Source organism: Lycium barbarum, chromosome 7 (assembly GCF_019175385.1).
Source record: "Lycium barbarum isolate Lr01 chromosome 7, ASM1917538v2, whole genome shotgun sequence".
Classification (NCBI taxonomy): domain Eukaryota; kingdom Viridiplantae; phylum Streptophyta; class Magnoliopsida; order Solanales; family Solanaceae; genus Lycium; species Lycium barbarum.
The window spans coordinates 70394699-70466787 of NC_083343.1; positions in this window are offsets into that span (position 1 = coordinate 70394699).

Here is a 72089-nt window from a genome sequence, read left to right on the forward strand (position 1 = left end):
CCAGCTGAATCAGGTGGTGATGTAACAGTGGCCCTTCCCCTTTTCCTCATATACATATACATATACATATTCACATTCATATACATATGTCATACAATTGGCATGCATGAGAGCCCAAAGAAAGTCATGTGTCCATCGGAGTGACGTAAGGTCGGTGACCTCCGATTACATTATGGAATAATCATGGTCACTTTGTCTCACCTTGAAGGAACGAGTATTTTAAGGTGAGACTACCAACGGAAAATAGCCTTAAGAGAGAGAGCATAGAATGAAATCATGGACATTATAACCGCCAACTAATATGCTTTGAAGTCTTTTAGAAACTAGTGTCATAGCTAAGGAATAGAATTGAGGTTCAAGAACTAGTATAACACTTTCATATTCACATAGAATTCTTAGCTCAAGACTCTTAGTCATGGAATCATTCTTGTCGTACTTATCGTAGGCATATTCTCTTTCTCAACATCATTATTATCATTATCATCATAGGAGTATCTTCGTTAGCATAGTTACAGTACTTGTCATTCGGTGCACGGAATACGGATCAAGGGTTTCTTTGGATTCTGCTTCAAAATAAATTAAACGGAACAATAAGGAAAATTCGGGGACCATGGGCCCACCTCGGGTCAAATGAGGCGGCGTACCAAATTTACATATGTTACATGTCATGGCGTTACTTGTGAGGGTTTTAGGGTAGTCGGGTCCTATTTATGCGAGTTCTAGAGGTTTAGGAAATTCTCCCAACATTTTGCACACTTTTTAGTTCAATTCTACTGATTGAAAAAGAGAAAACTTTAGGCGCGGATTCCGGAGGGTAGAGTTATTCCCGAGGCTCATATCAAACATATTCCGTCTAAGACATGCCATAGAAAGAAGGGTGAAGCCTTACATACCTTTTCTGCTTCTTATGCGACTCCAAATTCACGTTCCAAATCCGCCAAAATCTACAAATTGGTCATGTTTACCAAAACTTGATTAGAGCCTTTAGAAGTTGATTCTTTAAAGTAACACTTTGTCTGTCGAAATTTCGGCAGCATTTCCCCTGTAAATATGCCACCCCCGAGAATATGGCTCGGCCCAATTCAACAACAACCCAACCAACAACCGAGCTATAACGTCAATAATCAATTCAAGAATACATTCTAACATTAAGCGCTCTTCCTACATAGTCCGACAACATTCACAATATACACAATGATTTAATGCTACCCGAAAACTTCAACAAAAGTGTAACCACACATTTTTTTATTCTAGATTCATAACCCACATTAAAACCATGCATTGCTAACATCATATTCATACAAATATAAAGATGCATACTAATATTACATTAACTTCTCCACCAATCTACAACCAATTTCCATTTCGTTCCAACCCTTTAAACCTTCATATAATATCATAGAATCCGCAACGACATCGACTAGAATATTACATGAAATCAATTCATCATAGCTTACCACACAATAACATTCTCGGCCACAACAACTACACCCCTATTTTCATGAATTTCCATCCTTTTCCATACATTGCAACAACAACTAACATACTACATAGAATTAATCCATTCTCTTCCAAATCACACTATGACCACACGGCCACAACTACATATACATGGACAACTATTCAACATCCATATTTTCATAATCTTCATGAGTTCCATTCACTCCCACACACCACAACATACACAACCATACATAACATATAAAAGAAGATTAAGTTCTTACCCTTTTTCTTCAATTTCCCACTTGGCTAGAATGTTGATCTTGCAACAATAAATGTTCTACTTGTTCCAATGACCTCTTCTCCTTGCTAGGGACCTTCCAATTAGTAGAGAGTAATTTTTGAGAAATTTTTCCAAGGTTCTTGTTTCCTCCAAGCTTGGCCGAAATTGGCCCTTTGTTTTTCTCCCAAAGTGTCTTCTTTTTTTCTTTGTTTCTTCAACTCTCCATATTGATGAATTAGTCCTCTCCTTTTATATATATATATATAGTCTCCTCCAATCTTATAAGGCCACCTATCCATCTCTAGATTCTTCTTAATTTGGTGGCAAAGATGACTTATTTGTCATTTTTTTTTTCTAGAGTGTTCTTGAAATTTTAACAAAGAAGACTAATGTCTTCTTTGGCAAGCTTTGCCCCTTATGTTGTTATAATTTACCATTAGCCCTTATTAATTAATAAAACATGGACATATAGGGGCATGCCACACGGCCAAAGGCCCTTCAAGAACATTCTTGATATTTTTATTTTTTTTGTGAAATTCCCATTTTGCCCTTAGTCCTTCGCAATATTTTCCATGAACCCTTTTTGCGAATTTTCCTTTTTACCCTTAGTCTTCCTCACTATTTCCATACTACCAATGTTCGTAAATAATATTCACAACAACTTATACATTATAATAAATTTTTGAAAATGGTCATTCCCTTTACTTCGTCACGACTACTTTGGGATATCCGAACGTACGAAATACGGGATATAACAGTCTTGCCCTTAGCTTCTCACAATTATCTTGAATTACCCGAACGTACAAATTGCGGGCTATAACACTCATGATCCTTCTATCAAATTTATTTCATTCCTGTCTTACATACTCAGTACAATGTTCGTACTGACGTTTGTTTTCTTTGGACGCTATGTTCATGCCCACAGGTAGACAGAGAGGTGAGCTTGATCCGGACTCGTAGGAGCAAGTAGCTGATTAGAGTGCACTCCTTTGTTCCGGAGGTGCTTATGATTATTCTTTTGTGTATATTCATGTAAATGTATTTTGGGCATGACGGGGTCTTGTCCCGTCCTTATGTCTAGCACTCCAGTAGAGGCTCGTAGATACGCAGTGTGGGTTATGTGGTCTTACGAGGTAGCCATTTCGTATATATATATATATATATATATATATATATATATATAATATTTTGATAGCCCAAAGGCTTATGTATATAAAAGTATTATGTTTTGAAATGTAAGATGATTTTCTTATAAATTGGGTATGAATTGATAAAGGAATGTCTAATGAGTATGATAAGCGGTAGAATGAGCGGTGCTCGGTGGTTAGCCGCGGGTACCCGTCGCGGCCCCTAGCTGGGTCGTGACAACGAATATCTCTTAGCTTATGAAGTGTTTTAGGGTGAAACAAAAGCCTAAAATGAAGTTCGTGGAGTCTAGTTTCCAACGCAACAAATCGCTCGTCGATAGGACATTGGAGTAGAGAATCATGGACGTTACAAGTTCGGATGACAGAGCAAAAACGCGTGCTACAGAAATGCTACAGCAACCGACTTGCTACAGTACTGCTACAGTGAACCCGACCCGAATTTGACCCCTATATAAAGGGTAAAACCCCCTTTTTTTCACCAAATTTGCCCAGAAAATTCTAGAAAATTTGAAGTGGGAGTGAGGGAATCAAAATGTAATCAATTTTCAGGTGGCGAAATATTAATCAAAGCTCGGATAAACGCATAGATGTGATTCTAGTATGGTTTTGCGGTGGATTCAAGGTGGATATTGAAGATATCGCTGTTTTAACAAAAATAAGGTATGAATCTCTCCTTAACGGCCGGACAAGATATTATATATTGATATATATGGAAAAGTCTTTTTTTAAAAGCTAAGCATGCACGACATTCGCCTTAAAAGAGCATTCAGAGGCACAGGTTGATCTTTTTTATATTACTTTATCTTGATACGTTCATTATATTATTTTCCATGTTCGGTATCACTTACTATGTTACTATTCATGTCTTACATACTCTGTACATTATTCCTACTGACGTCCCTTCTTGTGGATGTTGCGTTCATGCCCGCAGGTGTGGATAGACAAGACGAGGACCTTTCATCGTAGGCTACCTTCAGGTACCAGTTCTGATTGGTGAGCTCCACTTCTTCCTGGATTGCTGCCGAGTCTGGATGTATATTTGTTTGTATGATTTTTGTTCAGGGCATGTCGGGGGCCCTGTCCCCAGTTGAATACTTCAGTCATGTTCATAGAGGCTTTGCCGACAGTTCCTGTGTATAGCTTCGCTATGTTTTGTCGGTCGTTATATTAGCGTCGTGGGTCCATTGGACATACGTTTATACATGATATTACATTCATTTCTAGCGTTAGCCTTAATTTGTCATTCGAGACATAGAGAATACAAGTTATAAGTTGGTTCGCTCGGTTTCCGTAAGGTGCCGGGTGCCAATCACGCCTTACTAAGGGTGGGGTGTGACAAATTAGTATCAGAGCAGTTCTATCCTAGGGTTGTCTGCAAGACGTGTCTAGGAGAGTCCTGTTTATGGGTGTGAAGCCGGCCACACTTATAAATAGGAGGCTGCAGGGCATTTAGGAATCATTGACCTTTCTTTCTATGTTAGATCGTGCGATGAGAGCCAAGTCATAGGAAATGAAATTCCTTGTACTAACCCTTAATTTTAGTGGAAGAATGGTGTTGAGAAAGGAAGAGGATGATGATATTGGGATTACAGAGGTAAGTCACCTTGTTGAAATTACGTCATCAAGATGTGCATCTTCTATGAGAATAAATTGGTCATAATCAAGATATGTTGATTGTATAATAAAGCAGGGGGAATTAGTTACATGTATAAAATAATGATAAGCTCAATTGTAAGATTGCAGACGACAGAAGTTAAAGGAATCAGTACAGAAGTAAGTAATGGTAAAAAGGATTATAAATCAGATATGGTAAGAATGTTGCAAGTATTATTGAAATATATAGCCAATGAATGGAAGAGAAAGTGACCAGGAAAATATACAAGGACGATTGATAAAAGTTCAAGCATATTCCGAGTTGTGACGCATAAGGTAAGTTTCGTCATCTTTGCATTTTTGTTCGATATTAAGGGCCCTGTGAGGCATTGCATGTATTTTCTGGGCTGCGTGCAGGTTTGGATTGTAAGAAATATAGGGGAAATTCTGTCAAAATGTTCCTAAAATTTAAGAATGAGGACCAAAGATTTAAGAGATAACAAAGATTATACGTCTATGATTACTACAGATTGATTAAAGAGAAAGTATAGGACACGTTGATATGGGATGATAAAATAAAGACGACGCTACAAGTGGACATCGGGCATCAGTTATTGGAATCAAAAGTACTATTCTGATTGGACAGATAGTTGGGCACATCACTATTTCGAGTATCCCCATAAATTTCGATCGAGAATGGCAATGAAGTACAACACCATAAGGTAAAACCTTTAAGGGGGGGAAGCAAGTAAGCTTGAGTACGAGCACAAAGACGGACCAAGGTATTGGAGGAATTATGACACCCGACAGTGGGGCAATTGAAAAGTAATAGGGAGTTATGAAGCAAGATGAGCTAAGGAAATGCAAGGAGAAACCATGAAAGTAGACGGGGATAAGATCGCAAGAAAAGGATTCAAGGATATTGCGTTGGTCGAAACAAGCTGGTGACAATGAAACCTCGTGAAATTTTAAGCTGCTAGTCATATCAGTTGTGAGAGTATATGATATAGAACCATACAAACAATTGCCATGATGAGATGGCTAGCACAATGAGGAGGATACTTCACTCTACAGCCCTCCAGACTGAGAGGAGGACAGGCCGGCTACAGGTATATGAGTCTTTTATTGGAACTTCTTATGTGCGTACAACTATTGCAGGATACCATTGATAGTTGACAAATGGAAGTGTTGAAGGGACCGATAACTAAAGTATTTATAGATAACTGCGGCTAAGAAGTTTTACCGCTACAAGGAATCTTAACATTTAGGAATGGAAAGCAGTTGTATATGTTGATTGATGGCTTGTCATCGGGAGTTCCAAAGGCTAAAATTACATTTGCTTCATCGGAAGAGTAAGGAATCCGTTTAATCTAAGGGGAGATGCATCACGAGGATTTATCGGAATCCGTTAGAATTTCAGCTTATTCTAGGTTATGTGATAAAAGTCAGGCAGTAGGGTGGATGCGATCATATTAGCACTAACGCACCAGATCCCATCAGCACTCTAAGGTTAAGGGTGCTGGGGTGAGAGTAATACTAGGATGGGTGACCCCCCTTAGAAGTATACTAAAAGTCTTACAAATTCAGAGATAGGGGACAGATGAGAAGCTAAAGTAGCCTAAGGGAAATTGGAGTATGCGGAGTGGTTGAAAACCTTAAGAGGCCGCGAAGGACAAGACGGACTAGATCGGTGGCGAGAAAGAAGGTGCATCACAGCTCGAGAATTAGGATGAGTTAGGACCATCTTAATGACAACATGTCCCAGGACGGTAACTAGATATTAGTTGACCACTGAGTACATACATAAGAACATGAGGATAAGAAACTAATGAAGACACCGTAAGCTCGTAAGCAACAACATTCGAGGACGAATGTTTTTAAGGGGGGAAGGATGTTACACCCCGTATCTTTGAAGAACAGTTATCAAATTTGAAACACAAGTACGGTTGGTTAGGGTTAAGTAAAACCACTTTGAAATATAAAGAGCGAGCATTATTAAGTATATTTAATGAGTGAAGGATGTATATAAGGTATATAGGAAGGTTTTATAAGGAAATGAGTGGAAGAAATGAAGTAGTACGACTTTGGAGAAAGGATGGGTAATGTTTTGTCTGAAAATTTTGGTCCAACTTGGGGGACGAATATCTCTTAGCATATAAAGTGTTTTAAGGTGAAACAAAAGCCTAAAATGAATTTCGTCGAGTCTAGTTTTTAACGCAACAAACCGCTCGTCGATAGGATATCGGGGTAGAGAATTATGGACGTTACAAGTTTGGCTGACAGAGCAGAAATGCTTGCTACAGTAAAATGCTTGTTACAGTACTGCTACAGTAAAAATGCTACAGTGAACCTGACCCGAATTTGACCCCTATATAAAGGGTAAAAACCCCTTTTTTCACCAGATTTGCCCAGAAAATTTCTAGAAAATTTGAAGAGGGAGTGAGGGAATAAAAAAGTAAGCAATTTTCAAGTGGCAGAATATTAATCGAACCTCAGATAAACGCACAGATGCGATTCTAGTATGGTTTTGCGGTGGATTCAAGGTGGATATTGGCAGATTCTAAACAGGGGAGGTAATGCCCGAATTTTGGCAGATTCTAAATGGATTTATTTGAAGGATTAAGACAAGCGTATAAAGGTGAGTCTAGCAATAGTATAAATTTTCTTGAATATAGATTTACGCGCCTAGGAGGACAAGCATTGAGTAGTTAAAGTTAAGGCGACCAAAAAGGTATGTTAAGGCTAAACCCTTTATTTCTGAAGGCACGATTCATTTGTTATAAACCTTTGTGCCATATCCATAATATCCTTGCTTCCACAAATTCTAGAAGTCTATGAATCTCATGGTCCTTACGATATTATTGAGATTATTCATGATCTTGAGACTATTCTTTGAGATTGATCTCACCTCATAATACCTGTTCTTTCGAGGTGAGATATAGCGATGACGATTCTATTTCTAATGCTATCTAAGTTCCTGATTCTCGAGACTCCCATGACATCGTCGACTTCACCTTAAGATAGTTGATCTTCTAAGGAAGGATATAGTGATAATGATAATGTTAATGATGATGTTGATTTCATTTATGTATTCCCTTTTTTTTATGTTTATATATGTATGTATGTATGCATTGCACTCCCGCTGATCAGCCGGGACAACACCGCGCCTACACGGCTGGGCAAGATAACACCTCGCCTATATGGCCGGGCAAGATAACACCGCGCCTATATGGCCGGGCAAGATAACACCATACCTTAATGGCCGGGCAAGATAACACCATGCCTTAATAGCCGGGCAAGATAACACCGCGCCTATATGGCCGGGCAAGATAGCACCGTGCCTTAATGGTCGGGCAAGATGCTATATATATTTCACCGTGCCTTAATGGCCGGGCAAGATGCTATATATATATTACCATGCCTTAACGGCCGGACAAGATATTATATATGGATATATATGGAAAAGTCTTTTTTTTAAAGCTAAGCATGCACGACATTTTCCTTAAAAGGGCATTCAGAGGCACAAGTTGATCTCTTTTATATTACTTTATCATCATACGTTCATTATATTATTTTCCATGTTCGGTATCGCTTACTATGTTACTATTTATACCTTACATACTCAGTACATTATTCGTATTGACGTCCCTTCTGGTGGACGCTGCGTTCGTGCCCGCAGGTATGGATACACAAGACGAGGATCTTTCATCGTAGGCTGCCTTCAAGTACCAGTTCTGATTGGTGAGCTCCACTTCTTCCTGGAGCGCTGCCGAGTGTGGATTTATATATGTTTGTATGATTTTTGTTCAGGGCATGTCGGGGGCCCTGTCCCCACTTGAATACATCAGTCATGTTCATAGAGGCCTTGCAGACAGTTCCTATGTATAGCTTCGTTATGTTTTGTTGGTCGTTATATTAGCGTCGTGGATCCATTAGACATGTATTTATACATGTTATTACGTTTATATCTAGCCTTAGCCTTATTTTGTCATTCGAGACATAGAGAATACAAGTTATAAGTTGGTTTGCTCGGTTTCCGTAAGGTGCCGGGTGCCAATCACGCCTTACTAAGGGTGGGGTGTTGTTATATCCCGTATTTTGTATATTCGGATAATTTAAGATAATTGCAAGAAGTTAAGGACAAGGCCATATTTTGATCTTGTTTAACACACAAGTTGCTTATGAAAATTTTGATGTGGAAATATTGAGGAAGGCTAACGGAAAATTTGGAATTAGGAAAATAATTTTTCATGAATTACAAAAAAAAAAAAAAAGAGATTGGCTTGAAATAAAAGGCCATGTGACCGTCCAAGTTAGGTGGGCCAAAGCCCACATGGATGCTTAATGGGTATAAATAAAAGATGACCCATGGATTATATTATTCATCTTCTTTATTTCAAGAAACTTGAAGAATTTTCAAGAAAAGAAAATATGTAGTAGTATTCGGCCATGGCTCCAAAATTGGTGTCCATGGAATTGATCAAGAAAAAAATATTTTCTTCTAGCATTCCAACCAATTGGAAGGTCCTTATTAACGTGGAGTAGTTGTTGGAGCAAATAAACCATTTGTTCTTGCGAGTTGCAACTCTAGCCGAGGGAGAAGTGAAGTGGAAAAGGTAAGATTTAATCTTCTTTTTATACGATATGGATGGTTGTGTATGTTGTAGTGTGTGGAAATGGATGAAATTCATGAAATATGTGTGTGCAAGTGATGGCCGAATAGGGGTGGTGTTGTGTAGACATGATGAATTGATTTTATTTAGTATTTTTATTGTTATAGATGTGGATTCCATGATAAAAAATGAAGGTTTGATGACTTGAAATGAATTTGTAATTGTTGTGGGGTTGTTGAAGAAGTTAATGTGATATTAGTATGATTCCTTATATTTGTATGAATGAATTTGTTAATGTGTGGGTTGTGGATATAACTCATGAATTTGGAAGCAAGAGATGTGTTTGGAAGATTGTAAGTTGGGTTGTTGTGATTGTATTGAATATAAGAAAAATGTCGTTGGATTATGTAAAAGAAGTTACTAACGTTAGAATGTATTTTGGAATAATTGATGAAGTTGTTAGTGTGTAGATCGTTGGCGTAGTTCATGAACTTGGAAGAGAAGAAATGTGTTGTTATTGTTCTTGTTGAATTTGGAAGGTTTCGGGTGAAGTGGTATGCTGGTTGGGTTGTTTTGAATATTATGTGAATTGTTTGAAGTGTTCTTGAATCATGTTAGAATGATTTCGGATTAACACTTGAATGTGAGATCATTGGTGTTAGCTTGACTATATGTGATTAAGTTAAATATAAATGAAATGCCGATGAATTGTGTTACAAGGGTTGTTAATGTTAGAATATAGTTTGTATTGATTGTTAAAGTTGTTAGTACGATTGTTGGTATTGTTGTTGATAATTTGGCCGAGTTGAATTCTAGGATTGTTGTTGATAAATTGGCCGAGTTAGATTCTCGGGGATGGTGTAATTATAGGGGAAATGCTGCCGAAATTTCGGCAGAATATAAATGAATTTATTTGAAAGATTAAGACAAGTGTATGATGATGAGTCTAACAATTGTATAAATCCTCTTGAATGTAGACTAGCAATCTTGGATAAATAAGCGTTACTAATAGGACGTGGGACAGGTATGTAAGGCTTACCCTTTCTTTCTTTTGGCATGATCCTTGTGAAACGAACATACGATATGTATACGATTCAAAAGAAACTCCCATTCTTAGAGCCACTAGGATGGCTAACGTTCTTGATTTCCATAAGCTGTTTCATATGGTTTTGATGCGTATCTATGATGTACGAAGTTCTGTTTAATATGTTTCCGAATGGCATTCGAGAGACAATTGATATGACTAATGTCTTCATTTTCAAATGATAGCACGTTTGATTATTCTATTGAGTCTTGGATATATTTTGACACGTACACATGGCTCCAAAAGTTCTATTCTGATTTGATCCATGGCGATATTCGAAAGGTACTTGATATGATTATTGCTTTGATTTTCCAAAAATAGCTTCTGAAACGTTCGTAGAAGGTTCTGTACTAAAACGTCCATAACTTTTTCATACTAACTCGGATTGACTTGAAACGTGTTTATGACCCTCAAGTGTCGATTTATGTACGTACTCATCGAGTCTTGAAATTTGTTTTATATGCATATGGTTTCTCACTACTCTGCTCGTGCATGCCTCAATGTATCTTTCACCGAGTCCCGGGCCGGGTATGTTATCGTGCGCACTCCACTGCATTGTTCACCGAGTCCCTCATTAGAGGGCCGGGTACGGTATATGTATATGTGATGAGATGATGATATGTTATGGCGGCCAGGAGGGCATATGATGACTTTGTTCACCGAGTCCCTCACTAGAGGGCCGGGTACGGTATATATATATATATATGCATGCACGATGATATGATAGTGTGATGACATGATTCTATTCACCGAGTCCCACACTAGAGGGCCGGGTACGGTAAATGTATATGATGATATGATTATGGCACCGAGTTCCATGATGGGCCGGGTACGGTATACGTGTATACGACTTCATTCACCGAGTCCCTCACTAGAGGGCCGGGTACGGTATATATGTATATATATGCATGCATGACGATATGATAGTATGATGACATGAATTTATCCACCGATTGCCATAACGGGCCGGGTACGGTATATGATAATGATATGTATGATTTATGTTTTAAAGGTAAGAGTTTTGGTATTCTGAACATTGTACTTGTTTCTGTACTCCTTATGTTAGTTATGATCCTTTTACTGTGATTCTTGCCTTACATGCTCAATACATATTCTGTACTGACCCCCTTTCTTCGGGGGCTGCGTTTCATGCCATGCAGGTACACCCAGATGAGTAAAAGACATTGCTAGAAGATGCTTCAGCTAGATTGGCGAGCTCCACTTCCTTTCGGAGTGTTGCCGAGTCAGAGTATATATGTTATGATTTCTGATTGATGTTAGAGACTTTGCAGACAGAGCCATGTGTATGGGTTGCCAGTCTTGTAAGCGGCTCCACCAGCCGATGTGTCATTATGCATTGTGTTACAGATTCCGTATGATTACAGATTTTATTTGATTTAAGAACGATGGAAAGAATGTTTCTGAAAGTCTTTGTTATGTAATTCAGTATTATTTGATTTAAGAGTCCAAGAGATTATGTGTGTAATAAGAGTCAGCGGGTTCGCTCGGCCTTAAATAAGGGTCGGGTGCCCATCATGCCCTGATCAAGATTGGGGTGTGACAGGTGTGACACCTATCAACTATGACCCATATCGAATCACACTTCCGCTGAGTACGAGAAAACCCTGTAATAAAGTCCATATTAATTACCTCCCACTTCCATGACAGGATCTCCATATCCTGCAATAGACCTCCAGGCTTCTGGTGCTTTATTTTGACCTGCTAACAATTTGAACCGTGGGCGACAAATTTTGCTACATCTCTTTTCGTAACATTCCACTGATAAACTTCCTTGAGACCATGGTACAGCTTCGCTGAGCCTGGATGAATAGAATAGGGGGAATAATGTGCCTCTCCCATAACCTGCTGACAGAGTCCTGCAACACTAGGGACACACAATCTACCTCCATACCTGAGTACTCCATCACCTGTGATCACAAAAAGTGTCTTTTCTTTCCGAGGGGCTGTATCTCCGTAGTGAACTAGAACAGGATCCTCAAACTGACGCTCCTTTATCTCTACTACCAAGGATGATATCGCTGTGTCTTGAACAGTAACTCCTGCATCACCTGAATCTAGCAATCGAACTCCTAGGATAGCCAATCGATGAACCTCACAGACCATTTCTCTACTCTCTGGCGACACGTAAGACAAGCTACCCATAGATTTACGACTGAGGGCATCGGCTACTGCATTAACCTTCCCGGGATGATATAGAATATCCACATCATAATCTGTTAACCTCTCCAACCATCGCCTCTAACGCAAGTTCAAGTCCTTCTACGTAAAGATGTACTGGAGGCTCTTATGATCAGTATAGATATCAACATGGACACCGTATAAGTAGTGCCTCCATATCTTCAAGGCATGAATCACTGCCGCTAACTCAAGATCATGGGTTGGATAATTCTTCTCGTGCTTCTTCAACTGTCTAGAAGCATAAGCCACAACCTTACCGTGCTACATCAACACACAACCCAATCCAACACCTGAAGCATCACAATATACCACATAGCCATCTGCTCCTTCTGGAAGAGTCAAAACTGGTGCTGAAGTTAACTTATCTTTCAACATCTGAAAACTCTGCTCACAAGCATCTGTCCACTAGAACTTAGCTAATTTCTGAGTCAATTTGGTCAATGGGGCTGAAAGAGAGGAAAATCCTTCTACAAACCTCCTATAATAACCTGCCAAGCCCAAGAAACTACATATCTCCATTGGTGCCGTGGACCTTGGCCAATTCTTCACAGCCTCAATCTTCTGGGCATCCACTCTAACACCTTCCTCTGAAATAATGTGACCCAGAAAAGCCACAGAGTTCAACTAGAACTCACACTTAGAAAACTTGGCATACCACTTTTTACCTCGAAGAATTCCAAGCACTATCCGCAGATGTTCTGCATGATCGGCCTCTGACGGCGAATAAACCAGAATATCATCTATGAACACAATCATGAACAAATCTAGAAAGGGCCTGAATACACGATTCATCAAATCCATGAATACAACTGTGGCATTAGTTAGCCCGAACGACATAACATGAAACTCATAGTGGCCATATCTAGTCCGGAATGGCGTCTTCAGAATGTCCTCTTCTTTGAACCTGACCTAGTGATATCCTGATCTCAAGTCTATTTTCGAGAAATATTTAGTGCCTTGCAACTGATCGAACAAATCATCGATCCTCGGGAGCGGATACTTATTCTTTACAGTCACCTTATTCAATTTCTTATAATCAATACACATTCGTAAAGAGCCAGCATTCCTTCATACAAATAGTACCCGCGCTCCCCACGGCGATGTACTAGGCCTGATAAAGCCCTTCTCGGGCAAATCTTTCAACTATTCCTTCAACTCTTTCAACTCCGCAGGTGCCATCCTATAAGGAGGGATAGATATTGGCTGTGTCTGGCAATAGGTCAATACCAAAATCAATCTCCCTCTCTGAGGGAATGCCTGGACGCTCATCTGGAAACTCATTAACCACAGGAACAGACTGAAGATTCGGCGACTCTGCTTGCACTTCTTGAACTCGAACTAGGTGAAAAATATACCCTTTTCTGATCATCTTCTCTGCCTTAAGGCAGGAAATAAACATACCCCTAGGCGAAACAGCATTGCCCTTCAATTCTAGGACTGGCTCGCCTTGAAACTGGAATCGAACCATCTTTGCTCTACAATTAACATTAGTATAACAAGAAGCTAACCAGTCCATGCCCATGATAACATCAAAATCAATCATATCTGTCACGACCCGACTAGGGCCGCGACGAGCACCCGGCGCTACCCCACCCGGGCACCCATTTAACATACTTTCCCATAACGTCTAGGCGGGCCATAAATCAAATCATGCATTCTAGTCATCAATCATACTAGTCCCATTTGGGCGACAACATTTCTTATATCATCATAGGAATCTATGACACATCAATGTACATAGGCCGACAAGGCCAACAAAATAATATACAAAACAAGGGCCAACAAGGCCACACATATCTAACCATATACACATGACTACGAGCCTCTAAGAAGAGTATAACATATCACATGAGCGGGACAGGACCCCGCTATGCCCATAATTATATACACAAAATAATAAGTACCCAAAAGCTATGGCTCCGAAGGAAATGGAGCTCTGCTATGTAATCTCTGAATAAGCAGCTATGGACCAAGTCTTTCTCCCTGTGCACCTGCGGGCATGACGCAGCGTCCACAAACAAAAGGACGTCAGTACAAAGAATGTACTGAGTATGTAAAGCATGATCAACATTGATATAGAAGCATAATGAACAACATGTGAAGTAGCATAGGAGGGGAGATAATAATACCATCATCATGGCACTTACTTGCTTTCCATAGAGACATTCCGTTTCTATTGCGTATCCGCATACATACATCCATATTCGTACTTAAATACCCTCATAATCATTTACATCTCATATACATAACATATTCGTACACTTAATGATGTCATATACATAGCATATACACATATATACAGATATACATAGCATGCCCGACCATGAATGTTCGGTGTTTCATACATACTTGGCCAACCAAGGCTCAAGGTTATATCTACCTAGCCCTACCAAGGCTTCAGGGTTATCCGTACCTTCTGCAGATGTGCGCGTGCGTTACGTAATCATATACATACATATAAATATATTCTACCCGGCGTTATAAGCTCGGGGTTTCATTATAGCCCTTCATAGGCACACATAAGTATAATAGCCCATAGGAACCTTTAGCATCATTATTATTATCATCATTATTTCTATCATCATTATTATCGTTACATCTGCATTATAGGCTTACTCGTCGTGTGAGGAACGTAGTACACATCAAGGATCGCAGGCTCAGTAGCTTTGAGAATAGAATCATATGGAGCACATCATGAGCTCATAGAAGGATAAATGATTGGCCAAAGAACCATGCCTTATGAAAGAAGGGTTAGCCTTACATACCTTTTCGTTGAACTATTCTACACTTGCACGTACTCCTCTGATTCTCACGTTTCTACCTTCATTAAGGTCATACTATCGTTAGAATTGACAACTAGCATACATGGCTAAAGCTAGGGAAAATCGGACAGCATCTCCTTTATTTATACAACATTCCTCCATATCGTAATTCAACTCCCAAACGTCAACAATACATTTACAATATCATAACAATAGCCTTTAGTCATCTACATTATCCATATTCTCAATTCACTTCCAATTTTCCATATTCAAGACCATAACACACGATTTCGTCCATTCACATACAATGCCTATTTGATGATCTTAACGTCATTTATAACCCATTCATGTCACAACACAACAACAATCATGATTCAATTCAAACTATTTCTCAAAACGTCACTATTCATCTTTCATGACCCATTTTGCTATACTCTTCTAAAATCCAAGCATTTCAACTTCCAAATACCTTAAACAACATATAAATACCATAAATCTTACCTTAGATATTGTAGGAACAAGCCTTAGTCGAAACACTCCACTTGAGCAAAAACCCTAGTTTTTCTCCATTTGGATTTCTTGACTTGGATGATCTTTAATGGGTTTTTCTTACACTTGATTCACTTGATTAATGTTGTTGATGACTAATGATCCTTGAAAACTTGTATAATAAATGTAGAGAGAAGGGGTGTGATGTAGAAGTGAAATGAAATAAGTCTTGGTCCCCTTATTTAATGACTTAAAAATCTGAATTGAAGTGCACAGTGGTCGTAAACTTGGTTTACGGCCCGTATTCCAGTTTACGGACCGTCCTTCGTGGTCATGTTTAACCATAACAGAATCAGAAACTCAGGCTGCAACATGGTGATTTATGACCATGGTTTACGGGGCCGTAAATCACTTTACGGTCCGTATTCCAGGTCGTATTTAACCATTGATCATCTGGCAGAAAGTTGAAGTCTCAAATGCCAAAATACGACAGGCCAGTTTACGGACCGTATACCATTATACGGTCCATATTTCACTTTACGACCGACTGGCCATATTGCAAACCTGCAACTTTTCACATTTCTTGACTCTTCATTCTAACCATCCACATCCATTTGCCTACCTTGCTCATCACATACCTTGCCTTATCTTAGCCAACTTTTTCGTCTTGCATCGGCTTTGAAATCTCGCCTAAGGTCGTCGAACGTCATTTCTTACTCATGGAGCGTCATACACTCGTAGTCATCACTAGTTCATTCACTTTCGTACCAACGGAAGATTTTCCGAGGTGTAACATTCTCCCCTCCCCCCCCCCCCCCCCTTAGGAACATTCATCCTCGAATGTTAAAGTCTTCGGGAGTTCTATGAAAATTTCGTCAGAGTTTCCCCTATAATATGGCACTACCAACCTGTCACAGCATCCCATAATAACAAAGCCTCACAGGGCAACAACATAATAGCAACAAAATTTTGCCACACACGACCCAAAAGCATAAAAACAAAACATACATACCTTATGATCTTGACGTCTCATCTTGGATCTCTTCCAAGGGCTGAAATAATTATGGGTATCTGGATCGCATACTTTCTTCCGCTTCCCACGTAATTTCCTTTCGTTTACTGTTTCTCCATAGAACCTTAACTGAGGCCACCTCTTTGTTTCTAAGCCTCCGTACTTGCCTGTATGGCACTGGGTATCTCTTCATAAGTCAATTTCTCTGTCACTTGCACATCATTTACTAGGACGATCCTAGTAGGATCTCCAATACATTTTCGGAGCATCGAGACGTGGAAAACCGGATGGACTGACTCCAAATAGGGAGGTAGATCTAACTCATAGGCCACCTTGCCTGTCTTGCGCACAATTTCATAAGGCCCAATGTACCGGGGACTAAGCTTCCCCCTTTTGCCAAATCTCATCACGCCCTTCATCGGCGACACTTTCAAGAATACCCAATCTTTCACCTGGAACTCCAAATCTCTTCGACGATTATCCGCATAGGACTTTTGACGACTCTGAGCTGCTAATAACCGATCTCGTATGATCTTGACTTTCTCTATGGCTTGCTGAACCAAGTCTGGCCCTATCAACTGAGCCTCCCCTGTTTCAAACCACCCAATTGGGGATCTACACTTCCGCCCATATAAAGCCTCATACGGTGCCATTTGAATGCTAGAATGATAACTATTATTGTAAGCAAATTCAATGAGCATAAAATGATCATCCCAATTACCTCTAAAGTCCATCATACATGCCCGTAACATATCTTCAAGAGTCTGAATAGTACGTTCAGCTTTTCCATCAGTCTGTGGATGAAATGCCGTGCTAAGGCTAACTGGGGTCCCTAACTCCTCTTGGAAAGATTCCCAAAATTTAGCGGTAAACTGAGCCCCTCTATCGGAGATAATAGATACTGGAACACCATGAAGTCGCACTATCTCTTTAACATAAAGCCTTGCGTAATCTTCCGCCACACACGTCGTTCTGACTAGTAAGAAATGAGCCGACTTTCTGAGTCTATCTACGATCACCCATATAGAATCATATTTACGTCGAGAATGAGGTAAGCCTGTAATGAAATCCATGTTAATTACTTCCCACTTCCAAGTTGGGATTTCTATAGCTTGCAATAATCCGCCCGGCTTTTGGTGCTCGATTTTCACTTGTTGGCAATTAGGACATTGAGCTACAAATTTCGCTACATCTTTCTTCATCCCATTCCACCAATATATAGACTTAAGGTCATGATACATCTTCGTCGCTCCCGGGTGAACGGAGTAACGGGAACAATGAGCTTCTCTCAATATCTGGTGGCGTAGACTCGCCACATCGGGAACACATAATCTGCCTCTACATCGGAGAACTCCGTCTCCTGAAATATCAAATGATGACTCCTCCTGCCGAGGGAGTGTATCTCTGCACTGCATTAGCATGGGGTCTTCGTATTGCCGCTCTTTCACTTCCGCGATTAGCGACAAAACTGCTAAATTCTGAATAATAGTTCCCTTACTACCTGAGCACACTACTCGGACTCCTAGGATGGCTAATTGTTGAAGCTCATGGGCCATTTCTCTCTTCTCCAGACGTACATCACATAAACTTCCCATAGATCTGCGGCTAAGAGCATCAGCTACCAGATTCGCCTTTCCGGGGTGATACAAAATATCAACATCATAATCCTTTAGCAACTCCAACCATCGTTGTTGCTGCAAATTCAACTCGTTCTGCTTGAAGATGTATTGAAGGCTCTTATGATCTGTATAAATATCCACATGGACACCATATAAATAATGTATCCATATTTTTAATGCATGAACCACCGCGGCTAATTCTAGATCATGGGTAGGATAATTCTGCTCATGTTTCCGCAATTGCCTTGAAGCATATGCAATCACTTTATCATGTTGCATCAATACACAGCCTAGCCCAATGCCCGAAGCATCAATAAACAACATATCCTTCCAATCCCTCTGGAAGTGTTAAGACTGGGGCGGAAGTCAATCTACTTTTCAACTCTTGGAAGCTACGCTCACAAGCATCCGTCCATTGAAACTTTGCTGACTTCTGGGTCGACTTTGTGAGTGGTGCGGAAATAGAAGAAAAACCTTCAACAAATCTCCTGTAATAACCTGCTAAGCCCAGAAAGCTACGAACCTCCGTAGGAGTCGTTGACCTTGGCCAAGTCTTCACAGACTCAATCTTTTGGCTATCCACTCGAATACCATCGGCTGCAACAATATGGCCCAGAAATGATACTGAGTTCAACCAAAACTCACACTTGGAGAATTTTGCAAACAAATCTCGAGTTCGAAGAACTCCAAGGACAATACGCAAATGATCCTTCTGCCTCAGACCTAAACACATTGTTCATCAAATCCATAAACACTGCCAGCACATTAGTTAGCCCAAATGACATTACGCGCAACTCAAAATGGCCATATCTTGTTCTGAAGGCTGTCTTAGGGATATCTTTCTCCCTAACCCTCACTTGGTGATACCCGGACCTCAAATCGATCTTTGAAAACCATTTGACATCTTGCAATTTATCAAATAAGTCATCGATCCTCGGAAGAGGATATTTGTTCTTAATCGTTACCTTATTCAATTGGCGATAATCGATGCACATTCTCAAGGAGCCATCTTTCTTTCGGACGAACAATACGGGTGCTCCTCACGGAAGGAACTAGGCCTTATGAAGCCTTTATCAAGCAAGTCTTTCAATTGCTCCTTCAACTCTTTCAATTCTGCGGGTGCCATTCTATAGGGAGGAATAGATATGGGCTTAATGTTTAGCAACACATCAATTGCAAAATCAATCTCCCGCTCGGGAGGAAGGCCTGGAAGCTCTTCCGGGAACACATCCAGAAATTCACTCACCACTGGAACTGACTGAAGAGTCGGCGACTCAGCTTCTACATCTTGAACTCGCACTAGATGATAAATTCACCCTTTCATGATCATTTAACTTGCCTTTAGAAAGGAAATAAACCTACATTTTGGTGACGCCATATTCCCTTTCCATTGTAGAAGTGGTTCTCCCAGAAACTGGAAACGGGCCATCTTCATCCGGCAATCAACATTGGCATAACAAGAAGCCAACCAATCCATGCCCATAATGACATTAAAATCCACCATCTTTAGTTCATGGAAGTCAACTATAGTACGGCGGTCACATATCACAACTACACAACCTCTATATACTCGGCTAGCTATTACCGATTCACCCACGGGTGTAGACACCTCAAAAGGGTTGATCGACTCCGGCTCGACTATAAATCGACCCGCAATATATGGAGTAACATACGATAATGTAGAGCTCAGATCAAACAAAGCATATACATCATGAGAGAGCACTGATAATATACCCGTGACCACGTCAGGAGAAGACTCAAGATCTTGGCGTCCAGCCAAAGCATAAATACGGTGCTGAGGACCGCTAGAACTGGGAGCTCTCCCTCTGCCTCTACCATGGCCAACTGGCGCATGTGAACCTGGCCTCGTAGGGCGTACAGATGCTGAAGATCCGGCTACCAACCCTGATGGCTGGGTCCCACCTCTACCATGAACTGAGGGGCAATCACGCATAATATGGCCTGGCCGACCACATGAATAGCAAACGTCTGAACCTGATCGGCATGTCCCCAATGCAACTTCTAACACTGGGAACATCGTGGTACGGGTGGTCTCGCCTGACCCGAATCACCCCTAAACTGAGACCCTGAAAAACTCTGACTCGGCCCCGAACGAGTAAACCTATCAAATCTCTAGCCTGAAAATCGTAGAGGTGCACTGGTCATAGAATAGCCTGAATGTCTAAGGAACTACTGCCTGTGCCCACCTCTAAATTCGCTCATCGAACGCGACGATCTGGCCCTCTTGCTATGGCCACTATCTTGCTCACGTTCACTTCTCTGCTGTAGCAGGCTTTCTTCTAAGTTCTGAGCATGGGCCTGAATGCGTGCAATATCCATACCGTCCTGAAGGGACGCAGTCAAGCATCTATCCATCAAGTGTGGCCCTAGGCCCTTCACAAATCGGTGTACCCGGTCACCCATATCCGCTACCATGGCCGAAGCATACCTGACCAAGGAATTAAAGCAAAGGCTATACTACCTTGCCTCAAGTTCAAGAATTTATCGGCCCTAGCTCGCTGAACTTCTGGAGGCATATAATGATGGAGGAAAGCATCAACAAACTCTTGCCATACCGGGGGACGTGCATTGGCTCCCCGTGAAGCCATCCAAACCGTATTCCATTGGATCGAGACATCTCTCAATCTATATGACGCTAGCTCCACCGACTTGGTGTCCGAAGCATGTATCAATCGAAACATCCTTAACATACCATCAATAAAATCCTGAGGGTCCTCCTCCGGCTTTGACCCAATGAATTCCGGAGGGTTCAAAGTAATGAAATCACGGGCCCTTGCACTAACAGACCTATCACCTTGCCCTGAACTTTGCCTCTGAGTCTGGGCCGCAACCAAATGAGTCAGCAAATTAATGGCCTCTTTTACATCTTGGCCCAAAGCATCTGGTGGTGGAGCTGGAGGTGCTGGAGCTGGGGCGGAGGCTCCCTCACGCTCCTCAGTAATAGGCAATTTCTGGGAGGACTGAGATTGAGCCGCACTCTGGGACTCACTTTCCTCTACTACCGGTGGCGGTGCTCTTTCAGCCCGCTTTTCTGCCACCGTCTTGCCCTTTTGGGCTGCTGTAGCCTTTCTCTTTTTAGGCATCTCTAAAATACACAACACACGATTAAGGAACACGAATTTCTTATATCATAGCTGTATCGCACGGTTCTTATGAAGAAAGAAGGTCAATCATTCCTAAAATGTCCGCAGCTTCTTGTTTATAAGTGTGGCGCGCAACACACCCATAATCAAGACTCTACTAGACACGTCTCATTGACACACCCTAGGACTGAACTGCTCTGATACCACTTTTGTCACGACCCGACCAGGGCCGCGACGAGCACCCGGCGCTACCCCACCCGAGCACCCCTTTAACATACTTTCACATAACATCTAGGTGGGCCATAAATCAAATCATGCATTCTAGTCATCAATCATACTAGTCCCATTTGGGCGACAACATTTCTTATATCATCATAGGCGTCTATGCCACATCAATGTACATGGGCCGACAAGGCCAACAAAATAATATACAAAACACGGGCCAATAAGGACAGCCATATCTAACCATATACACATGACTACGAGCCTCTAAGAAGAGTATAACATATCACATGAGCGGGACAGGACCCCGCAATGCCCATAATTATATACACAAAAGAATAAGTACCCAAAAGCTATGGCTCCGAAGGAAATGGAGCTCTGATATGTAATCTCTGAATAAGCAGCTATGGACCAAGTCTTTCTCCCTGTGCACCTGCGGGCATGACGCAGCGTCCACAAACAAAAGGACGTCAGTACGAAGAATGTAAAGCATGATCAACATTGATATAGAAGCATAATGAACAACCTGTGAAGTAGCATAGGAGGGGAGATAATAATACCATCATCATGGCACTTACTTGCTTTCCATAGAGACATTCCGTTTCTATTGCGTATCCGCATAAATACATCCATATCCGTACTTAAATACCCTCATAATCATTTACATCTCATATACATAACATATTCGTACTCTTAATGATGTCATATACATAGCATATACACATATATACAGATATACATAGCATGCCCGACCATGAATGTTCGGTGTTTCATACATACTTGGCCAACCAAGGCTCAAGGTTATATCTACCTGGCCCTACCAAGGCATCAGGGTTATCCATATCATCTGCAGATGTGCACGCGCGTTACGTAATCATATACATACATATACATATATTTTACCTGGCGTTATAAGCTCGGGGTTTCATTATAGCCCTTCATAGGCACACATAAGTATAATAGCCCATAGACACCTTTAGCATCATTATTATTATCATCATCTTTTCTATCATCATTATTATCGTCATCATTACTATCGTTACATTTGCATTATAGGCTTACTCGTCGTGTGAGGAACGTAGTACACATCAAGGATCGCAGGCTCAGTAGCTTTGAGAATAGAATCATATGGAACACATCATGAGCTCATAGAAGGATAAATGATTGACCAAAGAACCATGCTGTTATATCCCGTATTTTTGCACATTCGGAAAATTTGAAATAATTGTGACTTGTAAGAGATAAGGCAATATTTTGATTTTAGTTAATATATATGTTGTTCATGAAAAATATTGATGCGGAAATATTGAGGAAGGCTAAGGGCAAAATTGGAATTTCGGAAATTAGTTTCATGAATAACAAATATTAACCATAAGAATTTGGGCTTGGAAAATCAAAAAAAAAAAGGAGAGGCCCAATATATGTGGTGGCCGGCCATGGGGAAAAAAAAGGGCCCAAGCCCATGTGCTAATTTAATAGACCAAATAAATAGATAAGAAGGGCCACCATTCAAGAATATTCAAGAAACAATTGTTGAGAGCAAAAAAAAAGGGGAATTCGGCCAACAAGAGAAAGAGAGAAAGAAAATTTAAGCCATCCATTCTTGATCCAAAAATTTATTTCTTCTTGAATTCCTACTAAGTTCAAGACCATCTTCAACGTGGTATAATTATTTAAGCGAGAAAACCACTTTAGTGGCAAGTGAAAAATTGAAGAAAAGGTAAAAATTCTATCCTCTTTTTATGTTATGAAGGTTTATATATATGTTGTAGTGAGTAGAGTTGAATGAAAATCATGGAAATGTCGTGTGTTTTGTGTGGGCCATGTGGGTGTGCTGTGTGTGTGTGGCCGTGTGGTTCATATTGGTGAAGGAAGATGAATTAAATTTATTTAGTATGTTAATTGTGTTGTTGTGGCCTTTGTGATGTAAATGGAAGACAAATGGTTCAAGTTGGCATGGAAATTGGTTGTAGGTTGTTGTAGGAAATTATGTGATTTTAATATGGTTTTTATGTAATTATGGAAGTGGAGTTGCTAAAGTGTGAATTGTTGTTGTTGTTGATGAATTTGAAAGAAGAAAAAGCGTCGTCGTAGTTTCGTTGCATTTGTAGAAGTTTCGGGTGGAATATGGTGTTAGTGGGATGGTTTGAATATTGCACAAATTGTTTAAAGCGTTCTTGAATTGTGTTTGAATGATCTTGGATTAGTAATGAATATGTGAGCGTTGATATTGACTTGAAAATAATTAGCTGAATTGAATGTGATAAGCTACGTAGAGATAGAAGGTTACTAATATTAGAATGAGCTTTAAATTGATTCTTGATGTTATTGGTATGGTTGTTGGTATTGTTGGTATGGTTGTTGATGAATTTGGCCGAGTTAAATTCTCGGGGATGTTCAATTTACAAGGGAGATGCTGCCGAAATTTCTGTAGACAAGTACTAGTTAGAATTGAATTTCTAAGTACTTGTAGCTAATGTTTGGTAATTGATAACGTTATTGTAGATATTGGAGAGCCCGAAACTTGAGTCGGGATTTGGTTAGCGAGCGATCGAGGTATGTAAAGCCTACCTTTCCTTCTTTTGGCATGACCTTGTGAAATGAACAAATAACGTATATGTATGCTTCTAAAGAAAATTCTATTCTTAGAGCTACTAGGATGGCTAATATCTTTGACTTCCATAAGCTATTTTATATGGCTTGATACATATTTGTGATATTCGAAGACTCTAGTTGTTATGTTTCCGAATGTTGTTCGAAAGAAAATCGAGATGACTAAAGTCTTTGAGGAATATTTTGGTACGTAAATATGGTCCAAAAGTCTCCATTTGATTTGATCCATAATGTTATTCGAAAGTTTCCCAGTATGAATATTTTACCCATAATGATGTTCGAAAGTTTCCTACTATGAATGATACTTGAATTTCCAAATATGGCTTATGAAATACTTTTAGAAGGTTCTCTACTTCAAAAGCTCGCAACTTTCTTATACTAATTCCGATTGACCCGAAACTTGTTTCTGAGCCTTCAGGTGTCGGCAAATATAATTGTCCATCGAGTTTTGAAACTTATTTATTTAAATGCATATGGTTTCCGCACTACTCCGCTCGTGCATACTACTATGATATCATTCGCCGGATCCCGGGCCGGTTTTGTGATCGTTCGCACTATGTTATATTCGGCAGTATGATGTGTTACGGTTCCCGAGACCTTGCCATAGGGCCAGGTACCGCATATATACGGCGTTATGATGTGATATGGCATATGATATGTTATGATGTTGTGATATGTTATGATGATACGATATGTTCGGGGATTGTACGGAGATTTGAAACATTCTGGAGTTTGATGTGTTGTGGCGCCAGCGTCGGAGTGGCGACCACGTTCCTGAGCCCTATGCATGATTTTTATTTGCATTATTTATATTTTCAGCACAGGTTTTGATATACTAATTTTGTATCCATTTTCTGTACTCCTCACTTCAATTATGATTCGGATTACTGTACTTCATGCTTTACATACTCAGTACATATTTCGTACTGACCCCCTTTCTTCGGGGGCTGCGTTTCATGCCCGCAGGTACAGACGTTCGTTCTTGTGACCCGCCAGTGTAGGACCCTTATTCTGCTATTTAGAGTTCTCCTTTGATCCGGAGCTCATATTTTGGTACATATCTTTTATCATACATATTTCTGTATATATGACTATTTGAGGGTACGGCGGGGCCCTGTCCCGTCATATGTTTCTGTTATGGTTTGTAGAGGCCTGCAAACATATATGTGGGTCATGGGTCATGTTTGTTCGATTATGTTTGTGATTTGTGCCTTAAGCGGTCCCGTTTGCTATTATGGCCAAAACGGCCCACATGTTTGTATATGTATGTATATTCGGGCGATGTGTATTCCGCCAGCCTGCCGGCTTTTGGAATGATATTTCTGTTACAGGTGACCGCTTAAGATGACGTCTGTTTCGCAGTATCCGTATAAAGAACGTATGTTAAATTTGAATAAGTCTTTGGTATGTCGATCTGGTAAGCAAGTCTGTATGGGTGTCCAGTTAGGGCACTAGTCACGGCCCATGCGGCTGGGTCGTGACAAAAGTGGTATCAGAGCGGTTTGTCCTCGGAATGTCTACAGGCCGTGTCTAGTAGTGTCTTGTTTATCGGTGTGTTGTGCACCACATCTATAAGCAGGAGGCTATAGGACATTTAGGGTGTTACCTTTCTTTGGATCTTAGATCGTGCGATAGAGCTGTGCTATTAGGATGATTTCTTTCTGACCGATTGTTATGTTTACAGTGATGCCTCCGAAGAAGGCGACGGCGGCCTAGAAGGGTAAGGCAGTGACAGGAGAGACCAGCCAGATACAGAGAGTCACTCGGGCTCGTGCTCAGACTATGCCCGATATTGCACCCCAGTCAGAGGGTTCTGCTACACCCCTACCATTGGAGGAGCCTGGAGCAGCAGCCGCTGCCACTATGGATCAGGGAGCGGCTCCACCAGTAGCTCCAGAGGCTCCAGCGCCCGAGCCTCCAGCTTCCCAGTTAGGGGCGGAGGATAGGGCGATGAGAGATGATGTGCAGTTTTTGACGACATTAGTAGCAGGACAGGCTCGCAGACGCGGGCTAGGGGGTGATGATGGTGACAGACGTGACAGTTTGAGGGTCTGTGATTTCTTGACCTGTAATCCCCCAGAGTTCTACGGGTCTAAGCCCGAGGAGGACCCCCAGGATTTCATTCGACAGATGTAGCGCACATTGAGACTGGTCAGGGCTTCCGAGACTAAGTCTGTCGAGTTGGCCTCACACAGATTGCGGGATATAGCGAATAATTGGTACGAGCCTTGGGAGCTGTCCAGAGGCGAGGATGCTCCTCCAGCTGTATGGGATGAGTTTACAGCACCTTTTCTCAGCCACTTTTTGCCCCTAGAGTTGCGGCGAGCGAGAGTTGACAGATTTTTACAGCTGAGGCAGAGAGGCAGGAGTGTCCAAGAGTATAGCTTGGAGTTTGATTATCTGGCCAGATATGTACCTACCATTGTGGCTGATATGGCTGACAGGATGCATCAGTACGTGATAGGGCTGGATCATTATTTGGTGGATAGCTGTATGACGATGGCGTCGCAGACTGGGATGGACATTGCCCGGTTACAGGCCTACGCGCAGGGTATGGAGGACCGGCACAAAGGGCGCCAGCCTGATAGAGATCGTGACAGGAGGCAGCCCAAGAGGGCTAGATCAGCCAGTTATTCAGGGGAGTCTCGAGGCGGACAGCCTCAGCAACAGTATAGCAGATATCCCCCTCAGTCAGGCCGGAGTACACGTTCACAGTCTACAGGCAGACGATTTGACGGTGCAGGGCACTCAGGAGCGGGCCAGAGCTCCAAGGCTTCAGGTTCGCAGGTGAGCCGAGGTTCCAGCCAAGCGAGGCCACCTATGCCTCAATGTTCTTATTGTGGAGGTCTCACCCAGGAGAGTGCTATCGAGCTACAGGTGCTTGTTTTTCTTGTGGCCGCCAGGGCCATATTATGAGATATTGTCCGTTGGTGGGTGGTTCTGGTGGTGCAGCTCAGCCGACGGGATCAGCCGCTTGTTCGTCTTCCACTCCTGTTGCTATGCGCCCTACGGGGCGAGGTATGCCAGCACCAGCGGGCCGCGGTAGAGGCCGTGGCGGGGTTTCTGATTCTAAAGGTCCTTCGAACCGCATATATGCCTTGGCTAGCCGACAGGATCAGGAGGCATCGCCAAATGTAGTCACAGGTACATTATTGGTTTTCTCTCGAGTTGTATATGCATTGATCAATCCAGGTTCTACTTTATCATATATTTCTCCTCTCGTCGCTAGTAAAATTGGGATAACACCTGAACCTATAGAGCCGTTCGAGGTAGCTACGCCGGTCGGGGATTTTATTATAGCGAGGCAGGTATATAAGGATTGTTCTGTGATTATATGTGGCCGTTGCACTAAGGCCGATTTGGTAGAATTAGATATGATGGAATTCGATGTTATCATGGGCATGGATTGGTTAGCCTCTTGTTATGCTAATGTTGATTGTCAGAAAAAGGTAGTCCGCTTCCAGTTTCCAGGGGAACCAGTTATAGAATGGGCAGGAAATACAGCATCGCTGAGGGGTAAGTTTATTTCATACCTCAAGGCCAGGAAGATGATTCAGAAAGGGTATATTTATCATCTGGTTCGCGTACATGATATTAAGGCAGAGACACCTACTCTCCAGTCAGTTCCGGTTGTTAATGAATTTCCAGATGAGCTTCCAGGTCTCGCACCTGAACGGGAGATAGAATTTACGATAGATGTGCTGCCAGATACTCAGCCTATATCTATTCCTCCTTACAGAATGGCACCTGCAGAATTGAAAGAATTGAAAGAGCAGCTGAAATATCTATTAGAAAAAGGCTTCATCAGACCTAGTACATCACCTTGGGGAGCACCGGTATTGTTTGTAAGGAAGAAAGACGGGACGTTGCGGATGTGCATTGATTACAGACAGCTGAATAAGGTGACTATAAAGAATAAATATCCCCTCCCCCGGATTGATGATTTATTTGACCAGTTGCAGGGTGCTAAATATTTTTCGAAGATAGATTTGCGCTCAAGCTATCATCAGGTTCGGGTACGAGAGGCAGATATTCCAAAGCCTGCTTTCAGGACCCGATATGGGCATTATGAGTTCAGGGTGATGTCTTTTGGGCTGACCAACGCCCCAACAGTGTTTATGCATTTGATGAATAAGGTATTCAGGCCGTGTTTAGACATGTTCGTGATCGTATTTATTGATGACATTCTGGTTTATTCACGATCAACAGAGGAGCATTCAGATCATCTGAGGACAGTACTTGGCACACTTCGGCAGCAGAAATTATATGCTAAGTTCTCCAAGTGTGAATTCTGGTTAACCTCAGTGGCATTCTTGGGGCATATCGTCGGAGCAGATGGTATTCGGGTGGATACACAGAAGATCGAGGCTGTACAGAATTGGCCTAGGCCTACGACACCGACAGAGGTACGCAGTTTTCTGGGATTAGCAGGGTATTACAGGAGATTTGTGGAGAATTTTGCATCAATCGCAGCACCGTTAACAAAGCTAACTCAGAAGGCAGCAAAATTTCAGTGGACTGATGCTTGTGAACATAGCTTCCAGTTGCTGAAGGAAAAGTTGATTACAGCTCCGGTTCTAACCCTTCCCGAGGGGCCAGATGCGTATGTTATCTATTGTGATGCTTCCGATATTGGGATAGGTTGTGTACTAATGCAGCATGGTCGAGTTATAGCCTATGCTTCCCGGCAGCTCAGACCGCACGAGAGAAATTATCCCACTCATGATCTGGAATTGGCAGCGGTAATTCGTGCTTTAAAAATATGGTGGCATTACCTATATGGGGTTCATGTTGGTATTTATACGGATCACAAAAGCCTTCAGTACATCTTTAAACAAAAAGAGTTGAATTTGCGGCAAAGAAGGTGGCTCGAATTATTGAAAGATTAGGATGTCGACATTTTGTATCATCCAGGAAAAGCCAATGTTGTAGCAGATGCACTTAGCCGCAAGTCTATGGGCAGTTTGACCGACGTGCAGCCAGAAAGGAAAGAATTAGTTCGTGAGATTCATCAGCTAGCCAGTCTTGGAGTCCGTTTGGCCGATTCTGGAAATATTGGGGTTTCTGTCCGAGAAGTTGCTGAATCATCTATTATGGAAGAAGTGAAACGACGTCAGTTCGAGGATCCTATTCTGGTACAGTACAGAGATGCGACCCTTGATAAGGGAAAAACCCAGTTCGAAATTTCACCTGACGGGGTATTATTATATAGAGGCAGGTTATGTGTACCTAACGTTGCAAGGCTGCGGCGGCAGATTATGGGAGAGGCACATTATGCTCAGTATTCTGTTCATCCTGGATCCACAAAAATGTACCATGATCTCAGATGTGTATATTGGTGGGATGGTATGAAAAGAGATATCGCAGAGTTCGTTGCTCAGTGCCCAAATTGCCAACAGGTTAAGATCGAGCATCAGAAGACTGGTAGATTGTTACAGGAAATGGAAATTCCAGCTTGGAAATGGGAAATAATTAATATGGATTTCATTGCAGGTTTACCGCGCACTCCACGAAGATATGATTCTATATGGGTTATTGTTGATAGGCTGACAAAATCAGCCCATTTTCTTTTGGTCAGGACCACTTATTCGGCTAAGGATTATGCCCGGTTGTATATTAAAGAGATAGTAAGGCTTCACGGAGTTCCTATATCTATTATATCCGACAGAGGTGCCCAGTTTACGGCTAACTTCTGGAGGTCGTTTCAGGATGGGTTAGGGACTCAGGTGAGTCTTAGTACAGCATTCCATCCTCAGTCTGACGGGCAGGCCGAGCATACTATTCAAACGCTGGAAGATATGTTGCGGGCCTGTGTTATTGATTTCAGGGGTAGTTGGGATGATCATTTGCCGCTTATTGAATTTGCTTATAATAATAGTTATCATTCCAGCATTCAGATGGCGCCGTATGAATCCTTATATGGTAGAAAATGTAGATCTCCGATTGGTTGGTTCGATGTGGGTGAAACTAAATTGATTGGTCCAGATATGATCCAACAAGCAGTCGATAAGGTGAAACTCATTCGGGAGCGCTTATTAGCAGCCCAGAGTCGACAGAAGTCATATGCAGATAAACGACGTCGACCTTTAGAGTTCCAGATTGGTGACTGGGTATTTCTGAAAGTGTCACCTATGAAAGGTGTAATGAGATTCAGTAGAAAAGGGAAGCTCAGTCCGCGATATATTGGGCCTTATCAGATTATTCGAAAAATAGGCGTGGTCGCCTACGAGCTAGACCTATCATCCGACCTGGAAGCAGTGCATCCGGTATTCCATGTATCAATGCTCCGTAAGTGTATAGGCGATCCTTCCAAAGTATTTCCTATAGAGGATATCCAGGTAACAGAGGAACTGTCCTATGAAGAACAGCCTGTAGCTATTTTGGATCGTCAGGTGAGGAGACTGCAAACAAAAGATGTGCCTTCTGTTAAGTTCTTGTGGCGAAACAATAACCCAGAAGAAATGACCTGGGAAGCGGAGGACGAGATGAAGAAGAAGTATCCTCACTTGTTTCTTATGCCTACAGGTAATCTAAATTTCTTAATTGGTTATATTGATTGGTAAATGATTTATATGTGCTACCCATAAAAAGAAACTCCCCTGAAATGCGTGCAAGACCCTATAAGACTAGTTTAACATTCGAGGACAAATGTTCTAAAGGGGGGGAGAATGTTATATCCCGTATTTTTGCACATTCGGAAAATTTGAAATAATTGTGACTTTTAAGAAATAAGGCAATATTTTGATTTTAGTTAATATATATGTTGTTCATGAAAAATATTGATGCGGAAATATTGAGGAAGGCTAAGGGAAAAATTGGAATTTCGGAAATTAGTTTCATGAATTACAAATATTAACCATAAGAAGTTGGGCTTGGAAAATCAAAAAAAAAAAAGAGGCCCAATATATGTGGTGGCCGGCCATGGGGAAAAAAAGGGCCCAAGCCCATGTGCTAATTTAATAGACCAAATAAATAGATAAGAAGGGCCACCATTCAAGAATATTCAAGAAACAATTGTTGAGAGCAAAAAAAAAGGGGAATTCGGCCAACAAGAGAAAGAGAGAAAGAAAATTTAAGCCATCCATTCTTGATCCAAAAATTTATTTCTTCTTGAATTCCTACTAAGTTCAAGACCCTCTTCAACGTGGTATAATTATTTAAGCGAGAAAACCACTTTAGTGGCAAGTGAAAAATTGAAGAAAAGGTAAAAATTCTATCCTCTTTTTATGTTATGAAGGTTTATATATATGTTGTAGTGAGTAGAGTTGAATGAAAATCATGGAAATGTCGTGTGTTGTGTGTGGGCCGTATGGGTGTGTTGTGTGTGTGTGGCCGTGTGGTTCATATTGGTGAAGGAAGATGAATTAAATTTATTTAGTATGTTAATTGTGTTGTTGTGGCCTTTGTGATGTAAATGGAAGACAAATGGTTCAAGTTGGCATGGAAATTGGTTGTAGGTTGTTGTAGGAAATTATGTGATTTTAATATGGTTTTTATGTAATTATGGAAGTGGAGTTGCTAAAGTGTGAATTGTTGTTGTTGTTGATGAATTTGAAAGAAGAAAATGCGTCGTCGTAGTTTCGTTGCATTTGTAGAAGTTTCGGGTGGAATATGGTGTTAGTGGGATGGTTTGAATATTGCACAAATTGTTTAAAGCGTTCTTGAATTGTGTTTGAATGATCTTGGATTAGTAATGAATATGTGAGCGTTGATATTGACTTGAAAATAATTAGCTGAATTGAATGTGATAAGCTACGTAGAGATAGAAGGTTACTGTCACGACCCGACTAGGGGCAGTGGCGAGTACCCGATACTTGTACCGAGCACCCCTTATCTATCATATTACCTTTACCTCATGGCAAGCCGTGTAAACAGAGCCATATTTTTTTTTCCTTTCTAAACATTAACATTAGCAACGTCACCATAAACATAAGTAGTAAGCTTTCCGCTATCGCGTTATACCGGGACGCGAACAATTCAAAATACAACACATCTAACTGTACATAGCTGACTGTGCATATCTGTCTACGAGCCTCTAGACATAGTATACTTATACATGGAAAGGGTCGAGTACTGTCGTGCCCGAATGTACATACACAAAATAGTACCGCTGGAGTGAGGCTCCGAAACAACTGGAGCGCTGTCAAGTGTGGCTGGTAGAACTTCTAAGGATAACGTCCACCTGTCTGCTGACCTGCGCGGCATGAAACGCAGCGTCCACAAGAAGGGACGTCAGTACGAATAGTGTACCGAGTATGTAAGGCATAAAAGATAATATAAACAGTACGATTAACAATATCATGGAGTCATAGGACATATAACGAGGCAGGAAAGTAACCTGTACGTGGGAAGGCCTCTGTTTCAGGCCGGCTATCATGTAGGCTTGTCCTTTTCTCTTTGAGACATTTCTTTCTCGTAGACACAGAAAATAGGATTTATATCGTGTCATATTTTATCATATTATGTGCTGCTCTATCATAGCGTGTCATATCACGTCATGTCGTAGCATCTCATATCATTGTATATCATGGCATAGCGTATCATGTCATAGCATTGCCCCTTTTTCAGGACCCCATGTCCCTTATTCTCGTATACAGAAAATAGTATAATTAGGTAAACGGTATCTTTTACTCACATTTACAGACGCCGAATACATCGGCTCTCCCAACCCCCCTCCCCAACAGGGTCCCAAGACATCATATCATATATATCATACATCATATATATACAGACGCCGCGTACGGCTCTCCCATCTCCCGCGTCCGGGCATCCCGCGTCCAGGATGGAATCCAGCTGAATCAGGTGGTGATATAATAGTGGCCCTTCCCCTTTCCCCATATACATATACGTGTAAATTTACTTCTCTATTATACATATACATGTCTTATATACAAATACTTATCTGATATACATATACATATCCATACACATATACCTGTATCATATAACCAGCATGCACGGGAGTCCAAAGAAAGTTACGTCTATCGGAGTGACATAAAGTCGGTAACCTCCGATTACATTATAGAATACTCATGATCGCTTTGTCTCACCTTGAAGGAACGAGTATTTTATGCTGAGACTATCAACGGAGAATAATATTAAAGTAAACGTAGAATGAAATCGTGGGCATCATAGATGACAGTTCATAAGCTTTGGGGTCTTTAGAAAGTAAAGTCATAGCTAAAGGATATGAATGGGATTCAAAAATTAGTTTATCAACTTCTTGTTCACATTAAATCCTTAGCTTAGGAATCTTGGTCGTAGAATCGTTCCGGTCGTACTTGTCATAGGCACATTCTCTTGACTAGCATTGCCGTCATCATTGTCATCATAGAAACATTCTCGTTGGAGTAGTCATAGTACTTATCATTGGTAACGAAATCGGGATCAAAGGTCCCCTTTGGATTCAACTTCAAGTAATTCAAACAAGACTATAGGGAAAATCCGAGAGTATCGGGCCCACCTCGGGCCGAATAAGGTAGCGTATACGATTTGCATATATTACATGTCGTGGCGTTACTTGTAAGGATCTTAGAGTAATCGGGTCCCAGTTATACAAGTTCTAGGGGTTTAGGAGGTCTTTCCAACATTTGAACTCTTTCTAGTTCAATTCTACTGAAGGAAAATGAGGAAACTTTAGGTGTGGATTCCGGGGAACAGAGTCGTCCCCGAGGCTCGTACCCAACTTATTACATCTAAGACATGCCATAGAAGGAAGGGTGAGGCCTTACATACCTCTTTCCGCTCCTTTTGCTATTCCGAATTCACGTTGCAATCTCGTCAAAATCTGCAAATTGGTCATATTTACCAAACTTTGGTTAGAGCATTTAGAATTGGAATCTTAAGATAATACTTGGCTACCGAAATTCCGGCAGCATTTCCCCTGTAAATACTCCATCCCACCAAGTTCAACTTGGCCAATTTCAATCAACAACAATCCCGGGAATTCAACCCGGCCAAACTATCAACATAATGTCAACAACCATACTAAAATTTTCCATATTCAATCCATGATACATTATAATAACTCAATCAATATACTACTTCCTTCAAAACCTTCCAACTCCAATAAAAACAATAACAACCTTATAATATATGTTCCAACAATACCATACTAATATCATTGTCTTCCATACATGTAAGAACATAGTATTCAATTTACATAAACTTCAACCACAAGTCTCCAATTTCCATAATTTCTCTAAGATCATTAAGCTTTTTATTAGCAATATAGAATCCACATAACAACTGTTATATCCCGTGTTTTCACACGTTTGGAAAGACTTGAATTATATTGGATTCTTGAGATATAAGATCAATTTGATATTTTGTTGAACATAGGAGTTATGCATGAAAGAATAGAATCATGAAAGTGTGGGACAAGGCTAAGGGTAATTTTGGAATTTTGGAAATTAGTTTCGGGAATTACAAAATACGATCCACACCTTATTGGGCTTGCAAAATGTGAAACAAATTGAAGCCCAGTTCCTAAGGGTGGTCGGCCATGCTAGGCCTTGGCCCAAGCCCATTTTTAGTTGGTCATGTGCTTGGTCATGTGACCAAGCACTTCAACTACATATATACAATTGAAGCCTTATGATAAGCATAACAAAAAAAAAAAAACAAGAACAAGAAAGAAGAGCAAGAGGTTTCGGGTTTGCCTTGGAAATTTAAGTACCAAAAATATTTCTTCAAAAATTCTTTTCTTGTTGATTTCCTACTAAGTCAAGGTTCCTTTGTAACTTGGTATAGTTGGATTGGAGTGGGGAGCATTAGAATCACCAAAGTGATCATACCTCCAAGTGAAGAAGACTTGAAGAAAAGGTAAAAATTTCTACCTTTTTATTGTGTTGTTGAGTTTTGTTTGTGTTGTAGTATGTAGAAATGTGTTGATTGTATGAAGAAATGGAAGTTTGCAAAGTGGGTGTGTGTTGTAGGTGTGTAGCCGTGAGGGTGTCTATGTTGTATAGCCAAAATGTATTGAATTCATGTTATATTCTAGTTGTGATTGTAATGAAATGCATATGGGAATTGAAAGTTGGATGAATTTAGTTGATGTTGCAAAATGAGCATATGGCCGTGTGGTGTAATGGTCTTGGAATAAATATGAATCAAGTTGTGTAATGTGTTGGAGTGTTGGTATTGTTATGTTTGTAATGTGAATTAAGCTAGAAGGATATAAGTTTGTGTTGAATTGGAATGTGAACACTTATGTCGTTTTAGTATGATTTTCCGACATTAAGGGAATGAAGTGTTTGGTTGTTAGTTGTGATGATCATTGATGAATTTGGAAGTTGGAAACATGTTATGAAATTGTATGCCAAAGATTTGATGTTTTGCATAAGTTAAGACTTTGGCGGAAAGTTGTATATTATGGATATCGAGTGTATATCTTAAGGAAAATGAAATGAAATGTCTCTAAACCTATATTGTGATGATCTTGAGTGATAATGGATGTGAAATCATGATGTTAGTTCGAAAGTTTGGGTTGAATTGAAGATTATGTCAACTTGTGAGAAAAATGACTAGTTGAAGGATATTTGTGTTTTTAATGTTTATTGTTGATATTGATGTTGTCATTTGGGTTGTTGTTGATGAATTATAGCCGAGTTGAATTCTCGGGGTGCTATATGTATAGGGGAAGTGCTGCCGAAATTTCGGTAGCCAAATATGCATTATGTTGGAACTTTGGTATTCATAACTCACAATTGGTAAACTTGACCAATTGCAGTTTTTCGACGAAACGGGAAGTGAGATTGGAAAGGCTTAAGGAGCGTGAAAGGTATGTAAAGCAAACCCAATTCTTCCCTTGGCATGCCCTTAGTGTATTAGGGTCGGATCCGGGCCTCGAAGGACCTCTTGCCCCAGTTCTGACTCTTCCAGAGGGTATGTTATTTATTGTGACGCTTCTGGTATGGGGTTAGGCTGTGTATTGATGCAGCACGGCAGAGTTATAGCGTATGCTTCCCAGCACCTCAAAAAGCATGAGAAGAATTATCCTACCCACGATCTGGAGCTCGCAGCGGTGATTCATGCTCTGAAGATATGGAGACACTATTTATATGGCGTTCATGTGGATATCTATACTGATCATAAGAGTCTCCAGTATATTTTCAGGCAGAGAGAGCTTAATTTGCGACAGCGGAGGTGGCTGGAGCTTCTGAAAGATTATGATGTAGATATTCTGTATCATCCGGGTAAGGCTAATGTTGTTGCGGATGCACTCAGTCGGAAGTCTATGGGCAGTTTGGCCGATTTACAGCCAGACAGGAGAGAGATAGCCCGTGATATTCAGCAGTTGGCTAGTCTCGGGGTTCGTCTGGCCGATTCTGGAGATACACGGATTTCTGTTCGAGGGGTTTCTGAGTCATCCCTCAGGGACGATATTAAGTGCGAATTCTGGCTGTCTTCAGTGGCCTTCTTGGGGCATATTATTGCAGCTGATGGTGTCCGGGTGGACACACAGAAGATTGAGGCCGTGAAGAATTGGCCCAGACCTACGACGCCCACAGAGGTACGCAGTTTCCTGGGGTTAGCAGGTTATTACAGGAGGTTTGTGGAGAAGTTTGCTTCGATTTCAGCGCCTTTGACAAGGCTGACTCAGAAGGGAGCTAAGTTCCAGTGGTCTGACGCTTGTGAACGGAGCTTCCAGTTGCTGAAGGAGAAGCTGACTACAGCCCCAGTTCTGACTCTTCCAGAGGGACCGGACGGGTATGTTATTTATTGTGACGCTTCTGGTATGGGGTTAGGCTGTGTATTGATGCAGCACGGCAGAGTTATAGCGTATGCTTCCCGGCAGCTCAAAAAGCATGAGAAGAATTATCCTACCCACGATCTGGAGCTCGCAGCGGTGATTCATGCTCTGAAGATATGGAGACACTATTTATATGGCGTTCATGTGGATATCTATACTGATCATAAGAGTCTCCAATATATTTTCAGGCAGAGAGAGCTTAATTTGCGACAGCGGAGGTGGCTGGAGCTTCTGAAAGATTATGATGTAGATATTCTGTATCATCCGGGTAAGGCTAATGTTGTTGCTGATGCACTCAGTCGGAAGTCTATGGGCAGTTTGGCCGATTTACAGCCAGACAGGAGAGAGATAGCCCGTGATATTCAGCAGTTGGCTAGTCTCGGGGTTCGTCTGGCAGATTCTGGAGATACACGGATTTCTGTTCGAGGGGTTTCTGAGTCATCCCTCAGGGACGATATTAAGCGGCATCAGTTCGAGGATCCTGTCTTAGCTCGGTACAGGGACACAGCCTATGATAAGGAGAAGACTCCGTTCGAGTTTCCACCGGACGGCACTTTGTTATACAGAGGCAGGTTGTGTGTACCTGATATTGCAGGCCTTCGGCAGCAGGTTATGAGCGAGGCACATTATGCTCGCTATTCGGTCCATCCTGGGTCTACGAAGATGTACCATGATCTTCGATGCTTATACTGGTGGGACGGTATGAAGCGGGATATTGCAGAGTTCGTCGCCCAGTGTCCTAATTGTCAGCAGGTCAAGATTGAGCATCAGAAGCCGGGTGGACTGTTGCAGGAGATGGAAATCCCGACTTGGAAGTGGGAGGTTATTAATATGGACTTCATTACAGGATTGCCTCGCACTCCACGGAAGTATGATTCCATCTGGGTCGTCGTTGATAGGCTGACGAAATCAGCCCATTTTCTTCCCGTCAGGACTACCTATTCCGCCGAGGATTATGCCAGGCTCTATATTAAGGAGATTGTGAAGCTGCATGGAGTTCCTATATCTATTATTTCTGACAGAGGCGCCCAGTTTACGGCGCATTTCTGGAGATCTTTTCAGGAGGGACTAGGGACTCAGGTGAGTCTGAGCACCGCATTTCATCCTCAGAGCGACGAGCAGGCCGAGCGCACTATACAGACGCTGGGGGATATGTTGCGGGCATGCGTTATTGATTTCAGAGGCAGCTGGGATGATCACTTGCCATTGATTGAGTTTGCATATAATAACAGTTACCATTCCATCATCCAGATGGCTCCGTACGAGGCTCTCTATGGCAGGAAATGCAGATCGCCGATTGGCTGGTTTGATATTGGCGAGTCAGAATTGATTGGCCCAGATATGGTCCAGCAGGCCGTGGACAAGGTAAAACTTATTCGAGAGCGACTGTTGGCAGCCCAGAGTCGACAGAAGTCATACGCGGATAAACGGCGTCGACCGTTGGATTTTCGGGTAGGCGATTGGGTATTTCTGAAGGTATCGCCTATGAAAGGCGTGATGCGGTTCGGCAGAAAGGGTAAGCTCAGTCCGCGTTATATTGGGCCTTATCAGATTGTTCGGAAAGTTGGAAATGTCGCCTATGAGTTAGATTTGCCACCTGATTTGGAAGCGGTACATCCGGTATTCCATGTCTCTATGCTCCGCAGATGCATTGGTGACCCTTCCAGAATTTTCCCTGCGGATGATATTCAGGTGTCGGAGCAACTGTCGTACGAGGAGCAGCGCGTATCTATTTTGGATCGTCAGGTAAGGAGGCTCCGGAATAAAGATGTAGCCTCTGTTAAGGTCCTGTGGCGGAACGATAATAGGGAGGAAATGACATGGGAGGCAGAAGAGGAAATGAAGAAAAAATATCCTCAATTGTTCCCTATGCCCACAGGTAACCTTAAATCCTGCTTAATTTAATTTCAATGTCAATCGTATGTCCTATGTGTTGTTTGTAAGCATGAACTCCCCCAAAGTATTTTCCAACCCTATAAGATTAATTTTACATTCGAGGACGAATGTTCTAAAGGGGGGGAGGATGTTATATCCCGTGTTTTCACACGTTTGGAAAGACTTGAATTATATTGGATTCTTGAGATATAAGATCAATTTGATATTTTGTTGAACATAGGAGTTATGCATGAAAGAATAGAATCATGAAAGTGTGGGACAAGGCTAAGGGTAATTTTGGAATTTTGGAAATTAGTTTCGGGAATTACAAAATACGATCCACACCTTATTGGGCTTGCAAAATGTGAAACAAATTGAAGCCTAATTCCTAAGGGTGGTCGGCCATGCTAGGCCTTGGCCCAAGCCCATTTTTAGTTGGTCATGTGCTTGGTCATGTGACCAAGCACTTCAACTACATATATACAATTGAAGCCTTAGGATAAGCATAACAAAAAAAAAAAAAAACAAGAACAAGAAAGAAGAGCAAGAGGTTTCGGGTTTGCCTTGGAAATTTAAGTACCAAAAATATTGCTTCAAAAATTCTTTTCTTGTTGATTTCCTACTAAGTCAAGGTTCCTTTGTAACTTGTTATAGTTGGATTGGAGTGGGGAGCATTAGAATCACCAAAGTGATCATACCTCCAAGTGAAGAAGACTTGAAGAAAAGGTAAGAATTTCTACCTTTTTATTGTGTTGTTGAGTTTTGTTTGTGTTGTAGTATGTAGAAATGTGTTGATTGTATGAAGAAATGGAAGTTTGCAAAGTGGGTGTGTGTTGTAGGTGTGTAGCCGTGAGGGTGTCTATGTTGTATAGCCAAAATGTATTGAATTCATGTTATATTCTGGTTGTGATTGTAATGAAATGCATATGGGAATTGAAAGTTGGATGAATTTAGTTGATGTTGCAAAATGAGCATATGGCCGTGTGGTGTAATGGTCTTGGAATAAATATGAATCAAGTTGTGTAATGTGTTGGAGTGTTGGTATTGTGATGTTTGTAATGTGAATTAAGCTAGAAGGATATAAGTTTGTGTTGAATTGGAATATGAACACTTATGTCGTTTTAGTATGATTTTCCGACATTAAGGGAATGAAGTGTTTGGTTGTTAGTTGTGATGATCATTGATGAATTTGGAAGTTGGAAACATGTTATGAAATTGTATGCCAAAGATTTGATGTTTTGCATAAGTTAAGACTTTGGCGGAAAGTTGTATATTATGGATATCGAGTGTATATCTTAAGGAAAATGAAATGAAATGTCTCTAAACCTATATTGTGATGATCTTGAGTGATAATGGATGTGAAATCATGATGTTAGTTCGAAAGTTTGGGTTGAATTGAAGATTATGTCAACTTGTGAGAAAAATGACTAGTTGAAGGATATTTGTGTTTTTAATGTTTATTGTTGATATTGATGTTGTCATTTGGGTTGTTGTTGATGAATTATAGCCGAGTTGAATTCTCGGGGTGCTATATGTATAGGGGAAGTACTGCCAAAATTTCGGTAGCCAAATATGCATTAAGTTGGAACTTTGGTATTCATAACTCACAATTGGTAAACTTGACCAATTGCAGTTTTTCGACGAAACGGGAAGTGAGATTGGAAAGGCTTAAGGAGCGTGAAAGGTATGTAAAGCAAACCCAATTCTTCCCTTGGCATGCCCTTAGTGTATTAGGGTCGGATCCGGGCCTCGAAGGACCTCTTGGCCCTCGGAATCCGCAAGACAAAATTTCAGTTTTTCCTTCAGTAGAATTGAACCTCTTTGATACGCTTTTTCTGAAATTATGCAAACTTGCTCTAAATTATTCAGAAAGTCATAGAATGTCTGTATAACCTCTTTAGGTGACACTATATGCTTAGAGGGCACAATTTGAGCCCGCCGCCTTATTTGTCCCGAGGCGGGCCCACTATTTACGGGTTTGCCCCTAATATGCTAAAGCTTCCTTTTTAAGCGATTTTTGAAAGAAATGTTTTAATTACCCTACTAATCGCTTAAGGAATATTATTTTAAATATTCTATTAAACCTTATACATTATTTTGACACCCGGAATGACTTCGGGAAAGTTAGACTTCTGTAATTTATTATGATATCTGGAATACATTTATTATGATTCCGTCCGACTCCATTTGATTTGTTTGTCTTTGCTACGCCTCATCGAGTCTTTGAAAATACTTATGATATTTCTAAATTGCATTAGTCTCTCACTACTCCATTCGTGGATGTCCCAATGTTTCCCACACTGAGCCCAGGCCAGGATATGTTGTCAAGCGTAATTCTCTGCATTGTTCGCCGCGTCCCGATGTGAGGGGGCAGGTATACGCGTACATGGGTCTGTGGAGTATGATGTGCCATGTCCGCCTATTCTGATCTGATCTGTTATGGCCATTTTGATATGACATTATATGATACGGGGCCACGCCCCTTTTTTCTGATTTCTCTGTATAGTGGCACCAGCGTCGGGAGGGTGGCCACATTCTGTCTGCCGAGTCCCGTGGCAGGGACCGGATATGATATGATATGACATATGTTTCTGTACGCATTCTGTCTATTTTGGAAATATGCATTTGACACTCTGGATTCTGTACTCATTTTCTGTAACCATTATGATTTGACTTCTGTGATTCCGCTTTGCATATTCAGTACATATTTCGTACTGACCCCCTTTCTTCGGGGGCTGCGTTTTCATGCCGCGCAGGTACAGACGGCAGGTTTGCTGATCCACACGGTTAGGATCCCATTTCTGCTATATTTTGGGGCGCTCTCTTCTACAGAGCCCATCTTTTGGTACAGTCTGTTACTGCTATCGGGATACGTACTTTGTTCAGGGTATGACGGGGCCCTGTCCCGTCTTATGATTATGATATGTTCTGTAGAGGTCTGTGGATACATCTGTGTGGGTTCTGTACATATGTTTGGGATACTTTGTTCTATGATGGCCTTATCGGCCTATGTGTGCCAAGTCTGCTTTTTCTGATAAATTCTGTAGCATCCACTAGTATTATTATATTATTATTCTGATAATATGCTAATTTGGGTATCGGGTACGTATAGGTGCCCAGCTAGGGCACTGGTCGCGGCCCACGGGGTTGGGTCGTGACAACAACAACCAATACACTAAATAAAATTAACTCATTTTCCTCCACACCACACCACAACTACACGGCCAACATCATGCATACACAACTACAACCTCTCCAAAATCATTCAACTTCCATTATCAACATAGCATCCACAACAATAACAACCAAACACTAGATAGAATAATTAAAACATGATTCATACACACACATAGGCATGCACGGCCACACACCTATATTCTTGTTCTTCATGAATTTCACTCATTTTTACACACTACAACATGCACAACATCCATAACATATAAGAAAAGGATGAATCCTTACCTTCTTCTTTGATTCTCCAACTTGCTTGAATTTCCAACTTATGAATTTGTGTTTTTCTTGCTTCAATAACAACTCTACTTTGTTAAGGACCATCCACTTGGTAGAAAATGATTTTTGATGGAATTTTTGTCAATTTTCTTGTTGATTTTTGCACTTGGCCGAAATGGCCCTTGAAGATGTTTCTCCTTCTTCTCTTTTGTTCTTTTGTTTTCTTGAAATGTCTAGAATGTTTTTGAAATAAGATGACTAAGTCATCTTTTTATTTATCCATTAGGCTTTTAATTGGGCCTAAACCCACCCACTTGGATGGCCAACATGGTCCAATGGCCCAAGCCCATTTTTTTGTTTTATTCTTCATGACAAATAATTTTTTTCCGAATTCCAAATTTACCCTTCGTCTTCCTCCATATTTCCACTAGTCATATTGCCATTTTACCTTTTTTCCCCTGGCCTTTCTTAATATTTCCGCTTCTAAATTCTTCATAAGCAACTCATATGCTTAACAAAATAAAAATAAGGCCTTGCTTGTCATCTTCCCGCAGTTACCTTGAATTATCCGATTGTACAAAAATGCGGGATATAACATCCTCCCCCCCTTTAGAACATTCGTCCTCGAATGTTAGACTGGTCTCATAATGTATCATAATACTTCGGGGAGGTCTCCTTTATAGTCGTCACGTACGGTTACTCGATATATTCGTTTTAGAAGCTTAGGCTGCCTGTCAGCCAAGTGACTTAGCTCCGCTAATACCAACCCAACCGATTAATGACTCGCACATCCTACTATACCAATCCTCACCTAGTGCCGTCTCAGTTGTCGCTTATATTCGGCGACCTTTCCAGGTATCTCTTGTAGCCCATATTACACCCGCTGTCAACTTATTTTTGCATCCTTTCGTAACCTTCACAATACCCCAACATACTTCAAACCCTAGTCCTGAGTTAATAGGTCCCTTTTTATGAATCCTAAATGGTCGTAGTTCGTTTTAGGTCTAGCACGTTCTCCCTTCCTTCATTGAGAGGGTCTACGCACGCCTATGCCCTTTAAATAATCGTCGCCTTCTGCGATCTTGTACAATTGTAATTCCTTCTTCGTGGAGTCTGTCGCGTCTATCCCTTCGCTAGATATGTTCCCGTATATCACCGTATTAGGGCCTTCTAGCCTTAACTAGTGTGGGTTCGGCATCGGTCTTACCCGGTGACATCCGTACTTATCCTTCATCACGTCTTTTGAATTTCATCCAGCTAGCATATTCTATGTATCGCGACACTGTTTGTTAGTGTTCTACAGTCACAGATAAGATGTCATGTACATATATACATTTCCACCACTATTTTACTTACAAACACTTTCAAACACTAATCAAACCTTCTCTAGTCCTGAAGCTCTGTCATGTTTTCTCCCCTTTTGCTAGTCTAGTCCGTCTCAGACTACACGACTTCTACAGGGTTTCTATCCACTTCACACACTCTAATTTACTTTAGGCTACCTCATTTCACATTCGTCTCTTGTCCCCACATTTATGAAATTTTCAGCATATTTCCCAGGGGGTCACCCATCCTCCCACCTTAGCACGCTTAACCTCGAAACTTTGGTGCATTTAAATGCGTGAATGCTGGTATAATTATATCGACTGCCCCGCACGACCTTTGTCACATAATTTAAGGTAAGTCGGGGTTCTAACAACTTCCAAAACGTCCTCACAGCGGGTCCCACTCCTATCTTCACTTTCTTGACCATAAAATTACCATGTTGCCTCTGTTTAAATCTTCACTATTTACTCTCATCCATACATATGATTATCCTTTATCCCGGTTTCTAAATTCACACTGGTGGCGGAGACATCTCAGTCGCCATTACTCATAACCGCTAGGTCTTTGTTCCCTTTTGAATTTCTGTCTGCCGTCATTAATTAGTACTTTGCAGAGACTACACATATATAGAAAGTTTCAAAGAAAACTCATATACCTGTAGCCGAACAATCTCGGGCCTAGTCTAGGGAGCTGCCATGTGAAGTGTGCTCCTCATCCTCATCTGTCTACTCTCCACTAGTTTGACTCCCGTCATTTCCCGCATCCGAATCGGAGGAGTATAGATAACCAGGCGATTCCTGGTTCGCTGATGACCAGGACAAAGGACAAGAGTAATCCGTAGCACTTTTCGGGGAGGCCTGTCTGACATAGTGCTCCATCACAGGAGCAGCCGGCATATCCCCGGAAGTCTCCTCCTCCGGTGTCCCAGAAGAATGCTCCGATGGGTCTGTGTCGTAACTATCCTCCTCCCTGGAGGTAAGAAGCTCTGGAGGAGTCATCGTCGGATCCTCCGAGGGATCTGTATCATAGCCACCCTCCGTGGAATCCCCTGCTCTAGGGGTCAGAAGCTCTGGAGGAACTGTTGCTGGGTCCTCCGACGGATCTGTATCATAGCTGTCCTCCGCGGGATCCTCTGCTCTGGGAGTCAGGAACTCTGGAGGAATTGTGGCTGGGTCCTCCGACGGATCTGTCTCAATCGAATAGCCGAGGCTCCCCTTACTCGGCTCTGGAGATACTCTAGGGGCCTTCTTAGTGCCCCCACTATCTGAAGCTGCTCTCTTCATCGGCATTACTGAAACCATAACATAGGATTAGGAAGAGAATATGGAAACCTGATAGCATAGCTCTATCGCACGATCTAGAATACAAAGAAGGTCAGATTTCCTAAATGCCCTGTAGCCTCCTGTCTATATGTGTGGCGCGCTACACACCCATAAACAGGACACTACTGGACACGGCTCGTAGACAAACCCCTAGGACCGAACTGCTCTGATACCACTTCTGTCACGACCCGACTAGGGGCAGTGGCGAGTACCCGATACTTGTACCGAGCACCCCTTATCTATCATATTACCTTTACCTCATGGCAAGCCGTGTAAACAGAGCCATATTTTTTTTTCCTTTCTGAACATTAACATTAGCAACGTCACCATAAACATAAGTAGTAAGCTTTCCGCTATCGCGTTATACCGGGACGCTAACAATTCAAAATACAACACATCTAACTGTACATAGCTGACTGTGCATATCTGTCTACGAGCCTCTAGACATAGTACACTTATACATGGAAAGGGTTGAGTACTGTCGTGCCCGAATGTACATACACAAAATAGTACCGCTGGAGTGAGGCTCCGAAACAACTGGAGCGCTGTCAAGTGTGGCTGGTAGAACTTCTAAGGATAACGTCCACCTGTCTGCTGACCTGCGCGGCATGAAACGCAGCGTCCACAAGAAGGGACGTCAGTACGAATAGTGTACCGAGTATGTAAGGCATAAAAGATAATATAAACAGTACGATTAACAATATCATGGAGTCATAGGACATATAACGAGGCAGGAAAGTAACCTGTACGTGGGAAGGCCTCTGTTTCAGGCCGGCTATCATGTAGGCTTGTCCTTTTCTCTTTGAGACATTTCTTTCTCGTAGACACAGAAAATAGGATTTATATCGTGTCATATTTTATCATATTATGTGCTGCTCTATTATAGCGTGTCGTATCACGTCATGTCGTATCATCTCATATCATTGTATATCTTGGCATAGCGTATCATGTCATAGCATTGTCCCTTTTTCAGGACACGATGTCCCTTATTCTCGTATACAGAAAACAGTACAATTCGGTAAACGGTATCTTTTACTCACATTTACAGACGCCGAATACATCGGCTCTCCCAACCCCCCTCCCCAACAGTGTCCCAAGACATCATATCATATATATATCATACATCATATATATACAGACGCCGCGTACGGCTCTCCCATCTCCCGCGTCCGGGCATCCCGCGTCCAAGATGGAATCCAGCTGAATCAGGTGGTGATATAATAGTGGCCCTTCCCCTTTCCCCATATACATATACGTGTAAATTTACTTCTCTATTATACATATACATGTCTTATATACAAATACTTATCTGATATACATATACATATCCATACACATATACCTGTATCATATAACCAGCATGCACGGGAGTCCAAAGAAAGTTACGTCTATCGGAGTGACATAAAGTCGGTAACCTCCGATTACATTATAGAATACTCATGATCGCTTTGTCTCACCTTGAAGGAACGAGTATTTTATGCTGAGACTATCAACGGAGAATAATATTAAAGTAAACGTAGAATGAAATCGTGGGCATCATAGATGACAGTTCATAAGCTTTGGGGTCTTTAGAAAGTAAAGTCATAGCTAAAGGATATGAATGGGATTCAAAAATTAGTTTATCAACTTCTTGTTCACATTAAATCCTTAGCTTAGGAATCTTGGTCGTAGAATCGTTCCGGTCGTACTTGTCATAGGCACATTCTCTTGACTAGCATTGCCGTCATCATTGTCATCATAGAAACATTCTCGTTGGAGTAGTCATAGTACTTATCATTGGTAACGAAATCGGGATCAAAGGTCCCCTGTGGATTCAACTTCAAGTAATTCAAACAAGACTATAGGGAAAATCCGAGAGTATCGGGCCCACCTCGGGCCGAATAAGGTAGCGTATACGATTTGCATATATTACATGTCATGGCGTTACTTGTAAGGGTCTTAGAGTAATCGGGTCCCAGTTATACAAGTTCTAGGGGTTTAGGAGGTCTTTCCAACATTTGAACTCTTTCTAGTTCAATTCTACTGAAGGAAAATGAGGAAACTTTAGGTGCGGATTCCGGGGAACAGAGTCGTCCCCGAGGCTCGTACCCAACTTATTACATCTAAGACATGCCATAGAAGGAAGGGTGAGGCCTTACATACCTCTTTCCGCTCCTTTTGCTATTCCGAATTCACGTTGCAATCTCGTCAAAATCTGCAAATTGGTCATATTTACCAAACTTTGGTTAGAGCATTTAGAATTGGAATCTTAAGATAATACTTGGCTACCGAAATTCCGGCAGCATTTCCCCTGTAAATACTCCATCCCACCAAGTTCGACTTGGCCAATTTCAATCAACAACAATCCCGGGAATTCAACCCGGCCAAACTATCAACATAATGTCAACAACCATACTAAAATTTTCCATATTCAATCCATGATACATTATAATAACTCAATCAATATACTACTTCCTTCAAAACCTTCCAACTCCAATAAAAACAATAACAACCTTATAATATATGTTCCAACAATACCATACTAAAATCATTGTCTTCCATACATGTAAGAACATAGTATTCAATTTACATAAACTTCAACCACAGGTCTCCAATTTCCATAATTTCTCTAAGATCATTAAGCTTTTTATTAGCAATATAGAATCCACATAACAACAACCAATACACTAAATAAAATTAACTCATTTTCCTCCACACCACACCACAACTACACGGCCAACATCATGCATACACAACTACAACTTCTCCAAAATCATTCAACTTCCATTATCAACATAGCATCCACAACAATAACAACCAAACACTAGATAGAATAATTAAAACATGATTCATACACACACATAGGCATGCACGGCCACACACCTATATTCTTGTTCTTCATGAATTTCACTCATTTTTACACACTACAACATGCACAACATCCATAACATATAAGAAAGGGATGAATCCTTACCTTCTTCTTTGATTCTTCAACTTGCTTGAATTTCCAACTTATGAATTTGTGTTTTTCTTGCTTCAATAACAACTCTACTTTGTTAAGGACCCTCCACTTGGTAGAAAATGATTTTTGAAGGAATTTTTGTCAATTTTCTTGTTGATTTTTGCACTTGGCCGAAATGGCCCTTGAAGATGTTTCTCCTTCTTCTCTTTTGTTCTTTTGTTTTCTTGACATGTCTAGAATGTTTTTGAAATAAGATGACTAAGTCGTCTTTTTATTTATCCATTAGGCTTTTAATTGGGCCTAAGCCCACCCACTTGGATGGCCAACATGGTCCAATGGCCCAAGCCCATTTTTTTGTTTTATTCTTCATGACAAATATTTTTTTTCCGAATTCCAAATTTACCCTTCGTCTTCCTCCATATTTCCACGAGTCATATTGCCATTTTACCTTTTTGCCCCTAGCCTTTCTTAATATTTCCGCTTCTAAATTCTTCATAAGCAACTCATATGCTTAACAAAATAAAAATAAGGCCTTGCTTGTCATCTTCCCGCAGTTACCTTGAATTATCCGATTGTACAAAAATGCGGGATATAACAGTTACTAATATTAGAATGAGCTTTAAATTGATTCTTGATGTTATTGGTATGGTTGTTGGTATTGTTGGTGTGGTTGTTGATGAATTTGGCTGAGTTAAATTCTCGGGCATGTTGAATTTACAGGGGAGATGCTGCCGAAATTTCTGTAGACAAGTACTAGTTAGAATTGAATTTCTAAGTACTTGTAGCTAATGTTTGGTAATTGATAACGTTATTGTAGATATTGGAGAGCCCGAAACTTGAGTCGGGATTTGGTTAGCGAGCGATCGAGGTATGTAAAGCCTACCTTTCCTTCTTTTGGCATGACTTTATGAAATGAACAAATAACGTATATGTATGCTTCTAAAGAAAATTCTATTCTTAGAGCCACTAGGATGGCTAATATCTTTGACTTCCATAAGCTATTTTATATGGCTTGATACATATTTGTGATATTCGAAGACTCTAGTTGTTATGTTTCCGAATGTTGTTCCATAAGCTATTTTATATGGCTTGATACATATTTGTGATATTCGAAGACTCTAGTTGTTGAGGAATATTTTGGTACGTAAATAAGGTCCAAAAGTCTCCATTTGATTTGATCCATAATGTTATTCGAAAGTTTCCCAGTATGAATATTTGACCCATAATGATGTTCGAAAGTTTCCTAATATGAATGATACTTGAATTTAAAAATATGGCTTATGAAATACTTTTAGAAGGTTCTGTACTTCAAAAGCTCGCAACTTTCTTATACTAATTCCGATTGACCCGAAACTTGTTTCTGAGCCTTCAGGTGTCGGCAAATATAATTATCCATCGAGTTTTGAAACTTATTTATTTAAATGCATATGGTTTCCGCACTACTCCGCTTGTGCATACTACTATGATATCGTTCGCCGGTTTTGTGATCGTGCGCACTATGTTTTATTCGGCAGTATGATGTGTTACGGTTCCCGAGACCTCGCCATAGGGCCGGGTACCGCATATATACGGAATTATGATGTGATATGGCATATGATATGTTATGATGTTGTGATATGTTATGATGATACGATATGTTCGGGGATTGTACGGAGATTTGAAACCTTCTGGAGTATGATGTGTTGTGGCGCCAGCGTCGGAGTGGCGACCACGTTCCTGAGCCCTGTGCATGATTTTTATTTGCATTATTTATATTTTCAGCACAGGTTTTGATATACTAATTCTGTATCCATTTTCTGTACACCTCACTTCAATTATGATTCGGATTACTGTACTTCATGCTTTACATACTCAGTACATATTTCGTACTGACCCCCTTTCTTCGGGGGCTGCGTTTCATGCCCGGAGGTACAGACGTTCGTTCTGGTGACCCGCCAGTGTAGGACACTTATTCTGCTATTTGGAGTTCTCCTTTATTCCAGAGCTCATATTTTGGTACATATCTTTTATCATACATATTCTGTATATATGACTATTTGAGGGTACGGCAGGGCCCTGTCCCGTCATATGTTTCTGTTATGGTTTGTAGAGGCCTGTAGACATATATGTGGGTCATGGGTCATGTTTGTTCGATTATGTTTGTGATTTGTGCCTTAAGCGGTCCCGTTTGCTATTATGGCCAAAACGGCCCACATATTTTTATATGTATGTATATTCGGGCGATGTGTTTTCCGTCAGCTTGCCGGCTTTTGGTATGATATTTCTGTTATAGGTGACCGCTTAAGATGACGTCTGTTTCTCAGTATCCGTATAAATAACGTATGTTAAATTTGAATAAGCCTTTGATATGTCGATCTGGTAAGCAAGTCTGTATGGGTGTCCAGTTAGGGCACTAGTCACGGCCCACGGGGCTGGGTCGTGAAACATGCCTTATGAAAGAAGGGTTATCCTTACATACCTTTTCATTGAACTATTCTACACTTGTACGTACTCCTCTGATGCTCACGTTTCTACCTTCATTAAGGTCATACTATCGTTAGAATTGACAACTAGCATACATGGCTAAATCTAGGGAAAATCGGACAGCATCTCCTTTATTTATACAACATTCCTCCATATCGTAATTCAACTCCCAAACGTCAACAATACATTTACAATATCATAACAATAGCCTTTAGTCATCTACATTATCCATATTCTCAATTCACTTCCAATTTTCCATATTCAAGACCATAATACACGTTTCGTCCATTCACATACAATGCCTATTTCATGATCTTAACGCCATTTATTGTCACGACCCGGCTAGGGGGCCGCGACGAGCACCCGGTGCTACCCCACCCGAGCACCCCCTTATCGTACATAACATAACATCTAGGTGAACCATAAGTCAATTCGTGCTTTTCTTATCGTTAATCATGTTGATCCCATTAGACGACCATCATCATTTAACATATCATAGGCATCTGTGCCACATCATAAGTACAAGGCCGACGTGGCTAACGAAAGATATACAAAACATGGGCCGACATGGCCGAACATCTCTACCCACATACACATGACTACGAGCCTCTAAGAGTATGACATATCGTATGAGCGGGACAGGACCCCGCTATGCCCAAAATTATATACACAAAAGAATAAGTACCCAAAAACTACGGCTCCGAAAGAAATGGAGCTCTGCTATGCAATCTCTGAATAAGCAGCTATGGATCAAGTCTGTCTCCCTGTGCACCTGCGGGCATGACGCAGCGTCCACAAACAAAAGGACGTCAGTACGAAGAATGTACTGAGTATGTAAAGCATGATCAACATCAATATAGAAGCATAATAGATATCATATGAAGATAGCATAGGAGGGGAGACAGTAATATCATCATCATCATGTCGCTTACTTGCATACATCGTCGTTCGTATCCCATAATAATACTCGTACCATACTTGTGCTCATATTCGTATACATGTCCTTATTCGTATTCTTATACATAGTCTTATCACATTCATATTCATATTATACATAGCCATACACTTATATACATACATAGCATTTACATAGCATACCCGACCTCATAGGATCGGTGTTTCATACATACTTAGCCAACCAAGGCTCAAGATCATACATACCGGGCCCTACCAAGGCATCAAGATTATCCGTACCTTCTGCAGAAGTGCGCGCGCGTTGCGTAATCATATACATACTTTATACATAGTTATATACATATAGTCTTACCCGGCATCATATGCTCGGGGTCTTATCATAGCCCTTCATAGGCACACATATACATAGATCATAGCTCGTAAGCATCTCTAGTCTCATTTTACTCTCATCATCATTACTATCCTTATCATTATCGTTACATTTACATTATAGACTTACTCATCTTACGAGGAACGTAGTATAATCATAGTACATATCAAGGGTCGTGAGCTTATGAGCTCGGAATGTCAACCATGTGAAGAGAACATACTCATATAGAGGAATTTAGGAATTTGGCCAAGAACCATGCCTTATGAAAGAAGAGTTAGCCTTACATACCTTTCCGTCGAACTATTCTGTACTTGCACGTTCCCTTCCAATGCTAGCGTTTATACCTTCATTAATATCATAACAATGGCCATTAGTCATTCACACTATCCACATTATCTAGATTCCTCAATTTGCCTCTAATTCACCCACATTCATGGTCATAACACCCATCTTCGTCCATTCGTCTAAAGTGTTTAGTTCATGATCTTAATACCATTTATAACACATTTATATCACAACACAACAACATTCATATCTCAATTCAAACTATTTCTCAAAATGTCACTATTCATCATTCATGACCTAGTTGACTACATTTTCTACAATCCATGTATTTTAATTCTCCAATACCTTAAACATCTTGTAAAAATCATGAATCTGACCTTAGAAGTTGTAGGATATTGATGGCTTATAATCCTTGAAAACTCATATAATAAATGTAGAGAGAAGTGGTGTAATGTTGTAATGAAATAAAATAAGTCTTGATCCTCATATTTAATGAATTGGAAAATCTGTGCTGGGTGAACAGTGGTCGTCCATGGAGGTTTACGGTCCGTATTCCACTTTACGGACCGTCCCTCGTGGTCATCTTTAAGCTTAAGCAGGACCAGAGACTTTGGCCTGCATGCATGGGATTTACGACCATGGTTTACGGGCCGTAAATCACTTTACGGTCCGTCCACCAGGTCGTATTATACCTTTTCCTCAGCTGGCAGAAAGTTGAAGTTGGGCATGCCAGTTTACGACTTCAAGTTTACGGACCGTATTGCACTTTACGGTCCGTATTTTGCACTATACGACCACTGGGCAGTTTTGCCAACTTTCAATTTTTTTCTCATTTCCCGACTTTTCATTCTAATCATCCACATCCCTTCACATACATTTCCCATGAAACATTATACACTCGCACTCCTTGCACACATCATTAGTCCATTTACTTGCGTACCAACGGAAAATTTCCGAGGTGTAACATTTATAACCCATTCATGTCACAACACAACAACAATCATGATTCAATTCAAACTATTTCTCAAAACGTCACTATTCATCTTTCATGACCTATTTTGCTATACTCTTCTAAAATCCAAGCATTTCAACTTCCAAATACCTTAAACAACATATAAATACCATAAATCTTACTTTAGATGTTGTAGGAACAAGCCTTAGTCGAAACACTCCACTTGAGCAAAACCCCTAGTTTTTCTCCTTTTGGATTTCTTGACTTGGATGATCTTTAATGGGTTTTTCTTACACTTGATTCATTTGATTAATGTTGTTGATGACTAATGATCATTGAAAACTTTTATAATAAATGTAGAGAGAAGGGGTGTGATGTAGAAGTGAAATGAAATAAGTCTTGGTCCCCTTATTTAATGACTTAAAAATCTGAATTGAAGTGCACAGTGGTCGTAAACTTGGTTTACGGCCCGTATTCCAGTTTACGGACCGTCCTTCGTGGTCGTGTTTAACCATAACAGAATCAGAAACTCAGGCTGCAACATGGTGATTTACGACCATGGTTTACGGGCCGTAAATCACTTTACGGTCCATATTCCAGGTCGTATTTAACCATTGATCATCTGGCAGAAAGTGGAAGTCTCAAATGCCAAAATACGACAGGCCAGTTTACGGACCGTATACCATTTTACGGTCCGTATTTCACTTTACGACCGACTGGCTAGATTGCTAACCTGCAACTTTTCACATTTCTTGACTCTTCATTCTAATCATCCACATCCATTTGCCTACCTTGCTCATCACATACCTTGCCTTATCTTAGCCAACTTTTTTGTCTTGCATCGGATGCCTTTGAAATCTCTCCTAAGGTCGTCTAACGTCATTTCTTATTCATGGAGCGTCATACACTCGTACTCATCACTAGTTCATTCACTTTCGTACCAACGGAAGATTTTCCGAGGTGTAACAATATCTAATTCAATTAGATCTGCTACGGTATAGCGGTCACAAACTATAACAACACAGTCTCAGTATACTCACCTAGCTATAACCGGATCACCAACTGGCGTAGACACCTCAAAAGGTTTAATCAACTCGGGCTTTATCGCAAGCTTGCCGGTAACAAAGGGCGTAACATATGATAAAGTGGAACCTGGGTCAATCAGTGCATAAACATCGTCGGAGGAAACTGATAATATACCTGTAACAACATCAGGAGACGTCTCATGGTCCTGTCTACCAGCCAATGCATACACGCGGTGCTGAGGACCGCTCGAGCTGGATGCTCAGCTCCTCCCCCTATCTCACCCTACTGGCATCTGAAAAACCTGCCCTAGAGGGAGCACTGCAGAAGATGAGCTAGCCACAGACCCTGTAGGTTGAACCATACCTGAACCAACCCCCATCGGGCACTCCCTCATCTTGTGGCCTGGCTGTCCACAAGCATAGCAAACATCTGAACCCAACCGACATTGGCCTGCATGTAACTTGCCACACTGAGGATATCGCGGCAAAGGGGACCTCATCTGGCCTGACTCTGGTTGGTACTGAGAACCTGACGCTCTAGAACTCTGGCCCGCTCCGAAATAAGAAGACCGGTCAAATCTCGGTCCTGGGAACCGCGGAGGTGCACTCCCTACCAGCTGATAAGAATGCCTAGGATGCTGCTGTCTCTGTCCTTCCCTAAACTCGCTAACCATATCAAAAGATCTAGCCCTCTTACCACGGCTCTGGTCACGCTAGTGCTCTATCCGCCGCTGGTTTTTATGATCCTCCAAATTCTATGCATACGCCTGTATACAGGAGATGTCCAAGCCTGGCTGTAATGCAGCAGTCGTGCACTCATCTATCAAGTGTGGCCCTAACCCAGCCACGAAGCAATGAACTTTATCCTCCATCTCAGCCACCATAGATGGGGCATACCTAGCCAAGGAATCGAAGTGTACACAATACTCTTGCACATTCATACTGCCCTGCTCAATATGTAGGAACCTGTCTGCTCGGGCCCATCCGACCTCTGGAGGCAAATAATGGCAAAGAAAAGCATCTGAGAACTCTCACCACACTGTTGGAGGGGAATTTTCTCCCTAGATAACTCCCATGACTGCTACCACTGTATCGAAATATCCCGGAGTCCATATGAAGCCAACTCTACCGACTCAACCTCATCCACGTGCATAACCCTCAAGGTCCTCTGCATACCATCAATGAAATCCTGGAGGTCCATATTTTGCTTTACCATAGAAAACTCAGGAGGACCTAACCCAAGGAAAGTCATACCCCTCGAACTACTGGCCCTATCTACTGGGTCAACACCAACTCCCTGCAGCTGTGCCTGGGTGGCTACTAATTTGGTCAACAACCGTATAACATCCCGTACATTTTGGGCCTCTGCATCAGACTGAGGAACTGGGGCTTGTGCTTAAGGCGGGGTATGCGATGTCTCAGACGGCCCCTCACTCTGAATCTCTTCCTGGGCCCTCGTGGCCTGCCGAGTACGACTAGTGGCCTCACTGGTCATCCTCTTGCCCTTCTGGATAGCTGTAGCTTTCTTGCAGGGCATCTCTGAAATCAGAACAGCTTATTAGAAAGTGAACTCTTAACACAGGGCTCTATCGCACAATCAAAGAGAGAAAGAATGACATCATCCTAAATGTCCTGGAGCTTCCTGTTTATGAGTGTGGTGCACAACACACCCATAAACAAGACTATACTAGACACGGTCTGTAGACAACCCTAGGACGAAACTGCTCTAATACCACTTCTGTCATGACCCAAACCGATGAGCCGTGGCGGGAGTCTGACCTCTAGCGACCAAACACCCCTAAACACGTAACCGAAACATACTGAACATTAAAAGCCCATAAATGGCTTAAACCGATCTCATTAAAGGGAAACATCAGAACTCTGTACAATCTTCATATATATATATACGACATGCGGAAGAACAATGCAAGCCAGCTAGGCTGCTGCATATACTGTACACAAAAGAATAGAAGCCGACAAGGCTACATCATCTGACTACTACATACAACTGTCTACAGAGCTCTACTGGAATAAAAGTTATAGAAAGGACGAGACAGGGTCTCGTCATACCCATATGCATACACATCTCAAAAGGGGCATACCAAAACTGACTGTAGCTCCGGATAAAATGGAGCGTACTGACCATTACTAGATCTATAGGTCCTACTGAGCTGGACCACCTGTTTGTCTCCCTGTACCTGCGGGCATGAACGCAGCCCCCCGAGCAACTCGAAGTCAGTACGGATAATGTACCAAGTATGTAAGGCATAAGAACAACGTATATACATTAGAATCATGGATAAAATCTGAACTCATAACGAAAATGATTGACTGCTTGTACTTGTATGAACTAGTATCTGCCTAAATCTTCATAAATCTGCGTAACTAACAATGCCTCTGTGGGCACATAATATGCATGCTCATACCTATCGATGATGGTCGCGCATCTATATGAGTGCGTATACAACACCTAGTGTATGTGCGTATATAACGCCTGGAAGCCTCTATGGCATCTCATCATACCATATTGGCTCCTCTGTGGCCATAATCAATATCATCATAATAGTAGTAATGCGTATATAACGCCTATATCTCTTCTCATATATTACATATATCTAATATTCGCGTATATAACGCCTGATATGTGTGCGTATATAACGCCTTCTAGTCACGGGTCAATACACATAATATATAATGAATGTAACGCATGAATAAACTGGATGCATAGAACTGGATACATAAGACTGGACCCATGGACAGAAGGATTACTCATAAATGGGGTATATGAACATCAAAGAATGAAGTACTCCTAATACTTCTAAGAGTAGAGTAATATGAAATCTCGCTTACTCGCTTGTTCGATCATATCATAGGATCATGCCAAAAGAAGAAAGGAATGACCTTAACATACCTCGGAGTATCTCCAATCGCCCAACCTTTACCTCTTGAACTTGTAAATCTACAATTAAGGTAACATACAACTTAATTAGGATATTTACTTCGCTTACTAACCATCCTCAAATACGTATAAAGCTCAACGAACTATAGACAATAATTTTCTTTGTGAGCTTACAACTCTCCAACTCCTCATTCGATCCCATATCAACTACAATACTCACATCAACAATGACAACACGCGCGCACACACACACACACACACACACACTGTCACGACCCAACTCCGTAGGCCGCGACTAGTGTCCGTACTGGACACTGAAACGTACCCAATAACCCAAATTAGCAAACGACATAATATTTTCAAATATAGAAGTCGCTTAGCGTTAATAATAACCACAAATGAACCGACACCGTACATGGAAGCCGATGAGGCTGTCACAGATCATATCATACCCAAACATATACAGAACCCACACAAGTATGTCTACAGACCTCTACAAATCATAACAAAATCATAAGACGGGACAGGGCCCCGTCATACCCCTGAATAGCATACATATATATAATAGCGACGGACTATACCAACATATAGGCTCTGGACAAAAGAGCACTCCCATCATAGCAGAATAGATGTCCTAGGTAGGCGGTCAGCAAATCTGTCTTCTGTACCTGCGCGGCATGAAAACGCAGCCCCCGAAGAAAGGGGGTCAGTACGAAATATGTACTGAGTATGTAAAGCACAGAACGTAGTAAACAAAGTCATAATCAGAACAGAAGGTACAGAAAATGGACAGAATATCCAGATTAGTAAAATATTGATCATAAAGCATAAATAGTTTTTATTGAAAACACATGTCGTACCTGGTCCCAATACGGAACAAGATCATAACCGAAACAGGACTTACAGAGAAGTGAGTATGACCTCCGAAGTATCAAATGCATATTTTCAAAACATGAGGAGTGTGTTCAGAAACATATACCATATCATGTCCGGCCCCTGCCAATGGCTCGGCGAAACAGAACGTGGCCACCCCCCGACGCTGGTGCCACCATACATAAGGAACAGAGTAGGGGATAACCCCGTAACATAACATATCATATCATATCAGATGGCCATATCAGATCATATCATATCAAAATGTGTGTACATGGCACAGCATACTCCAAAACCCATGTACATATATACCTGCCCCCTCACATCGAGGCACGGCGAACAATGCAATGGAATATGCTTGACAACATATCCTGGCCCTGGCTCAGTGTGGGAAACATTGAGGCATCCACGAATGGAGTAGTGAGAGACTAAATGTAATAAAAATATCATAGATTTCCAGAGACTCAATGAGGCATATCGAATGACAAATCAAATCAATGAAGTCGGACGGAATCATAGCAAGTGTATGTCATATGTCATAATGAGTTACGGGAGAATAGTCCTCCTAAAATCTTTTTCATATTCCAAAATGGCTTACCAAACTCGAGGGAGTCAGTAAACGATTTTCCTTAGTAGTTGAAAGGATAGTTAAAACATTTTATTTTATATTGTTCGAAAATAAGGCAATAGTACGATAAGAGAGCAAAGCGGGAATAGTGGAGCTAAACGTAATACAAAATATCGTACCTTTACGGAGACTCAATATAGTATCCAGAATAAGTATCATTAGTAGTTGGAAAAGTAGTTAAGACGTTTTCTTAAAAATCGCTTGAAATCAAGTTACAAATCGTCATAAGGGTAAAATCAGAAATAGTGGGCCCGCCTCGGGACAAACAAGGCGACGGGCTCAATTTGCGTATTTCAAACATATGGGGTCACCTACAGAGGTCTTAGGGATGTTCCATAACTTTCTAGGCAGTTTGGAGAAGTTTTGCATAATTTTTCAATAAAGCATACTAAAGGGGTTCAATTCTATTGAACGAAAATGTGACAATTTCATACGCGGATTCTGATGAGCAAAATATTCTCCGAGGCGTGAATCCGATCCTAGTACATCTAGGACATGCCAAAAGAAGAATAGGGGTAGCTTTACATACCTTTTACGCACATTACGCCTTTCAAAGTTCACTTCCCGTTTCGTCCAAAATCTGCAAATGGTCACATTTACCAAATGTTAACCATAAGGCTTTAGGCTTAAATCTAAAGTCAACACTTTTCTACAGAAATTTGGGCAGCATTTCCCCTATACATATAGCATCCCCGAGAATTCAAGTCGGCCAAAATAATCAACAACAACCCAAGAGCAATACTAGGAACAACCATAATAACCACAAAACACAATATGGCACCACTATTCTTCTTTCCGACATAATACGATAACTTTCATCCGACTTCACACTTCCAAACTAAGCTCAACATTTTCATATTCATCACTACTGAAGATCATTACAATACAATTTAGAAGCATTTCATATCATTTCCACCAAATATTCATACGATATACAAAATATACAACTTTCCACCAAAGTCATAATTCATCCAAAGCTTCTAATCTTTGGCATACATATTCATAACATGTTTCCATCTTCCAAATCTATCAATGATCATCATAATTTGCAACCTAACAACTTCATTTTTCATAATGTCATAAAATCCTACTAAAACGACATAAGCTTCAACATTCCATTTCAATACAAACTTATATCATTTTATCTCCATATACATTGCAAGCATCACAGCAACACAACTAACACATTAAACAAAATTAATTCATTTCCATTCCACCAACTTCATACCACACGGCCAAACACCACATTACTAACCCCAACTAAATTCATTCAACTTTCATTTCCAATGTGAATACCATCATCCACACAATTAGAATATAACATAAAATTCAACTCATATATGTATACCACATATATACACTCACGGCCACCTACTACATTCCATACCCACTTTGAAATCTTCCATTTTTCCATACTTTCAACTCATTTCTATATACTACAACACAAACAAACCTTCATAACATAAATAAAAGGGATGGATTCTTACCTTATTCTCTAATCTTCTTCACTTGAGTATATGGTCACTTTGATGAAATAAGTGCTCTTTCTTCCCAAAAAATTGCACCATGTTGTAGAGGACCCTTAATATAGTAGGAATACCACAAGAAAAATATTTTTGGAGGAAAATTCTTGAGAGGTGGAAGTGAAGAGCAAGGGCCGAATGTGCCCTTGAGTCTTGCTCTTCTTTGTGCTTGTTTTTCTTTTCTTTAATTCATGAAGCTTCTATGAGATAAGGACCAATATATACATTAATTATAGCACATGGAAAATTAATTAAATTCATGGGTTGGGCCCTGCACATGGCCGGCCACCCCTTTGGTATTGGGCTTAATTTTTCATCCATTTTTTTGAGCCCAATAACTAATAATTCTCGTTTTGAAATTCCCGAAACTAATTTTCAAAATTCCAATTTTTGCCCTTGGCCTTCCTCCGTGTTTCCACACCAATATTTTTCATGAACAACACACACATACATTAATCCAAATCAACATATGGCCTCATTCCTTACAAATCATAATTATTCCGAATTTTCCCGAATACGCGAAAATACGGGATATAACATCCTCCCCCCCCCCCCCCTTTAGAACATTCGTCCTCGAATGTTAGATTAGTCTTATAGGGTCTGTAAGTACTTCGGGGGAGTTTCTTTTTATGGCCAGCACAATTGATACACGTTAATTATTAAATACAACCAAGTAAGGGATTTAGATTACCTGTGGGCATAGAGAACAAGTGAGGACACTTCTTTTTCATTCCGTCCTCCACTTCAAAGGTCATTGCTTCTCCATACTCCAAAATAACTTATAAGGCTCATAGGCGAAATTCCCCATTTTTTTTTCGAACAATCTGATAAAGTCTGATATATCGCGGACTGAGCTTACCCTTTTTTCCGAATCGCATTACGCCTTTCATAGGCGATCCTTTCAAAAATACCCAATCACCGACCTGGATCTCCAAGGGTCGATGTCGTTTATCAGCATATGACTTCTGTCGACTCTGGGCTACTAATTGTTTTTCTCGGATGAGTTTCGCCTTATCACGGCCTGCTGGATCATATCTGCACCGATTAACTCTATTTCTCCAATATCGAACCAGCCAATCAGTGACCTGCATTTTCTGCCCTACAAAGCCTCGTATTAAGCTAGAATGGTAGCTGTCACTATAAGAAAACTCGATCAAAGGCAGGTGATCGTCCCGGCTACCTCTGAAATCAATAATACAGGCCCGCAACATATCTCGAGCGTCTGTATAGTGTGCTCGGCCTGTCTGTCGCTCTGAGGATGAAATACTGTGCTCAGACTTACCTGAGCCCTTAATCCTTCCTGAAAACAAATCTCCAGAAATTAGTCATAAACTGAGTACCTTTGTCAGTGACAATAGATATAGGAGCTCCGTGGAGTCTCACTATTTCTTTAATATATAGTCTGACATAATCCTCGGTTGAATAAGTGGTTCTGACGGGGAGAAAAGGGGCTGATTTTGTCAGCTTACCAACCATACCACATATGGAAATCATACTTCCATGGAGTGCGAGGCAAACCGGTAATGAGATCCATATTAATTATCTCCCACTTCCAAGTCAGAATTTCCATTTCCTGAAACAGTCCACTCGGTTTCTGATACTTAATTTTAACTTGCTGACAATTTGGGCACTGGTCAACGGGCCTTACGATGTCGGGCACACATAATCTGCCTCGGTATAACAATACTCATCCGGTAAAACATCGAGCTGGATCTTTTCCTCATCAAAGGTCGTATCTCTGTACGATACCAGAATAGGATCCTCAAACTGACGCTGTTTACCTTTCCCATGATCAATGATTCAGTAACTTCTTCGGACAAAATTCCAATATCTTCAGAACTGACCAAACGGATTCCAAGGTTAGCCGACTAATGAGTTTTTCAGACCAATTCTTTATTTCTGAATGTACACCGGTCAAGCCGTCCGTAGACTCACGACTAAGTGCGTCTGTCACAGCTTTAGCTTTTCTAGGGTGGCACAAAATATTAACATCATAATCTTTCAATAATTGAACCATCTTCTCTACCGCGAATTCGACTCCCTTTTTCTTAAAACGTATACTGGCAGCCCTTAGGATTCGTATAAATCTCAACGCAGGCCCCATATAAGTAATGCCGCCATATCTTTAAAGCACGAATCACCGTAGCTAGTCCCAGATCATGAGCGAATTAATTTTCTCTCGTGCGGTCTGAGCTGCCGGGGAACATAGGCTATCATCCGACCATTCTCAGAGAACTACATATTTCAGTCGACGTCGAAGGCTTAGGCCAGTCCTTTATCGCTTCAATCTTCTGTATGTCAGTTGTTTTCGTTCATGCTTAATTTATTTTACTTTCATTCGCTCCCCCTCCTTGGGGTTATACTTACACCATATTCGAATCTTTTCTTTCCAACCTACAACTTGATTATCTTCGTACGAAACCTTAACAGAATCATAATTGTATAGTACAAAATCTTATCCGATAACTGGCACTCAAGTAATATAATTAAGGTAGTTGCTTATCCCATAGTAACCACATACTTTATTCATACCCGTTCCTTATCTGTCATTCTATTTCTCGACAGTCGAATTATTTGATATTCACATAATTCATCATTTCATGCCGTAAGTTTTTCTTTGCCCTGTACTATTCCATTTTTTGTTTGCTTTCGCAATTAACTTTGTGCTTTGCCCGTCGACTCTTTTGGAGGCTCTGCTTAATTACGTTTCTTACGGATCATCATTTTTTTTTCTTCCTTCTTGGCAATCTAATCCGTCTCAGCTCGTGTGACCCCTATAAAGTTTCTAACCATTCCACATGTCCTTATTCCCTTTAGGTTACCCCGAATTTCCTATTCGTCTCTTATATCTAGTTTTGCGAAAATTTTGTACATTTCCCAGGGGGTCACCCATCCCAGAATTGCTCTGGCCCTAGCACACTTAACCTTACAACTTTAATGAATGTAGGCACGTTAAGACCGGTATAATCACACTGATTGCCCTGCACAGCCTTTGTCACGTAATTTAAGATAAATCGGGGTCTTAACAGCCTTTTCAAAGCGTTCTCGTAGCGGGTCCCGCCCTGACCTAGCGAGAATTCTTTTACTTTTCTGACTATATGGTTACCGTGTCGCCCCCTGTAAACCCTCAATATTTACCTTCATGTATATATATGTTCCTACACAGCCCATGAGTTTGAGTTTTTATTCCACAAATTCCACCTCCCACCAGTCGAGGAAAATTGATAAAATGTGTAGTAGGGTATCTTCCGACCACCAGCAAAAGAAAGCTAGAATCCGACGAACTTCGCGGAATCTTTTAGTACTTAATTCACATAATTACCTCCATATTTTTATATATATATTTGAGTCATGAGCGAACCACTCAATTCCCGACTGCTTGTCATACGTTTTGTATTCTTCCAATTAGAGGAAACTTGCTCGTCGGACATTTTTGCCCTTCCGCATATTTTGCCCTTCACATGGGCTATGCTAAAACAAAATGGGGTTAGAACATATTTCTGGTCCCTCCAAATAAATTGTGAATTCGCTACTCGTATATGCTTTCTCGAGATAAAATTTTCCATATGAGGATAACGCTTCTTACGAATGACATGGAGGGTATGTCTTAAACTTTTGACCCACATAAGAGATTTATCCTATCGGTATCGACTTTCAAGACATATTAAGAATTTACAATCTTATTTTCCTGTTTATATTTTTGGAAAAATTTGGGCAGAGGTTGCTCTGTATTTCTTACTATCCCAAAACCTGTACACAGGAAATACCAACCATGCCTCACAGGGCCAACACATATACGTATATACATATCATATCATATCGCATCATAGCCACACGGGGCTAACAATTTCAAATAAAAGTATAAAAATGCCGAGGCTTATCTCACATGCCCAACTCAAACTGCACCTGTTACACTTTCCTGTTTATTTTTCTTTTCAATCTTCAACCTTATGTTTCAATCGTACTTCAAATACCTTACCCAGCATACGTCTTTCCTACCATCGCTTACCGGAGTACTATGTAGCTTCCAATATCAGCAGTCGCTGTCTTACGTCGATACCGTTCTCCAGCTGCAATCAAGGGTTAGTAAAGAAAGAAACTCATTTTCTACAGCTGGCTCTATCGCATGATCTAAGAATCAAAGAAAGGTAACACCTAAATGTCCTGTAGCCTCCTGTTTATAGATGTAGTGCACAACACGCCGATAAACAGGAATCTACTAGACACGGTCTGTAGACACTCCGAGGACGAACCGCTCTGATACCACTTTTGTCACGACCCAATTCCGTAGGCCGCGACTAGTGTCCGTACTGGACACTGAAACGTACCCAATAACCCAAATTAGCAAACGACATAATATTTTCAAATATAGAAGTCGCTTAGCGTTAATAATAACCACAAATGAACCGACACCGTACATGGAAGCCGATGAGGCTGTCACAGATCATATCATACCCAAACATATACAGAACCCACACAAGTATGTCTACAGACCTCTACAAATCATAACAAAATCATAAGACGGGACAGGGCCCCGTCATACCCCTGAATAGCATACATATATATAATAGCGACGGACTATACCAACATATAGGCTCTGGACAAAAGAGCACTCCCATCATAGCAGAATAGATGTCCTAGGTAGGCGGTCAGCAAATCTGTCTTCTGTACCTGCGCGGCATGAAAACGCAGCCCCCGAAGAAAGGGGGTCAGTACGAAATATGTACTGAGTATGTAAAGCACAGAACGTAGTAAACAAAGTCATAATCAGAACAGAAGGTACAGAAAATGGACAGAATATCCAGATTAGTAAAATATTGATCATAAAGCATAAATAGTTTTTGTTGAAAACACATGTCGTACCTGGTCCCAATACGGAACAAGATCATAACCGAAACAGGACTTACAGAGAAGTGAGTGTGACCTCCGAAGTATCAAATGCATATTTTCAAAACATGAGGAGTGTGTTCAGAAACATATACCATATCATGTCCGGCCCCTGCCAATGGCTCGGCGAAACAGAACGTGGCCACCCCCCGACGCTGGTGCCACCATACATAAGGAACAGAGTAGGGGATAACCCCGTAACATAACATATCATATCATATCAGATGGCCATATCAGATCATATCATATCAAAATGTGTGTACATGGCACAGCATACTCCAAAACCCATGTACATATATACCTGCCCCCTCACATCGAGGCACGGCGAACAATGCAATGGAATACGCTTGACAACATATCCTGGCCCGGGCTCAGTGTGGGAAACATTGAGGCATCCACGAATGGAGTAGTGAGACACTAAATGCAATAAAAATATCATAGATTTCCAGAGACTCAATGAGGCATATCGAATGACAAATCAAATCAATGAAGTCGGACGGAATCATAGCAAGTGTATGTCATATGTCATAATGAGTTACGGGAGAATAGTCCTCCTGAAATCTTTTTCATATTCCAAAATGGCTTACCAAACTCGAGGGAGTCAGTAAACGATTTTCCTTAGTAGTTGAAAGGATAGTTAAAACATTTTATTTTATATTGTTCGAAAATAAGGCAATAGTACGATAAGAGAGCAAAGCGGGAATAGTGGAGCTAAACGTAATACAAAATATCCTACCTTTACGGAGACTCAATATAGTATCCAGAATAAGTATCATTAGTAGTTGGAAAAGTAGTTAAGAGGTTTTCTTAAAAATCGCTTGAAATCAAGTTACAAATCGTCATAAGGGTAAAATCGGAAATAGTGGGCCCACCTCGGGAAAACAAGGCGGCGGGCTCAATTTGCGTATTTCAAACTTTAGGGTCACCTACAGAGGTCTTAGGGATGTTCCATAACTTTCTAGGCAGTTTGTAGAAGTTTTGCATAATTTTTCAATAAAGCATACTAAAGAGGTTCAATTCTATTGAACGAAAATGTGACAATTTCATACGCGGATTCCGATAAGCAGAATATTCTCCGATGCGTGAATCCGATCCTAGTACATCTAGGACATGCCAAAAGAAGAATCGGGGTAGCTTTACATACCTTTTACGCACTTTAAGCCTTTCCAAGTTCACTTCCCGTTTCGTCCAAAATCTGCAAATGGTCACATTTACCAAATGTTAACCATAAGGCTTTAGGCTTAAATCTAAAGTCAACACTTTTCTACAGAAATTTGGGCAGCATTTCCCCTATACATACAGCATCCCCGAGAATTCAAGTCGGCCAAAATAATCAACAACAACCCAAGAGCAATACTAGGAACAACCATAATAACCAGAAAACACAATATGGCACCACTATTCTTCTTTCCGACATAATACGATAACTTTCATTCCGACTTCACACTTCCAAACTAAGCTCAACATTTTCATATTCATCACTACTCAAGATCATTACAATACAATTTAGAAGCATTTCATATCATTTCCACCAAATATTCATACGATATACAAAATATACAACTTTCCACCAAAGTCATAATTCATCCAAAGCTTCTAATCTTTGGCATACATATTCATAACATGTTTCCATCTTCCAAATCTATCAATGATCATCATAATTTGCAACCTAACAACTTCATTTTTCATAATGTCATAAAATCCTACTAAAACGACATAAGCTTCTACATTCCATTTCAATACAAACTTATATCATTTTATCTCCATATACATTGCAAGCATCACAACAACACAACTAACACATTAAACAAAATTAATTCATTTCCATTCCACCAACTTCATACCACACGGCCAAACACCACAATACTAACCCCAACTAAATTCATTCAACTTTCATTTCCAATGTGAATACCATCATCCACACAATTAGAATATAACATAAAATTCAACTCATATATGTATACCACATATATACACTCACGGCCACCTACTACATTCCATACCCACTTTGAAATCTTCCATTTTTCCATACTTTCAACTCATTTCTATATACTACAACACAAACAAGCCTTCAAAACATAAATAAAAGGGATGGATTCTTACCTTATTGTCTAATCTTCTTCACTTGAGTATATGGTCACTTTGATGAAATAAATGCTCTTTCTTCCCAAACAATTGCACCATATTGTAGAGGACCCTTAATATAGTAGGAATACCACAAGAAAAATATTTTTGGAGGAAAATTCTTGAGAGTGGAAGTGAAGAGCAAAGGCCGAATGTGCCCTTGAGTCTTGCTCTTCTTTGTGCTTGTTTTTCTTTTCTTTAATTTATGAAGCTTCTATGAGATAAGGACCAATATATACATTAATTATAGCACATGGAAAATTAATTAAATTCATGGGTTGGGCCATGCACATGGCCGGCCACCCCTTTGGTATTGGGCTTAATATTTCATCCATTTTTTTGAGCCCAATAACTTATAATTCTCGTTTTGAAATTCCCGAAACTAATTTTCAAAATTCCAATTTTTGCCCTTGGCCTTCCTCCGTGTTTCCACACCAATATTTTTCATGAACAACACACACATACATTAATCCAAATCAACATATGGCCTCATTCCTTGCAAATCATAATTATTCCGAATTTTCCCGAATACGCGAAAATACGGGATATGACACACACACACACACACACACACACACACACACACACACACATATATATATATATATATATATATATATATATATATATATATATATATATATATATATATTCAAATCCATTCCCAATCATCTCTTAAAATAACCCTAAGTCACTATCTTGTCTTTCATCCACTTACCACTTCCACAACTATCCCCTCTTCACTTAATATCACTAAAACTCTTGATAACCAACTTAAATACCAAGATATAAATCATGTGCATACCTTGAGGGGTCAAGAATCCCAAGAATCTCTTCAACTTCAACTCCCTAAACTCCACAACTTGAAGAAACCCTAGAAGCAACCTTCTTCTTCACCATTTCGGGTTTACGGGGTCCGGGTCATGTCAAACCTTCACTAATATGATGGAAAATATTGGGAGAGAATATCTTATTGTTTTTCTGATTTTGGAAGGAGGAAAATATGAAATAGGGTCTTGGACCACATATTTATACTTGGAAGCCAAAAAGCCTACAGCGTCCGGTTTGACGAGCGGGCCGACGGCCCGTCGACATGTCGATGGTCCGTTGACTTGCTCCGTTGACTTGCGCCTGCAGATGCAAGGCTGCGGGATCCTGTCAACGCCGCACATTGACGGTCCGTCGAGCATGTCGATGACCCGTCGACGAAGACTAGTGGTATGCAGATTTTTCTGATTCAGTTCAGATCGCGTCGATTCGATTCGCTCAAATTCTAACTCCATAAATTGCCAGAAATATCTGCTGGTACCCTTGTACATGGGGTAAGACATTTTCTACCTCCAAACTCAGGCTCGGGTCTCTATTCTAAGGGCATACCCGACTAGGAAACCATAGGTTCTACCACTGTGAACACGAGGAGTGTAACATATAAAGTTCCAGAAACTTCCCAAACCGACTTAAAATTTCCTCAGCGAGTTCGCGTGGGCTTTGGGCACGTTCGCGCAGGCTTGTTTTACTGCCTTCGCTTTCGTTTAGTGAAAAGGTCATAACTCTTTATCCCGATATTGTATGAGGGCCCACGACCTAGAGTTGGGAATCTATTTCAATTATATAAAACTTATATGTTTGGTGTGTTTCCAAATTCCAAACGTATAATGGCGTTTTGGCCACTTAAGTTAGATCATCTGAAAACGTATCCTTAAATCATCCTTTTGGAGGGCTTATGCCCATATTCGGCTTAAGGGTCCTTCTTAAGACTTGTTCAACTTCCCATTTACTACTTATATAACTTTTCATATGTCCTTCATAAAGCTCCGGCATATGGGCCCCACCTTTACTTACGGTTACGAGGGTTATTCATCAAGTAATGTATTAACTGATTTACACCATATGGTCTCCAAATGTCATAAATATGTTATTCTTATACTCTTATAATATAATCTTCATTCCTAATCCTTGTATCACTTTGCTCTCCCTTGAGCTCATACTAAGCCGTCTATAGTCTTGGTAACGCGAAATTTTTCGGAGTGTAACATCCTTCCCCCCTTAGGAACATTCGTCCTCAAATGTTAAACTTTTAGGATGTTATATCCCGTAATTTCGAACATTCGGAAAATTCGAAATAATTTGTGGCTTGTGAGAAATGAGGCCATATTTTGATTCTAGCCAATATGCATATGTTACTCAGGAAAATATTGATGTGGAAATACGAGAGGAGGCCAAGGGTAAAATAGGAATTTTTGGAAATTGGTTTCGGAAATTACAAAACAATTTGTAGCCAATTGGGCTAAAAACAAATAAGAACATTAAGGCCCAATTTGTAAGGGTGGCCGGCCAACATGCCTTGGCCCAACCCAAGGAAAATGATCATGTGGCTAATTAATTAAGAGGGTTATATATTCATACTTAGCCACATAGAAGCTTCAAGAAGGAACAAGAACAAAAAACAAGAGAAAAAGAAGAAGAGGTCACGGCTAGGGAGAAAGAAAGAAAGAAAAGAAAAAAAAAATTCTATCCCTTCAATCTTGATCCAAAAATTGTAATTGTTGTGTATTTCTACTAAGCTCAAGATTCTCTTCAAGGTGATATAATTATTTTGGCAAGAAACTATCTTTGGTATCAAGGAGAATTTGTTGGGAAAAAGGTAAGAATCTTATGTTCTTTTCATGTTATGAAGCCTTGTTTATGTTGTGGAATGTATGAATGAGTAGTAACTATGGAAATATGGAAGTTTGTATGGTATTGGTATGTATGCATATGTAGCCGTGTGTGTGCATGATTGTGTAGTTGAGGTGTGTTGAATTTTGCATTGTATCTTAGTTGCGGTTATGATGGAATTTATATTGGAAATGAAAGTTGAATGAATTTGACGGAAGTTGGAAATATGGAATGTGGCCGTGTGGTATTGTGTTGATAGTGGGAGATGAATTAAATTTCTTTAGTATGATAATTGTGTCATTGTGAAGTGAATGAAAGAATAATGGTTCTTGTTGTCATGGAAAAATAGTTGTTAAGTTGTTGTAGAAAATTATGCAAATTTATTGTAGCTTATGTAAATGTGGAAATGAGAGTAGAAAGATGCAAATTATGATTATCATTGATGAAGTTAGAAGATAGAAATAGGTCATGAACATGTTTGTTAAAGATTAGGAGTTGTGGGTGAATTATGCCTTTGGTAGGAAGCTTGTATATTGTGTATACCTTATGAATAGTTTGTGGAAATGATATAATATGCCTCCGAATCATGTTTGTAATGATCTTGATGAGTGATGAATATGAAAATGGTAAGATTGATTTGGAAGTGTAAGGTCGGAATGAAAGATATTGTGTTATGTCGGAAAGATGGCTAGTTATGCCATATTGTATATTTTGTAGTACTTGTGTTGTTGTTAATGTTGTTATTGGATTGTTGGGTTGCTGTGTTGATATATTAAGCCGAGCTAAGTCTCGGGGATCTTATATGTATAGGGGAAATGCCGCCAAAATTTCGGTAGGCAATTATGTGATTAAGTATGGGATCCTAAAGGCTTGAATTGACAATTGGCAAACTTGACCATTTGTAGATTCTGGGCGAAATTGGAAGTGAAGCTAAGCGAGCGTAAGGCGCAACTGAGGTATGTAAGCCTACCCTTTCATTCTTAGGCATGTTCCAAACGTAATAGGCTCGGCCGCGAGCCGTAGATACGACTCCGTTCCTCGGAATTTGAGATCGAAATCCGCCCCAATTCCTTCAGTAAGATTGAATCCATTTCCTTATAATTTGTCTTCAAAGTGAGCTTTAAGTATGCAACTTTCCTAAACGGAGTCGGAATACTTCCAAATGACTATGGATGACCTCATAAGGTCAAGTTGGTCCGAGGTGGGCCCACAAGGCCCCGACACTTTTTGTATGACCTAAATTGCACTATTTCTGTCCGTTTCTCACAAACAACATCTGGACTATTATTCTGAGCATGATATGACTACTTTTTATGTAATTCTTACAAAATGGTTTGATATCTGGAAATATGATTCCGGTAATAATCTGTCGTGCCTTCCCAAGTAGGATATAGGCGCGTATTATGAATACTATCCGAACACTCTGATTTGACTCGCCGTTTGGCATACTTCAATTTGATTGAGTCTGTATAATGATCTGTATGTATGTGGTTTCTCATTAGTATGTTCGTGGATGTCTCAATGCTTCCTTCACTGCGTCCCGGGCCAGGTTTTGTTATCGTGCATATTCCTCTGCATTGTTCACCGCGTCCCTCGGTGTGCGGGTCGGGATCTGTTTATATCTGTATGATATTATGATTTGTGTATGGGGATGGCGGCCAGGATGGCATATGATCTGATTCTGTCTGTCCACCGTGTCCCGTACTAAGAGGGCCGGGTTCTGTTACCGCGTCCCTCATGAGAGGGCCGGGATCTGATATATGTATGTATGTATATGCTATCTGCATCTGTATAAGCATATGACTCTGTATGACTCTGCATGCATGATTCTGTCTGTCCGATTGGATTATGGTTCTGTCCGCTACACTTCTGTATCTCTGGCTCTGATTACGACTATGCCAGCCATACTCTGTGCCCCTGATTCGTATGATGATTCTGCCAGCTAAACTCTGTATATCTGTCTCAGATTCTGGATCATGATTCTGTCCGCTATATTTCTGTACTTCTTGTTCAGACTATGATTATACTTGTTTTATTTTCGCTTTACATACTCGGTACATTTTTCGTACTGACCCCCGGTTCTTCGGGGGCTGCGTTACATGCCCGCAGGTACAGACGCACCCGGTGATACGCCGCCAGTCTAGGGCACAGATTCTGCTATTTTGGAGAGCTCCTTTGATCCGGAGCGTGTACTTTTGGTATATATCTTCTGACATCTGTATATTCTGTACGTATGGTAATTCTGGGTACGACGGGGCCCTGTCCCGTCATATGATTCTGTATGTCTGTTAGAGGCCTGTAGATATGTATGTGGGTTACGGGTTGCTACGATTCGGGTAGGTACGTACGATTTTGTGACTCTGTCCGTCATGTTGGCCTCATCGGCTTATATGTAATTTCAATATGTTCGGGTATGTGTATGTTATAGCGCGCGCTGCATTTGTGTTGGCTTAAGTCTGTATACAGCTAGTGTGAATTATCTGTCTGGTATGCCGTTTCTGTCAGGTAGGTACGTTTGGGTATCCAGTTAGGATACCAGTCGCGGCCTACGGGGTTGGGTCGTGACATAGGAATTCTACGAAAATTTCGCCAGAGTTTCCCCTATAACTGTACCACTACCATCCTGTGACAACAACCC